The sequence below is a fragment of the Cucurbita pepo genome, chromosome LG09 (assembly GCF_002806865.2).
Source record: "Cucurbita pepo subsp. pepo cultivar mu-cu-16 chromosome LG09, ASM280686v2, whole genome shotgun sequence".
Lineage (NCBI taxonomy): Eukaryota > Viridiplantae > Streptophyta > Magnoliopsida > Cucurbitales > Cucurbitaceae > Cucurbita > Cucurbita pepo.
Window position 1 is genome coordinate 7,679,292 of NC_036646.1, and position 70,248 is coordinate 7,749,539.

Sequence of the window (70,248 nt, forward strand, 5' to 3'; positions counted from 1 at the left end):
GAATATTCATGAACTTTCAAAAGTAATATAAATACCCTTTAACGTTAAGAAAAAATTTAAAAAATTTAATCAAATTTTTATCGTTAGTACTCTTAAAATCGTAGAGAGAGTTGGATGACTAATTTAGAGAATGATCATGGATTCATAATCAAATAATACTCTCTTCATTGGTACGAGACATTTTGGGGAAGCCCAAGATAAAGCCATGACAATATTATACCATTGTGGAGAGTCGTGGTCGTGTCACAGACATGATTAATGTTATTTTTAAAAATATTAATGAAAGTTTTAAACAACCTTTCAAAAACTATTAAAATAAAAATCCAAATAGAAGTAACAAATAAAAGAACTATAAATAAGAGCAGGCACAGCCGACATAGGCAATGGACACATGGAAATCCTGTCTCTCAAAATCTCTGTCTAATCAGCAAAACGAGTAAGGCACGCAAGCAAGCATGCATGAAGGGTCCTTGTCTTTTACACATTATGACATCTTTTACAACAATTTTAAATCTTAACCTAATCGAATCAACCTTAGCTTCATTCGTATAAACAAAAAGACAGACATATTGTGTCGTTTTTTGTACAAGTATTACGTCCAAATATGGATGCATTTCAATTCATTTCGATTTCATTCAATAGCTTGTTATGAACCTCTTATAATATGTCATGTCGTATCAAAATGAATAAGTACACTGTAAAAAAAAAAATGGACCCACTTCCTTAAAATTGCAGAAAGCACATTTGAATTATAGTATAAATCAGCCTCTTGAACCTTGTCTAGTATGGTAATCAAATTTTATTTGAGGGACTCTGTAATAGTCTGGTGTTACCGCTAACAAATATTGTTAACTTTTGGTTACATATGATCATCAGCCTCATGATTTTAAAACGCATCAACTAGGGAGAAGTTTTCACATTCTTATAAAGAATGTTTCGATCCCCTCTCCAATCAATGTGAGATCTCACAATCCACCCATCTTAGTGGTCAGCGTCCTCACTGACATACCACCGCGTGTGTCTGACTTTGATATCACTTGTAACAACCCAAGTCCACCACTAGCAGAAATTGTCCATTTTGGCCCACTACATATATTTGTGAGTCTCACAGATTTAAACACGCCTAGTAGGGAAATGTTTTCACACCCTTATAAGAAGTGTTTTGTTTCCTTCTCCAAATTGACGTTGGATATCACAACATTAGTAGAAAAAAACAAATATATTATTGATAAGTTTGAAAAAGAAAAGAACAAACTAAAAAAAAGATTGATCGATCAAATTAAAAGATTTGAGGGCTTAATTGCAATAATCTACAAATTATAGGGGTAGATCGTAAAATAAAATGGGTTGGTGTGTTATGAGGGAAATTGGGAGCCGACCACTTGTTTGTGTGGTTATAAGAATTGAAAAGTCACAACATCAATCAAATCAAAGTCAAATCGATGGACCATATTGATGTGGATTATTGTTCTTCAGCTACAGCATTCTAATACGAGTGCCTCACTTTTAGATTCCCACCCTTTTCTTTTTTATCGTACGAACAATATCATATTATTGTAGAGCATGTGAAGTTTAATGTAACGTGGGAGTAAAGGATGAGTATACGAATAAACTCAGACCACATCTCAATAAGAATAATCTTGAATGTTTAAGAAAAATTTAAAAGAATTTAAAATTACCACCTATATCAACAAGGATCAATTATAGAAATTTCAAATTAAGTGTGTTTTTCTTAGAGTAATCTACTTTGGGTGACCTTATGAGAGTCTTCTTAAGGAACATATGAGTGAAAACAAAATCCGGTGAAAGAACCTACATGGTTTGTGGAATTATCTTGAATCTTAGAAGTGAAATATAAATAACGTGACCATGTTGTAGGGGTGCAGAGAAATGTTGGGATCATCTGGTGTCGAATCTAAATTTCAAATTCTTATCCAAATTCTAGGACTGTGACATTATATTTAGATAAGACGTTAAATATTTGTGATGAAATTCTATCTTTGATTGTATATGCATAAGGAGAAGAATGATAACACTGATGATCTACGCTTCGTAAAAGTTCGTGTATTCTTCGTACTTGAATGAAATACCGGGTACCTTGGAAAGTGGATGTAGGTCAATTGGTTGAACCACAATATTCGTTGTCTTCCTTCGCATCCCTTTTCGTGTTTTGCTGCAATTTGTTGTCTAGTTTGATCTTTTGTTTTTCATATGGATGTTAACGTTAGGAATCACGACTCTCCACGATAGTATGATTAAGCCTATAGAGCCCTTGAACAAAATACACAATTTGTTCGACATTTGAGTCACTTTTGACTACATCTTCGAGGCTCACGACTTCTTTGTTTGACATTTGAGGATTCTATTGACATGGCTAAGTCAAGAGTACGACTCTAATATTATGTTAGGAAGCTCTCATGGCTTTGCTTTGGGTTTCCCCCTAAGATCTCGTACCAATGGAGATGTATTACTTATAAGCTCATGATCATTCCCTAATTAGATAATGTGGGACTCCCTCCCAATAATCCTCAACAGTTACCACTGCCTTTATGTGAAGGATATGAACAGAAGAAGAAGAATGGAAGCTTAGTTTTTCGATTGAATAAGTCTCTATATGGGCTTAAACAAACACGTAGACGTTGGTACAAACGTTTGGATGATTTTCTAACTCGAATCAACTTCAAAACAATCACTTAAATGTTTTGATGACTTTCCAGCACTTCAAGCTCACAGTAAAAGACTCTCTTTAATGGAGAAAATTTGTAACAGACTAAGCCCACCGCTACTAGTTATTGTCTTATTTGGGCTTTTCCTACTAGAGCTTTCCCTCAAGATTTTAAAATGCTTCTACTAGAAAGAGGTTTCTATACCCTTATAAGGAATGCCTCGTTCCCCTCTCTGACCAAGAAGTCCAGCGTTCTCGCTGGCACACTACCTGGTGTCTGGCTCTGATATTATTTGTAACAGCCCAAAGTCACCGCCAGTAGATATTGTCCTATTTGGGTTTTCCCTTTAAGGTTTTCAAAACTCGTTTATAAGAAGAGGCTTCACACCTTTATAGAGAATGTTTCGTTTTCTTCTCTGACCAATGTGAAATCTCACAAAATTCCTTACTCTATTGCTACAAGCATGGTTTGTACTAGACCCGAACTAGCTCACCGTTCCAGCTTGGTGAGCTGGTATATGGGTAATCCCCGTAGCCACTGGGAAGCCAAAAAGTTTGGTGTTTTGGTACCTAGTTGGTATTCAAAAGAATGAACTTTTTGTTCAAATATCCTAACTCAATAAATTTCGCATGGGTGGGTTACTCTTTGTGTTTATGCAATTATCAAGCACCCGATGTCCCCAACATTCCTTTGGTGATCTAACCTCTCATCCCTTTTTGCGTTTATGTAACGTACTAGATTGGACATCTGACAACCTCGACATTCCTTTACAATCTTTACGACATGACCATGCTACCTCTTAAATTACTTCTAACCATGAAGATCATTACTGCAAATCAACATGAATTATTTTAACATTAAAAAATATAAGGAGGTGTAACACCTATTATTCTACGTAGATTTTAAGATGGATTCTTTGTAACTTGAAATCATCGATATAAACCACTAGCTTGCGTCGCGTTTACCATCTCAGTGCTACAAACTATACATGCGTTTTATTTTTTATCTTTTGTTTTTCGTATTACTGATTTAATTCACATACTCCTTAAGGATAATGATAAACATTAGTATTGAAATTAATCATTTCATATTAGTGGTCCAACGTTCGTTATACGCCCAACATCTTTCTCGATCTCTATGGTTGATGTCACTAATATATACTCAATCAATAGACATTATAAAAATCATATGATAAAAGTTTATTTATTCGAAATGATTGATTATTATAACATTTCATATTAGAGTAGAAGTTTGGCCAAATCCAAATACTGTGATCCAATCAACAATTTTCCAAATTTACGTGACATTCGTCAAAGTTGTGATAAGATATGTCTACAAAAATTAAAATTTTATTCTTTCACAAATTACAATTCTCAATAAGAATCTGATTTCATTTCATTTTGAATCGACTGAACTGGGAATTATTGACAGATCAAAGATCATTCACCAAGAGCCAATTTTGAAAGGGATCTTTCAAGGTGGTGGCAGACCCACAGCAAGAATATTTTTAGCTTACTCACAAACCCACTTCATATGAACTAGTTGATTTTTAACGATAAGATTCTCTCACTCAAAAAGTTGATTTGGTTCATTATACATTTATTATATATGAATGGATCGAAATTGGACTTGACGTAATCAACACAAAATTTTCAAACCCGAAAAAAAAAAAAAAAGGTAGTTTATAATAATTGACATATACTATGTTAGATTAAGCGTTTGTTAGGAATCGTAGATCTCCACAATAGTATGATATTGTCTACTTTGAGCATAGGCTCTCGTGGTTTTGCTTTGTGCTTCCTCAAAAGGCTTCATACCAATGGAGATGGAGATGTATTCATAGCATGGTTTCAAAGTCATGCCCTTAACTTAGCCACGTCGAATAAAAAAGTTGTGAGCTTCGGTGTAGTTAAAAGTGACTCAAGTATCAAAGAAAGGGGTACTTTGTTCAAGGGCTCCACATCAGGAGTCGAGCCTTAATGAAGGGGAGACTATTTGAGAACTCCAAAGACCTCGGGAGTGACTATGAATTTAGGAAATAATTATGGGTTTATAGGTAAGGAATACCTCTACATTCATCCAAGTCATTTTGGAGAAGCTCAAAGCAAAGCTACGAGGGCTATTACTCAAATTGAACGATATCGTACCTATTAAGAGGATATTTTGCGGTGATAATTAGTTAGAATATATCTCAGATATTTAGGGAGTTGTTAGTATAGATTTGATTAACGGTATATTTTATTTATTTATCAGATTTAGTTAGATATATATTTTTTCTATTTTTAGGTATTAGTTGATAGTTTGTATCCTATATAAACGTGGTAAACCTGAATGAAGATCATACTTTTCGATCCCAATTCTATTTCTATTTCTCATTCTTAACATGGTATCAGAGCACCGATCTTGGTGTTCTTAAATATCAAAATTTCCTTTATGGCGGAATCAGCCAAATCCAGCTTCAAAATTTCGGATGTTGATTTAACACATCCGTACTATATTCATCACTCTGATCAGCCAGGATATTCACTTGTTCCAATCAAATTAAATGGAGCAAATTACCAATCCTGGAGTAAATCAGTTATGCATGCTCTTATTGCCAAGAAGAAAATTGGCTTCATTGATGGCACAATTGAGGAACCGTCCCAAGATGCAAATTCAACCGAATTCGAACTCTGGAATCAGTGCAACAGTATGATAATATCTTGGTTAACTCATTCCGTTGAAGCAGATATCGCTAAAGGCATTATTCACGCCAAGACAGCTCATCAAGTGTGGGTTGATCTTCACGATCAATTCTCACAAAAGAATGCTCCAGCAATTTTTCAAATACAAAACTCGATAGCAACGATGTCACAAGGAACCATGGCACTGTCAACATATTTCACCAAGCTCAAAGCACTCTGGGATGAACTGGAAGCGTACCGCACACCATTTACCTGTAATCAACGTCAAATACATATTGATCAACGCGAAGAAGACAAGTTGATGCAATTGCTCATGGGGCTCAATCAGTCTTATAAAACGGTGAGATCTAACATATTGATGATGTCTCCATTACCTAATGTGAGGCAAGCCTATTCATTACTTGTACAAGAAGAGATGCAGCGTCAGGTAACTTCCGAACCTACTGAGAAAATCTCGATTGCATCAGCAGTGCAAAAGAAAACAATATATTCAAAATTCGCCAAGGACAAATTGTGTGAACACTGCAATAAAAGTGGTCATACAATCAATGAGTGTCGAATTCTTAAGTTTCACTGTAACTTTTGTGATAGAAGGGGCCATACAGAAGATCGGTGTCGACAGAAAAATAATTCTGGAAGGACAAGACAAGACAATCAACACAATAACCGTGGATATCGATCATCTGCAAATATGGCCGATGTTTCACAGTTGAATACAGAAGAACAGTCACCTAATTCCATTCCAAATTTTTCTTCTGAGCAATTACGACAGATAGCACAAGCCTTATCTGCAATCAATCATCACCCTTCTGGTAATTCCGACAATCACGTCAATGTTGCAGGTTTGCTTCCCATATCTACATTATCTATTAACTCTGCGAGTTCTAATTCATGGATTCTCGATAGTGGAGCTACGGATCATATAGTATCAAAATCTTCTGTTATGACTGAACCAAAGGCTGCCATCATGTCTACAATAAATTTGCCTAATGGAGAGACAGCACGTGTGTCACATACTGGCAATATTTCCCTTAGCCCTAACCTTCAATTAAACAACGTTTTATGTGTGCCTTCATTCAATTTAAACCTAATGTCGATCAGCAAACTTACCAATAACTTGAAATGTTATGTCACCTTCTATCCTGATTCTTGTGTTATGCAGGACTTGGCTACGGGGAAGATGATTGGCTCGGGTAAACAATTTGGAGGTCTCTATCATATTTCTTCATCTCCAATCAAATCTTCAGCTCATCAAGTATCTCAGTCATCTGATTTGTGGCATTTACGCCTAGGTCATCCTTCCTTTTCTCGTTTTAAATTTCTAGCTGATCAATTGCATCTTAATAATGCGAGTTATTCTCATAATTGTAGTATCTGCCCGTTAGCAAAACAAACTAGGTTGTCTTTCCCAAGAAGTTCAATAACAACCCATTCTGCTTTTGATCTGATACATTGTGATGTTTGGGGACCACATAAAATTCCTACCCATTCTGGTTTGCGTTTTTTTCTCACTATTGTTGATGATTTTACTCGATGTACTTGGGTTTTTTTAATGCAACATAAGTCAGAAGTACATCATTTGTTAATGAACTTTGTTAAATTCGTTCAAACTCAATTTCATACTACTATCAAGATAGTTCGATCAGACAATGGGACTGAGTTCCTATCTTTGCAACCATTCTTTACTTCTTGTGGTATTGAATTTCAGCGCACTTGTGTCTATACTCCACAACAAAATGGAGTCGTAGAACGCAAGCATCGCCATATCCTAAATGTAGCTAGGTCTCTTCTTTTTCAGTCACAGGTTCCACTTAATTTTTGGGGAGAGTGCATTTTAACGGCTGTTTATCTTATAAATAGAACGCCATCACCATTATTATCTAACAAGACACCCTTTGAAGCACTCTACAAACGACCACCTACATTTCATCATCTTAAAGTTTTTGGTTGTAAATGTTATGCAACTATAGTACATCCTAAGCAAAAATTTGAACCTAGGGCAACTCCTTGTGTTTTCGTAGGATATCCTTGTGGTCATAAAGGTTACAAGTTGTATGACATGCAATCTCACAAATTCTTTATCAGCCGTGATGTCAAATTTTGTGAAGATGATTTTCCTTTTTCATCAGCTTCACAAACTTCGACATTAGCTCCTTCGACTCCTGTTGTACCACTTCATGATCCATCCTACTCAAACATCCATCCTCCACCTTCTATTCCTTCACCTCCTACTCCGCCTTCACCTCCTATCCCTTCACCTACTACTCCGTCGTCTCCTCCACCTTCTCCAGATTCGCCCACTAATTCCAATCCTATCCCACCTGATACATCAGCTCCACTTCGACGTTCTACTCGTACTAAACAGCCTCCAGCTTGGCATAAGGATTATGAGATGTCTTCTGGAGCCAATCATTTAACCTCTAGCTCAAGTCCCGGCACTGGCACCAGGTATCCCCTTCATCATTACCTTTCATTCTCTCGTTTTTCTCCTACTCAACGTGCTTTTCTAGCTCTTATTACATCCCAGACAGAACCTAAAACCTATGACGAGGCAGTTGGCGACCCGTTATGGCAGCAGGCTATGAATGATGAAATTGCAGCTTTGGAACGTAATCATACATGGTCTCTCGTTCCTCTACCACTTGGTCATAAAGCTATTGGTTGTCGTTGGGTGTACAAAATTAAATACAACTCTGATGGTTCTGTTGAACGTTATAAAGCTCGACTAGTAGCAAAGGGATACACTCAGGTTGAAGGTATTGATTACACAGAAACATTTTCCCCTACAGCGAAACTTACTACACTTCGTTGCTTACTCACTGTTGCTGCTGCTCGAAAATGGTTCACCCATCAGTTGGATGTTCAAAATGCCTTTCTCCATGGTAATCTAGACGAGGAAGTTTATATGTCTTTACCACCAGGTCTTCGCCGACAGGGGGAGAATACAGTATGTCGGCTCCATAAATCTCTTTATGGATTAAAACAGGCTTCTCGCAATTGGTTCTCCATATTTTCTACAACTATACAAAATGCAGGCTACACTCAGTCCAAAGCAGATTACTCTTTGTTTACTAAGAGTAAAGGTACTTCTTTCACTGCAGTTCTAATCTATGTTGATGATATTCTGTTGACAGGCAATGATCTCGAAGAAATTCAATATCTCAAGACTAGTTTACTCCAGAAATTTCTTATCAAAGATTTAGGAAATTTGAAATATTTTCTAGGCATTGAATTTTCTCGATCTAGAAAAGGAATTTTTATGTCTCAAAGGAAGTATGCTCTAGACATACTTCAAGACACAGGTCTTACAGGAGCACGTCCAGACAAATTTCCTATGGAGCAAAATCTGAAACTTTCTTTAACTGAAGGAGAGAAGTTGAATGATCCAAGTAAATACAGACGGTTGATTGGCAGATTAATATATTTGACCGTCACTAGGCCTGACATAGCTTATTCAGTTCGTATGCTTAGCCAATTTATGCATGAACCAAGAAAACCACATTGGGAGGCAGCTCTTCGAGTTCTGAGGTACATCAAAGGCACTCCTGGTCAAGGACTTCTACTGCCATCTGAAAACAATTTAAGATTACAGGCATATTGCGATTCTGACTGGGGTGGTTGTCGAACTTCCAGACGATCTATTTCTGGGTTCTGCATTTTCCTCGGAAATTCAATTATTTCTTGGAAGTCTAAAAAGCAGACTAATGTGTCCAGATCATCAGCAGAAGCCGAGTATCGAGCTATGGCAAATACTTGTTTAGAGTTAACTTGGTTAAGATACATTCTTCAAGACTTGAATGTTCCACTGTCCGAACCAGCATTATTATATTGTGATAATCAAGCAGCATTACATATAGCAGCCAATCCAGTTTTTCATGAACGTACGAAACACATTGAAATAGATTGTCATATAGTTCGAGAAAAGTTACAAGCTGGAATCATCAAACCGTGTTATGTTTCGACCAAAATGCAATTGGCAGATGTTTTTACTAAAGCTTTGGGAAGACAGCAATTTGACTTTTTGAAGGACAAGTTGGGTGTGATCGACATACACTCTCCAACTTGAGGGGGAGTATTAAGAGGATATTTTGCGGTGATAATTAGTTAGAATATATCTCAGATATTTAGGGAGTTGTTAGTATAGATTTGATTAACGGTATATTTTATTTATTTATCAGATTTAGTTAGATATATATTTTTTCTATTTTTAGGTATTAGTTGATAGTTTGTATCCTATATAAACGTGGTAAACCTGAATGAAGATCATACTTTTCGATCCCAATTCTATTTCTATTTCTCATTCTTAACAGTACCATTGTGGAGAGTCGTGATTTCTAACCGCGTTCAAGGAGGATGGGTGCTTGATTCTTTGTTATGATCATCACCACTGAAACTCCGATGAACCCAACTTTGCTCCGGTAATCCAAACGAGTAAACCCGCGGATCCATAGCCGACTGATGAATCGCTTCCGACGACGGAAAATACCCACCACCCAAATAACAAGAATTCTCGAAAACTCCGACAGTTTCCACCTCCAAAGACGGCGGCGCGTTTTGGGTCTCCTGTGAAGACTGAATGGCGGCGGCGGAAGAAGAAGAAAAAGAGGGCACTGGTTTTTGGCGCTTGGCCTTTCTACAGCCGCCGCCGACGGGGACGTTACGTAGAGTGCCACCTTTAGTCCAGTACCTCCGGCAAGACTTACAAAAGTAACGAGGTTGGGAAAGGCTGTAGTTATTGTAATAACAAAATTTGGTGTTGAGAGACTCACAGCGAGGGCACTTTTCAGTGCTTTGTGGGCGAGCTAGTGTGGGTTTCATTTCTTCGTTTGGTGTTGCAGCTCCTTGCATTATTTTGAGAGCTTCCAGATGATATCTAGCTCTTCATCTTTTGGTGTGTGGGTTTTATTATATTGTAGCTATTGTGTTGCGTAGATTTGAAGGGAAGGTGTTGACTTTGGAAGTTTGGAGTGTGTCACAATCGTAGTCATTCGTATGTCAATCAATTGAAACTCAAATCATTGGTGCCTCAAACGAATCTAGAATCTGATGATCGAGTCGATGCATAAAAAACATTCACACTTTTCACCGGTACAGTCTCTAGATCGACTACAATGAAAGGGTTAGCCGAAAATGGTTATCGGTTTAAGGATTTCATTGGACCCTGAAATGATACGTTGGAAGAATCTTTTAGCTCTTTGGATGTCAATAAGTTGATTTTGAGCAGGTTCGACCAAAAATGCTATGCTTACACAATACTACCCCTCCTTTTGAACCCTAAAAATGAAACGGTAGGTACAGCTAGCCCGTGTTTCGAATTGTTTGTTGACACGGACAATGTTAAGGAAAGCCTCTGAAATTATTCAATATTGGACCTTGGACATCTAATAGTTGTGAATCGAATCTCTTTATAGAGATCTTTTGTTTGTCTCATGGTAGCCTAACGTTGAAGAATTAGCGGATATGTCTTGTCCAAGAAAGAGACCCAAGTCTTAACAGACCCGCTAAATGGTGATTCAACATCGATTCTATATCTTGGAATCAAGCCAATTTTGGAGCAGATCAGAAAATAAGATTGGAAAGAATCCAGGGAACGCATAGAAAAAGTTTTTAAAAAATACTTTGAAGAAAATTCTACGAAAACAAATGTTATATGCTAGTGAGTAATAAAAAGACGGCATCAACTATTTATAGCATATAATTCGAGTAAAAAGATTTGACGACTACTTGTATCTCCCTATAGTACATTACGAAATAAATTGTCTCGGACAAGCTTGAACATCAAAAATGGCAAAATGTTGTATGCTTATAAAATCAACAAGGAAATAAAATAACCATACGACAATAGACATGTAATGAAAATATGAATAAATGGGTTGTCATAGGCATGCGGCTATGAGCAACACGCGTTGGGTAAGCATGATAATAGCAATGTTGCCCACTTCGACTTACTCATAGATAATCTTTGCATTAGGGAGCCATTTCTACCCACAAAGAGCTCTTGAATGTTACATCATGGCTTATCCGCTTGTCATGTTCTTTAGGAGATGATCTCTATTACTTCTTTTTCAAAAGTATTGTTTACCGTGACAGATGTCGTGTCATTTCATCGCGTGACACTCTACCTTGGAATTATAGTGTCATGTGCTTTTCATCGACTTTCATGTTTTACACACGGTCCACACGTGCGAGTATGGACCCACCAGTCGGTTCGCTCACCTCCTAGCCCCTTTTTTTGTCGTTCGAGTATTCTCTAGTAGCTGTTGATGTCGGACACCTGTTTAGGAATAGCAACCGTCGCAGCGTCAGGATAAACATAATGATTGTTTTCCTACCTTACAATTGCAACATTATGATAAACACAATGATCATTTTTCTGTCTGGCTATTGCAGCATTATGATATCCTTAATGATCGTTTTCCTGCCTCGTAACACGCTCCATACCATCGTAAAAAGGGTGTCCCCCAATGCATGAACACAAGGTCCCAACATTTTTCCATTTTTATTATCATTTAATACAACTCCCACAATGATCATTTTTTCGACTCGCCATTGCAGCATTATGATATCCATAATGATCGTTTTCCTGTCTCATAACACGTGTCTGTACCATCTTAAAAATGGGTATCCCCCAATGCATGAACACACAATAATCCATGAGGTCCCAACATTCTTCCATTTTCATTATCATTTAATACAACTCCTAGTACCATCATAAAAAGGGTATCCCCTATGCATGAACACACAATAATCCATGAGATCCCAACATTTTCTCATTTTCATTATCATTTAATACAACTCCCACAATGATCATTTTTTCGACGGGCCGTTGTAGCATTATGATATCCATAATAATCGTTTTTCTGTCTCGTAACACGTGTCTGTACCATCGTAAAAAGGGATATCCCCCAATGCATGAACACACAATAATCCATGAGGTCCCAACATTTTTTTTTTATTTCATTATCATTTAATACAACTCTGCTAGCATTTCGTACATATCATATCGTTTTTCATATTATTTCTCATATCTTCCATGCATACACCGAAGCTTTGTGATACTTAACAAGCCAGAACAGATTTGAACCTGAAGAAAAAATGAGAAATATTGTTAAGAGAACCATTTATAAATCTGCCTTAATGGGCTTGAGATAATTGATGCTAATTAAGAAGAAAATATAGAAAATTCAATGGCCTCCTTTGTGTTTTCCTTTATTGTTTAATTAAAAATAACACAGCTGTGTTTTTCCATCTCAATCAAAAGTAGCAAATTAAAAAGAATTGATATTTATACCCGTGCAACATATATAGATATCCAACCTCAAAACAATCATAGCATTTAATATTTTGTATGAATATTAACTTTAAATTACCTTTCCAAACACGATTAAGAGCTTGTTCTAACACATGTTTTTTTTTACTATATAATAAATCAAAACTCAAATGGGTAAGCATCAACAAAAAGCCTCAAAAAGCCTCGAGTATCTAAAAAAATGAAGCCTCTAACTAGTTTATGTTATATTTTATTATTTGCTTTAGAATCAAGCATTATTATTAACGCATGTTTTGCAGGATCCAAAATAAACGTTATAGGGAGTAAAGGACAAGAACCAGGAGGCAAATGGCAAGTTAGTATTTACAATTATCAAACAAACTCAGTTTTAAATGTTCATTGCAAGTCAAAAAATGACGATTTGGGCGAACACGTTTTGGAGAAGCAAGCCCAATTCAACTGGAGATTCAGAATGAACTTTTGGCGTACGACTTTGTTTTGGTGCAATTTTAATAGTTTGAATGGACATGCTTCATTTGAGGTTTTTTGGCCAGAGAACACGTATTGGCTTTCTCCACGGTGTGACAATAAACACTGCATTTGGGCAGCTTTTGATGATGGATTATATTTGAAAGATATTCGTGTGGAGAAGTTTGAATTGATACACCATTGGGAAAAATGAAATAATCACTCAATTTGCTCCCACAAAACCTTCTCTCTTTTTTTTCTTCTTCTTTCGGTTATGTTTGATTGCTTACACATGTAATAATTCAATAGAGAGTTGTTGGGTTTCTTTATGGACCTAAGATGTCGTACATTTGAAGTCAATAAAAGTGGGAGGAATCTTTTGGGATTTTAGAATTTTTTAATGTTATAATTTGCTTAGGTTTCGTGTTTTTACTTGTAACGACTCATACCCAAGATTTGAAATCTGAATTTGGTACTCAATGGCCCTAGCATTCCCGTGACGATATGGTCAGGTTACTTACTCTTTGCTTCTAATAATGAAAACTATCCGCACAAACCAACATGAGTTTTTCTAACATGTTTTGTCCTCACTCACGTGTTTGCTACAAGAATTCTCAAAAGGTCACCCAACATAAAATTGCTCTAGTTGAATTGAGAGTTGCTATTGTTGAGCTACGAGAAAAGAAAGTGCATCTAGTTGATATGGGTAGTAATTTTCAGTTCTTTTTTAGCTTTTCTTTGTCATCTATACTCTCGATTGCTTTCATTCGAATGATTCATTCATGTACTCTCTTTTATTCAGGTATCACACTACTCAAAACCCTTTCATTATTGAGGAATATTTGTGAGTTTAAACCGGAAAGAGTAACAATTTAGATGAAAAGAAAATATATATGACACCTAGCTCTGGTAATCTGTGGAAAGTGGCGGGGTGCGTCATGGGTGTTGGAACGAAAACTCCTGCGTTCGTCGGAGTTTTCGAATCTCGTTGGAGACCACGAAAGTTTTATGAATTTTTTTCGATTCGTTAAAAGGACCTATCATAACCGTTTATTTTCTTATACCGGCTATCCTAACAACCAATTTAGATGTGTACTTAATTTCACCGTGCACGATCCACACGTATGAGTACGAACCCACCCGTCAGTAATTAAGAAAGGGACAAGTAGGTGAGAATGTTAAAAAGGAAGGCAAAATGTTAGTCTCCAAGATCTCAACATACGGGGTATCCGAGGTGCAGATGTCCTATGTCCATACTTGGTATATGGAGACAAAAACTCCAAAGAAACCTATTAGCAATAGATTTATAACTCAATACAAATTTAACCATTCTATAGCCCCTGAAGGTATGAGCCTTCCTAGAAAAAGGAAAAGAAAAGAGGGGCTAGGATTTTTGAAAGAGGAAGTTGAAATGTGAGATTCAAACTCAAAGTCGGGAATTTAGGACGGTTTTTGGTCGAGAATCCTTCACAAAAGTGGCTCAAAACATGATTCTTCATAGGTTTAGATTTTGAATTACCAAAATCGAGAATCGAGAAAGAACCGAAGGTATGATTTATGAATTTAAGGATAGTGTTTCTGTTTAAATTATAACTTTTAGGTGATTGCTTACTTCTAAAATTTGTTCATACTTGAAGGTCGATTTTGGTTTCAAGTCTGAAAATGATAAGAATCAAGAAACATCCTTACTTTGATTGAGAATATTTTTGTCCACATTCGATGAAATTGCATGTTTGATTTCTTTGCTAGAAGATGTATAAACCTTATTTTTAAGTGTGTTTTCCCCATATTTGCATTATTTATGAATAATGAAGTCCACGACAAATTTAAAATTAACACGAACTTTAGATATTTTTCGTTTGAATAATTCATGACATGCATATAATAATAGGTTTATTTTAAATGAAAAAGTAAGTCCATTACAATTGATGTTGAAGGGGGTTCCAATGGACTATATGGTGGCACCTACTTTGTGGTGTGTGGCTTGAGTCAGCTACTTTGTGTTGGCTATGGAGATGGTGGCAGGGGGTGGTGAGAGCTTGGGACAGCTACTTTTGGGTGGGCATGGTGGTGGTGGCTTGGGCCAACAACTTTGTGGTGGGCATGATGGGGGTGCCTTGGGGCAGCTACTTTGTGTTCGCTATGATGGTGGTGGTGGTGAGGGGTTGGGGCAGCTACTTTGTGGTGGGCATGGTGGGAGTGGCTTGGAGCAGCTACTTTGTGTTGGCTATGGAGGTGGTGGTGGTGGTGAGGGCTCGGGCTCGGGCTCGGGGCAGCTACTTTGTGATGGGCATGGTGATGGTGTCTTGGGGCAGCGCTATGGTGATGGTGGTGGGGGCTTGGGGTGGCTTCGTGGTGGTGATGGTCATGGTGAGTTGGTGTAGTAGCAGGGCTTCTGTGGTCTTCGACAGCTTCAAAGACATTGAAGTTGGATTCGCTTAGTGGAGGGTGGTGGTGGTGATGACGACGATGACGATGATGTGGGCTTGGAGCGGCTGCTTTGTGGTGGCCGTCGTGGTGAGTTGGCGTAGGAGCAAGACTTCCATGAGATTCGGTGGCTTCGAAGACATTGAAACTACAATAGAAAAGAAACACAAGCACACAAACAATTGTCCTAAGAGAAGCCATTTGAATATGATATGAACTTCTAACTTTGAATGAAGTTCTTACTTTGAAATCTCATATATAAAGGTTCAAAGTGAATCTGAAAAACGGTCCAAATGGAGAGTATACTGTATAATTGAGTAAAAATTGAATAGTCTTATTTAGAAGAGGTGTCCCGTCAATTTAATTGGATTTCATCTAAAGTTGGATTCTAAAATAAAGAACCAAACACACCTTCCATATATGAATTCAACAAATTTCTTAATTAGATTTTTATATTTAATTTAAAATATCAATTTAAGAATTTGGGTATAGTTTACGTTCAACAAATTAAAGGAAAAAAATATTTCCGAAGGTGGAAATAGAAAAGGTTACGTGCCATAATCTTTAATGGCTTTATTTTTTATAATAAAATAATAATTTATACACTTAAAAGTTTATAATAAGTTCATTTAAAACAATATTGTAATCAACCATATAACGGAGAATAGATAGTATGAATTTTAATAAAATAAAACAATAGTCCTTGTCCAAGTTAAGGGCTACTAATCCAAATATGAACGTAACTATCCCAATTTCATTTTTATGGCCTTTACAGTGACACCGTCATCGGTATAAAGGTGTCTTACCTTTACCTGAAAAAGAAAGTTGCACGTAGCTTGAATATTTAAAAATACTAACACATGCAATCATGAAGGGGCATATCCTTACTTAAAACATCATGGCTCACGCACGCGCACATGGTGCTCCAGGCAAACTCGTATACGTACCCTCAAACCTAGCCTTTAGTTAGCATACAAGTATATTAGTGGAAAGGTCGTGGACGGAAAGAAGCACACAAAATATCTTGGTGGACATAATATCGTAGTCTATACATTCGTACTAATCATAACGGGAAAGTATCTTGATGCACGTGACACACAAAATACATGAGGTCTCCATAGGTTTATATCACGACATATATGTATGATACGAGTCATACCATTGGTTTTTGTAAACATAACTTTCATGAATAACATGCTAACACATGTGCATGACATAACATCATACTATATTGAGTTCATAACAAGATGCATAATATAGCACAATCGTCTTATAACAAAATACATGTCGAAGAATCACAAAACACGATGTGTGTAGGGTTCCTAGGGCATGCAACGTTCATACTTCAAAAAATTCATCCAAGCAATTTGAAATCTAATTCTATCTATGGAATATTCCTACCATTATAATTTAGAATTCTACTCTCGAGATTGACTCATCTAATTGTATCAAATAATTTAAATTCAGCTTAAAATTATTTACATTGGCTCGAACACCTCCGAAAATGTCAGAAATGGCCCCAAAGAGTCGAAAATGGTAGGAAAGCGTTTGAGTATATTAAACCCAAGCTGGATTATCTTAAAGGCAAGCTTGAGCCGTCAAAAAATATATTTTTCGACCGGATTCGATTTGACTAAGTGAGATAAAACATCTCAATTATTCCGATCAGGCTACCATATTTTATAGTAGAGAAACTCCTTAGTTTTTCGTTCCAACCGACGTGAGACTATTTTTCCTTATGGAGTATACAAGGATCGGGTTGGGTTGGACTGGAGTAATTTTTTGAACCAACCCAAAATTTCAGGTTTGTTGGATTGGTAACCCAACCCAACTCTCTATTCTCGGGTTGATTTAGGGTTATTTAGGGTTTTGGGTAATGGATTCAAAACTTTTGGAGTAAAAGTTGTGAAATTATCACATAAAAGAATTGTCACCTATAAACTTTTAGTTTAAAAGTACCGAAACCTCGGTTGTATGGATATTATCAGCTATACAAATGCAAAAGGTATACAATGAATCAATTTCAACTGCACTACATATAATTAATTATCCACCTTCACAATATATAATCATTCAATAAAACACCTAAAAACACGAGGTTTCAGAGGCAAGTAGTCAAGCTTTACAAACTTGAGCACAAACTTGAACCTTCCTATTACATAAAAACAATAAAAATGTTTAGTTTAAATAAATTAATTATAACAAAAAATAAAAATTACTGCTAAAATATTTTATTTACCTTGAAAGAGACGTATTTTTTCCATCTCTTTGGGATGATCTAACATAACTTCGCCTCATTACGAACACTAGGAATAGAGTCATATATTTTTTTTTTTAAGCACCTCATTCACAATCAAACTATTTATGTGGCCACAATGCCTCATGTGTAATACTTTTGTAACGACCCTAGATTTTTTATAGTCTAAAGTTGCTAATGTATACGTACCGTACTCATTTGTGCGAAAATAATCATTTGAAAACTTCAACATAAAACATAAACTTCATCTTAAAACATTGTCATGGACTTATGAAGGAGCTTACAAAGAGCATGAGGATTCATTATGGATTGCCAAAGAAATTCTAGGTCGATGCTGTAAATACAGCAGTCTACTTGATCAATAGAGGGTCGTCAGTACCCTTAGAGTTCAAGCTGTCATAAGAAGTATGGGCAGAAAAAGAACTCAAGTACTCTCACGGGAACTTTTGGTTGTACTGCGTATGTTCGTGTTTTGATCGTGTTTTGATTTAGAGAAGAGTGACAAGCTTGACGCTGAGCTTGTGAAGTGCTATTTCATAGGCTATGGTTTTGACATGTTCGAGTACAAGTTTTGGGATGACAAGAACCGAAAAGTTCTAAGACACTTTGACGTGAATTTTGATGAAAGGTCCTAGATAAGGACAAAGAGAAGAAATGCTCCAAGACAACGAAGCAAGTGGGAGTTAAGGTTGAGTTGCTGAAAGATTCACCTAGTGATGTTGTAGCAAATACTCAGGAAACTCTTGAAACTGCTGCTGAGAAACCAGAAACCAGCGAAGCGACACTTGAGCAGATGTTGAGAAGATTATCCAGAACTAGCTCTGATCCATTGAAGAAAAAAGAAATGAATCGAATAGAAACTCTCATTGACCTACTTAACTCAATGGTTAGAGTCTGATATACGGCATGACCTTTCATACAGTCNGATTCCACAATCACAGCCTGCCGTCTTGTCTCTAGTCGAAGCTAGCTCTACTAATTATCCTCTGGTTTATCCTAAAGGGGATTAATCAAGTATGCCCGGCTGGAATTGGCACAACGGAGCTAGTCCTCCCATGTAGTTAAGAATTCCCAATCTATGAGCGATAGACCTCGTGGTTTGACCCTAGGACTTGGACCATAGGAAGCCTTCCCTCCCTTGTGGGANGTCTTTCATTTCTTGCCTTTCTCAAGGTAAATAGGTGTTTGATTGAACTCGGTCTGTTTGCTCCGGAACCGATATGACCTAACCTGAACTTTACAGTAAAGAAAAGAGAATTGATATATTCTGAGCTGGTATTGAGAAGATTATCCAGAAGTATCACTAGATATATATTCTTCACTAGATATATATTCTTCCTCACACTATCTCTTGCTAAGAATATGTTGCTAATTAGTGAGGAGGGACCAAACTAACCAAAGCTAATTAGAGAGGAGGAACCAAACTAACCAAAGTCCTTAATGAATCCTATCTTTAAAGGATACAACTAAGTTAGAGCAAGTCAACCTTTTACTCTACCATTAGACGATACAACATTTTATCCTACCATTAGAAGATACAACCAAGTGGGAGCAAGTCAACCGTGTTATCCTACCATTAGAAGATACAACCAAGTGGAAGCAAGTCAACCTTTAACCTGGGAGCAACCTTTAGGTCCCGCGCGGAAAATGGGCAACCTTTAACCTAGTATTTACTACTACTGCTAGTAGTAATCCTATGATGGGAAGTCTTGGGATTTAGTAGTAATCCTATTGGGATTTAGACTTTTAGACTTTCTAAAATGCATTGCTTTGTAACAAGAACAAGCGCGGAAAATGGGATGTTTAGACTTTCGAAATGCATTGCTTTGTGACAATGGCGGGAAAGGAGATGGTATAAATAATAGACTATCAAGAAAAATGGGACAAGAAGCATTACAAGAAGATTTTTTATATCGATACAAAACACACCACATAATCTGTAATACCATTTCACTCGCAGAGAAGAATAATATGTGATACCATTTCACTGTTCAACGAAGAAAGAGGGTGTAAAGAATCCAAAAACCTTATATCTATGTTGATAGATTATATTCGTCGATAAACCGAATCTATATATCCATTAGCTATATACCCATTAGAAATTTCCAAATGTATATACCCAAATGTCGAATAAATTCCTTTGTGTGTTTAAATTCATAGACACTTAAAAGAGGATAAGAAAACAAACTTCCTTCAAATATCTACCTTATTCCACAGTTCCCACACAACACATTGAACATCTTTAGATCAAAAGCCTAAAACAACATGAAATTTCATTGATACAACGAAAAGAAACTCCAACCATTATTTCAATCATCCAACTTTCTCCCACTTTTTCTCCTAACATCCACAACATCTTCATCCATCACCTTCCCCCCTCTCTCTTCTTCCCCCTCATCTTCATCTGACCCTACAACCCTCTCCTTTATCTTCTGCGTTGTATCCTTTGCCGCCTCCCACGCCCCTTCCACCGTTTTCTTCGCCCTCTCCCCAATATTTTGCACCGTCTCCGTCGCCTTCTTCGTCCCCTCCTTCGCCATATCTTCCGTCTTCTCCTTCATTCCCTTCGCACTTTCCTTCGCTCTCTCGCTCGCATCCTCCGCCGTCTCCGCTACCCGGTTCGTCCCTTCCTTAGCCTTCTCCCTCGCATCGTCGGCGTAGTCTTTCACCTTCTCCTTCGCAGCTCGCGCCGTCTCCGCAGCCTTGTTGGTTTCTTCCTTCGCCATGTCTTTCGTCCCCTCGGCGTAGTCTTTCGCCTTCTCCTTCATGTCATAGGCTCCTTCTTTCGCTCTTTCCTTCGCATCTTCGTACGCCAAATCCGGTCTCGGGTCTCGGTTCGCATCCGCGCCATGTCCATTCTATACGACGAACAAAACCCATGAAACAAATCACTAAAATAACAAATTTAAATCATGAAATTGGTGTAAGGAATGATACCCATGGTTGCTTAGAGGCGGAAGTAGTGAAAGAGACCCTTGAAATCTTGGAGGAATATCTGAGAGTTGGAGAAGGAGAGGCATTGGGAAAGGCCTTGCAGAGGTTGAAGATGACATTTTTGGCCAAGGATATGCTTACTGCCATTGTTTCAGTTTCAAACACCGACACCAACAGCCGACACCGACCGGAGTTCTCTCTTTCTCTGAATGTGTTTTTTATTGTGAATCTGAACGTGTTGATTTGAAGGGGTTTGTAAGGTGAAGTTTATAGGAAGAAGTGGCAGAGTTTAGCATGTGACACGTGGGGTTTTTGCCACGTGGTGATGTGTTTGTTTGCCTCGTTGTTCAATTGCCTGCACAGTCAACACGTTAAGATAAGATGAAAATTCATTGCAATTTTTGCACCANTTTTTTTTTTTTTTTTTTTTTTTTTTTTTTTTTTTTTTTTTTTTTTTTTTTTTTTTTTTTTTTTTTTTTTTTTTTTTAATGCTGAATAAAGTAAAATAACTATTATTATTGGCNTATCTGAATGATCGGTCTCAACTCGGGAGGAAGAACAGGTAAAGAGCAAGCTTGTTTTGGTAGTGATAATAGCTTCAAAGGAATGGGTAATACTTGGTTTTGGACTTTGCATCGGTGTTTGACGGAAAAGACCCAAATAAAGTTTACATCTTAACTCAAATTTTTATTTTCGGTCAAAATTTTAGGCTAGTCCGGTTGTAACCTGAAAGACCCAAATAAAGTTTGCATCTCAACCCAACTCATATGTCTATTTTTGAGTTGGATTGAGTCGATCATTAATTTTTTTTATTATTTAAAAATATTCTATTTATCTACAATAACCAGACATTACTAACATCTACTACAAACATAAAACATCCTTAATTTTCCTAACAATCTTAAAAGTAGGACAGGGTTGAATTGTGAACTATATTTTCACACCCGACCAAAAAAGTTTCAACCTGTCAACTAAACAAAATTTCGATTTTCCAAAAAGTACAACATAACCCAAACTAAAAGAAAAAATTCTAAATCAACCCAACCCAATCCCGTTCAAGTTGTTCGAGTTATCAGGTCATATAAACACTCGAGAAAAATCAACTAAATAATTATTTTTAAAAAAAAAATAGGCATAAAGATGAATTCATTAAAATATAAATGTGACAGCCTTAAGAATATTCCCTCTTTGCCTTCAATTACATCGGAAAACGACTTGTAAACCTTGCTATGGTCGTCCCTCATTGGTTGTCCACGGATTTCATTATCAAGAAGTGTATCCACGACTTCTTGTACTAATTTCTCCTGACACATTACTAATTCTACGCCATGGCGTAGATCTACTTGTTGTTAATAGATCAATAAGAGTATTGTTCCGATAAATAACTCTTCTATAGAGTTCATTAATATCCGAGCTCATTAGTTTACCCCCATCTATCTGAATGATCGGTCTCAACTCGGGAGGAAGAACAGGTAAAGAGCAAGCTTGTTTTGGTAGTGATAATAGCTTCAAAGGAATGGGTAATACTTGGTTTTGGACTTTGCATCGGTGTTTGACGGAAAAGACCCAAATAAAGTTTACATCTTAACTCAAATTTTTATTTTCGGTCAAAATTTTAGGCTAGTCCGGTTGTAACCTGAAAGACCCAAATAAAGTTTGCATCTCAACCCAACTCATATGTCTATTTTTGAGTTGGATTGAGTCGATCATTAATTTTTTTTATTATTTAAAAATATTCTATTTATCTACAATAACCAGACATTACTAACATCTACTACAAACATAAAACATCCTTAATTTTCCTAACAATCTTAAAAGTAGGACAGGGTTGAATTGTGAACTATATTTTCACACCCGANTTTTTTTTTTTTTTTTTTTTTTTTTTTTTTTTTTTACATAAAATTTTAGGTTCAATTTAATGAATTTACTCTCAAAATAAAAAAAGAAGTGAAGTATTGTATCTCTTCTTTTGAACTCGAACTCGGTGTCACTGCTTCTCTTCTCTCCCATAAAGGTTCCCTCTTTGCCTTCAATTACATCGGAAAACGACTTGTAAACCTTGCTATGGTCGTCCCTCATTGGTTGTCCACGGATTTCATTATCAAGAAGTGTATCCACGACTTCTTGTACTAATTTCTCCTGACACATTACTAATTCTACGCCATGGCGTAGATCTACTTGTTGTTAATAGATCAATAAGAGTATTGTTCCGATAAATAACTCTTCTATAGAGTTCATTAATATCCGAGCTCATTAGTTTACCCCCATCTATCTGAATGATCGGTCTCAACTCGGGAGGAAGAACAGGTAAAGAGCAAGCTTGTTTTGGTAGTGATAATAGCTTCAAAGGAATGGGTAATACTTGGTTTTGGACTTTGCATCGGTGTTTGACGGAAAAGACCCAAATAAAGTTTACATCTTAACTCAAATTTTTATTTTCGGTCAAAATTTTAGGCTAGTCCGGTTGTAACCTGAAAGACCCAAATAAAGTTTGCATCTCAACCCAACTCATATGTCTATTTTTGAGTTGGATTGAGTCGATCATTAATTTTTTTTATTATTTAAAAATATTCTATTTATCTACAATAACCAGACATTACTAACATCTACTACAAACATAAAACATCCTTAATTTTCCTAACAATCTTAAAAGTAGGACAGGGTTGAATTGTGAACTATATTTTCACACCCGACCAAAAAAGTTTCAACCTGTCAACTAAACAAAATTTCGATTTTCCAAAAAGTACAACATAACCCAAACTAAAAGAAAAAATTCTAAATCAACCCAACCCAATCCCGTTCAAGTTGTTCGAGTTATCAGGTCATATAAACACTCGAGAAAAATCAACTAAATAATTATTTTTAAAAAAAAAATAGGCATAAAGATGAATTCATTAAAATATAAATGTGACAGCCTTAAGAATACATAATACAAAACTTTGAGACAAAACCTGGAAATAACCCATCAACAAAATAATCTCAGATTCCACAAGTTTCAGGAAAGTGGCTCAGCAAGGCTAAGCATCTTCTTATCTGTAAGAAACAAGAATAGCATCCCCAAAGAAATAAGGAATAAACACACCAAAAGAAAAGGCTCTATACGTCTCTGCATATATAAATCAAGTCTTGCTCTCCTAACTTCCACATCAAACACAACAAGCAATGAAGTTCTTTTTACAGTTACCATGCTGTTCATGCTTCTGTTCCATCAAGCAGAAGAAAGGAAAGCACAAGGAGGATGAACCAAAGCATGAATGAAGTTACCATTGCAAGTGTTTCTTCTGAAAATAAGTTCGGGGTTTTCTCCCCTCTTCAAATAATGGAGGATTTATAATACCTATCGATCATGACGACGTACCGTGGTTGCTGTCTTTATCTGTTTGTTTGAGTCTCCTAAGGCATACCCATTTGATGTCTTGGTTTATTGTGTTATAAAGTTCGTAATGATCATTCGTTCTTTTCGCTTTTATCTTGACTCTTCGGGGACATCTGTAGTTCTTCCATTTGATTCTTTACTGAAACCAAGCCAGTCTCGGAAAGAAACCTGTATAGAAATCAAAACTCATTCATAAGCGTCTGAATGATAAAAATATCATGATCCCTAAAGAAACACCACAAGCCAACAATGTTTCATTACATAATTTCAGGTTACAAATGCCAAACCCACCACTCAAAGCCTTCAAAACAACCCACCATTGAGGTCCAAAACTCAATTTAAACTTCTCACAGTTTATGCAAAATGCCAGCTCTTGACTATAATCGTTTATGCCAAATGCCAAACTCAATGCAGACATTGAATCAGCGGGTACAATACCAGCTCTTGACTAAAATAGTATGGTGGTTCAAGAAAGTTGGTGCTCCACACATCTCTTGATTTAATTCTCATTCTATGTGCAACACAGCGTATGCCACAGAACTCACTCCCTCCTCACAGTTCAAATTTGTAACCATTTAATGAGTACGGATATGAACCAAGGCATCAATTATGCAATATAAACTTCAAGAAAGATGTGAAGAAAATATTGTTCAAATTATCTCAAGATGTTGCAATTCATATTAGGTTGAAGAAGAATCAAACTTCATTTATTCTTGGATGGTTACAAATTTTGGGTGGATGATAATCTAGAGTTATGATGTTTGTTTAATGTATTTTAAGACTTTTATTTACTTTAAGGTTACATTTACAGAGTGGATAATTATAGTCATAAAGTAAAAAGGTTAATATCTTAGGGAAGATCGAGGGTTTTCATGTTGAGGCTATATAAAACCATGTATGTTATATTTGTAAAGGAGACTTGAAAAATGCAATAAAAAGAGCGTTTCTGCCTTCCTTCAGTAAATGATTAAGTTTCTCTGTAATTCTATGTAGTTTAGATTGCATGTTTACAATCATTCAAGTTTGACATGATCAATCTTACTTGTGGAGTGATTGGAATCTCAAATAAGTGTTCATGCCTTGAGACATTCGATCAACCAAGTAATTTGAATCTTACTTTTCATTAGAGTGATTCTTTATCATTAGGGATAAATTTTTTTACAATTGTATGTAGTTTAGGTTGCATGTTTAGAATCATTCAAGTTCAATATGATCAATCTTTCTTGTGGAGTAATTTGAATCTCAAACAAGTGTTCTTACCTTGAAATATTTGATCTAACAAGGTAATCTTAATCTTTACCGACTCCTTATCAACTACCCTGAACAATTCCATCTGATTCTTGTTATGTAAGAACTTATTCTTAGTTTGGAAACTACTTTGCTCCCTAATAGTTTTTAGATCTATATATTCCCATAAAATTTCATTAAATCTTAACAATGTTCTTCATATCTGGATCAAATTGTTAGAAATTTACAAAATTAATTGTAACAAAAATGGAAGTAATGGCACTAATAAAATTGAATGTATCGACACTAGATCTTGTAAGAGTAGTTACTTAAATAAAAACAAACCCCACATCCAAATTTATCAGCACGAACAGCACAGTAGAGAGACGTGTCAAAGAAGAACCAGAACGACATGTAAGTAAGAATGAAAAAGTTGAACATACCAGTTAAGAAGCAAGAAAAGGGTCGCAGTTATAACCACTAGGAACGTAACATGAAGAATCAACCAAGAATCACTGGCAGAGAATGCAAGGCTAAGCATCAGGACAAGACACAGCCCCAGCATCAGAAACGCCGACTTGAGCGTAGTCCATGTAGGACCCTGATTTCATAAGGTAAAGAAAACAGGAATTCAATTGGAGAATGGATTTGCAAAGGGGAGGGGAACTGGAAAATAAAAGATGAAATTGAACTAACGTTGACCCCAGGGGCTAAGGCTCCGAGCAAAACTGCTTGGGCTGAAGATACTTCTCCATCGCCTGAATCGTGTCCTGCCATTGCGGAAATATGGAACGGCCAGAACGAGATCAAACTGGCTGCGGCTGCTTTGGAAGATTCATCAGAGGCTGGATTTGTTCTTCGAGGATCGATTTCGAACCCTTCCCTTCTGTGTTAATGGGCTCTGTGGATCGACTTGGTCCGCCTTCCCTCCTAAGAACACAGCATTCTGGCCCATGATTAGGGCACTATCCCTCTAATGGTTTCAAAAATTATAATATTTATTTTAACTTTAATATTTTTTTTTAATTATTTTCGAAGTAAAAATAATTTAAAATATTAAATTATAAATTAACATGCGACCATGAATAACATATTAGAAACCAGACCATCCATAATGATATGATATTGTCTAGTAATCCTTAACAATTCTCCCATTTGATCAAAGTACACGATAGAGCTTCTCCTGATATCTCCTTCTTTGGAGCTCTCGAACAATCTCCCCTTAATTCAGACTCGACTCTTTCTCTGTAGCCTTTGAACAAAGTATACATTTTTTTTTTACACTTGAGTCACCTTGGACTACACCTTCAAGGCTCACAACTTTGACACCTGAGCATTCTATTGACATGACTAAGTTAAGGGCATGACTCTGATACCAGGTTTAAAACTACGGACCCTCCACAATGGTATGATATTGAGTCACCTTGAATTACACCTTCAAGGCTCACAACTTCTTTGTTCGACACCTGAGCATTCTATTGATATGACTAAGTTAAGGGCATGGCTCTGATATTAGGTTAAAACCACGATGCTCCATAATGGTATGATATTGAGTCACCTTGGATTACACCTTCAAGGCTCACAACTTCTTTGTTCGACATCTGAGCATTCTATTGATATGACTAAGTTAAGGGCATGGCTCTGATATTAGGTTAAAAACCACGATACTCCATAATGGTATGATATTGAGTCACCTTGGACTACACCTTCAAGGCTCACAACTTTTTTGTTCGACACCTGAGCATTCTAGTGACATGACTAAGTTAAGGGCATGACTCTGATACCTGGTTAAAAACCACGACCCTCCACAATGGTATGATATTTGTCCACTTTGAGTATAAACTCTCATGATTTTGCGTTTGATTTTCCTAAAAAACTTCATACCAACCGAGATAGTGTTCCTTACTTATAAACTCATGATCGTAACTTAGAATAATGTGACGGTAATTGAGATGCTTACTTAAATAAATTTAAAAAAAAAAAAAAAACAATACTCCACTAGCATGAGTTGCACTCGAGTTCAACTTTAATGAAACTAGATTTCATTGAACGTGACTTAACTTTAGGCCAGTCGTAAATGAAACTCAAGGACACATTATATCACCAAACATGAAGGTCCGCTTTCACACATCTTTAAGAAAAGGAAACGATCTTCTACAATGTCGAGGCGAGACAATTCCTTAATACACGTTTACTTGAGATAATTTTTTCGACTTTCTATACACGTATATACAAACGCAAACGCTTTCATTAGACAGTTTCGAGTTTTCGGTTCGAGTAAACGATGAATATAGACAAAACTACGAAAATCCTCAATTCCCCATATAGGCAGCACTTCTATTAGCAGCATCCTTTTGCAGCTGCCACTCTTTATCTTTTAGATACATCAGAACCGGTGGCTGCTCACTTCTCAAATCAATAACACCGCAGCCATACAGGTTTGGCCTTTCATAACCATGGAAAAACATGTTTTTTTGGTTCTCATTCGTGCTGTAAGCTGCAGGGAAAGCTGCAGGGAAAGCTGCAGGGAAAGCTGGATAACGCAATGGACTCTCCATATTCATTGTTGGATACAAATGTTCATACCTTGAAGTATCATTTCTTTGCAAGTTCATAACGTTTCCAGAAGCATTGTAGGGAGGTGCCCGTACTTGATTCTCCCGATATTGACGAAGCCATTCCGAAGAACTCATTCGATGCGACGACGGATACATATTCGTAAGACCACCAATCATGGGACCATGTTCATATGTAGCTTGAGGGGCAGTCCAATTTGAATAAGCACTTCCTGAAAATGTATCATTTTGGTCAATGTTTCTAGAGATGTTAGCATTGGTAGCATTAGTCCAAACAGCATCATCAGGTAAATAAGGAGCTGAAGGTACTGGGGTGGAATAGGGAGGAGGTGGAAAAAGGTCGGATTTTCCAGATTTCGAGCTCGGAATCGACGCAGAATTCTCAGTATCGTCGAGTTTAAGACTGTTCACGAATGCCAGAGTTAACTCATCAATGGGCTGCAAACCAGGCCCTTTCTCTGTAACAGGGTTAAAAGTAAAACCTTTATTGATCACCCAGGCACTAAGTGAAGGAGGGCCAGTTGATATGGTGCCTTCTGAAACATCATGCTGCTGCTCAAATGGCTTGTTTCTGCTGAGATTATGAAAAGCAAAGGGATCGGTCTGGCCCTGCGTCTGTTGTATAAGTAGTGACGTGGCACGCCTCAAACATTCATCAGAAGATATAGTCTGAGCCTCTGTGCTTTTCGGTGACGCTTCATCGCTCCCTGCAATAGAGATTGGTGCCGAATTGTATCTCGTGAGGGGCTTGAAAAGAATGACTTCTTCATCTTCCAGTTCTTTCTTATCTGGAAGTTCATTTTGTTCTACTTTGTCATGAATGATCCACTCGGGATAATCCTTGGCGATATTCGAAATTTTAGTAGCAGCAACCGTTATGCGATAAGCACGGTGTTCAGCTCCGCATTCGAAGTTGTCGATGTGTTCCCAGTGCGATGAGAAATCCAATGGTTCATGTGCAAAAGCTAAAGGAGTGAAGCCTCTTAGCTCATAATCTTCCCACAGAGGGATAGCAAGAGAACAATGTGCCTCAGCTGTATGAACATTCAGCTTCTGTACAAGCTCAACAAAAGCACCAAAAAAGTATGACATGGAGCTTCTAGTTTTTGCATCAGAACCATATCTTACTACTTCATCAAGAACGCTTGGTAACCATTCCACGAAAACGAGCACTGCAGGTAAAAGAGGGGATGATTCCCATTGGCTCGTCTTCAGCGATCTCTCGACTAGACGTCCCATGACAATAAAGGTAGCAACCAATGCCAAGTGGGTTAGCTCAAGTTGCTGCAGATCATTCAGGTTAGCTTTACTGAGAAGATTCTGTACCATGAAGATGAATATGGAAGCAATTTGGATGGCTCGGAAAGGGCCGGTTCGCACTGAATCCAAAAGTTCGTACGACTCTAATGAAACGTTTAATTCAGAATCATCTAGAGACAAGAGTTCATCCAGCGATCTCATCATAGATGAAAATGTGCTTGTGAATTGCTCCAAACTGTAATGTATTGAAATCCATCAAGAAATGTTAGAACTCAGAAAAAAATGGTGGACATGGAATTGGCAAATCAAAGAAAACGTTAAGTGACTCTTAATTATGATATCCTACATCACTTGGAGAGGATAACGAAACATTCTTTATAAGAGTGTGGAAACCTCTCCCCAACACACGCGTTTTAAAAACCTTGAGGGAAAACCGAAAAGGGAAAGCCTAAATTGGTCAATATTTATTAGCGGCGGGCTTGGGCTGTTACAGTAAGGATCGTACAACAACGCACACACTCGATCTAGATAAACACTATTGGGAATCATGACTCTCCACAATGGTTTGATATCGTCTACTTTGAGCATAAGCTCTCATGGCTTTGCTTTGGGATTCCCAAAAGGCCTCACACCAATGAAGATAGTATTCCTCACTTATAAACCCATGATCTTCCACTAAATTAACCAATGTGGGACTCGCTCCCAATAATCCTCAACAATCCTCCCCTCGAACAAAGTACACTATAAGCCTCTCCTGAGGCTTATGGAGCTCTCGAATAGCCTCCCCTTGATCGAGACTCGACTCCTTTCTCTGGAGCCCTCGAACAAAGTACACCCTTCGTTCGACACTTTAGTCACTTTTTTACAGTAAGAATCGTACAACAACGCACACACTCGATCCAGATGAACACAAAGAACAGGAGAGAGATTTCAGGTATGTACACTAAGTAAGAGAGAATACAGAAANGCTTTACTGAGAAGATTCTGTACCATGAAGATGAATATGGAAGCAATTTGGATGGCTCGGAAAGGGCCGGTTCGCACTGAATCCAAAAGTTCGTACGACTCTAATGAAACGTTTAATTCAGAATCATCTAGAGACAAGAGTTCATCCAGCGATCTCATCATAGATGAAAATGTGCTTGTGAATTGCTCCAAACTGTAATGTATTGAAATCCATCAAGAAATGTTAGAACTCAGAAAAAAATGGTGGACATGGAATTGGCAAATCAAAGAAAACGTTAAGTGACTCTTAATTATGATATCCTACATCACTTGGAGAGGATAACGAAACATTCTTTATAAGAGTGTGGAAACCTCTCCCCAACACACGCGTTTTAAAAACCTTGAGGGAAAACCGAAAAGGGAAAGCCTAAATTGGTCAATATTTATTAGCGGCGGGCTTGGGCTGTTACAGTAAGGATCGTACAACAACGCACACACTCGATCTAGATAAACACTATTGGGAATCATGACTCTCCACAATGGTTTGATATCGTCTACTTTGAGCATAAGCTCTCATGGCTTTGCTTTGGGATTCCCAAAAGGCCTCACACCAATGAAGATAGTATTCCTCACTTATAAACCCATGATCTTCCACTAAATTAACCAATGTGGGACTCGCTCCCAATAATCCTCAACAATCCTCCCCTCGAACAAAGTACACTATAAGCCTCTCCTGAGGCTTATGGAGCTCTCGAATAGCCTCCCCTTGATCGAGACTCGACTCCTTTCTCTGGAGCCCTCGAACAAAGTACACCCTTCGTTCGACACTTTAGTCACTTTTTTACAGTAAGAATCGTACAACAACGCACACACTCGATCCAGATGAACACAAAGAACAGGAGAGAGATTTCAGGTATGTACACTAAGTAAGAGAGAATACAGAAAATGCAGAAAGCACTGTCTAAATATATATATATATATATATATATGATTTCAGTATATATAACTTTACCAGATATAGTCATCTACTATATATCTATACCCAGTCTCACAAGTATCATCGGTCTCAAGTTGACTCTAACAAGCTAAACAACTTTATAAGCAAAGCATTCCTAAATGTTGCACAAAGTCATGTATACATGAATTAGGAGTTTCTTAGACTAAAAACAATATGAATGTATATATATACCGAACGTTGAGCGACTAAAATACCTCGAATTTATGAAAAAGAAAGCCAATGTTCTGATGAGCAGAGAAAACAAGTCGGTCTCTAGAGACTTGCGATCATCTTTGGTTTGTGATTTGATTTCTAAACAGCACTTCTCGGACGGTCTCAAGAAATCGAACTCGGCGTCCCTAGATAGGGAAGGCATAAGAGATGACCTATTCTGTAAGGTCACATAGTTAAAATGTGGTAAAAACAACCAGAAAAGGTGTAGAGGGTAAGATAGAAACTAAATGAGTCTTACTCTTTCAAATAGTAACAAAAGGTTGTCCCAAGCATCTGGAAAAGGCTCTTTGACTGCAGAACTTCTCACACAGTGGTACATGGCGAGAAACTGATCATTAACATACGTTGCCAATACAGCCAACTGGAAAGAAACTATGAACAGTTTGAGTAAAACATACTATACTATCTCATATCATGATTGGAAAAAAGAGTTCATAAGATGATTCTGTAACAGCCCAAGCTCACTGTTAGTAGATATTGTCCGCTTTGGCGCGTTATGTATCGTCGTCAGCCTCACGGTTCTAAAATGCGTCTACTAGGAAAAGGTTTCCACACCCTTATAAGGAATGTTTTGTTCCCCTCTCCAACTGATGTGGGATCTCACAATCCACCCCCTTGGGGGCCTAACGTCTTTGCTGACACACCGCCCGATGTTTCGCTCTGATACCATTTGTAACAACCTAAGCCCACCACTAGTAGATATTGTTCATTTTGGCTCGTTATGCATCGTCGTCAACCTCACAGTTTTAAAACATGTCTACTAGGGAAAGGTTTTCACACCCGTATAAGGAATGCGAAAGGTTCACACCCTTATAAGGAATGCTTCGTTCCCCTCTCCAACCGACGTGGAATCTCCCCCTTGGGGCCTAACGTCTTCGTTGGCACACCGCCCGGTGTCTGGCTCTGATACCATTTGTAACAGCCTAAGCCCACCGCTAGTAGATATTGTTCGTTTTGGCTCATTATGCACGTCGTTAGCCCCACAGTTTTAAAACATGTCTACTAGGGAAAGGTTTCCACACCTTTATAAGGAATGCTTCGTTCCCCTCTCCAACCAACGTGGAATCTCACAATCCACCCCCCTTGAGGATCCAGCATCCTCGCTGGCACACCATCCAGTATCTGGCTCTGATACCATTTGTAACAGCCCAAGCCCACCACTAGTAGTTATTATCCGTTTTGGCCCGTTACTATCATCATCAGCCTCACAGGTTTAAAACGCGTCTACTAGGGAAAGGTTTCCACACCTTATAAGGAATGCTTTGTTCCCCTCTCCAACCGATGTGGGATCTCACAATCCACCCCCCTTGGGGACCTAGCGTCCTCTCTGGCACACCACACGGTGTCTGGCTCTAAAACCATTTGTAACAGCCTAAACCCACCGCTAGTAGATATTGTCAACTTCGGCCCGTTACGTATCGCCATCAGCCTCACGGTTTTAAAACACATCTACTAGGGAAAGGTTTCCACACCCCTTATAAGGAATGCTTCATTCTCCTCTCCAACCAATGTGGGATCCACAATCCACCCCTGTATATCACCGTCAGCCTCACAGTTTTAAAACATATCTACTAGTGAAAGGTTTCCACACCCTTATAAGGAATGCTTCAATCCCTTCTCCAACTTATATGGGATCACATAGATTTCCTTTTTGCAGTAATAAAAAAGGTCACCTGATTATGGGGGTTTCCACTATCAGGCCAAACCATTGTTGCTTCTAAGTAATGAGTAGCAGCAGCTAACCACTTATGGGAATGGACATCTGGTTTTTCATGTTGTTCCATGTACCTAGAAAGATCCCCAAGGCAAACTAAGAGACGGTGACATAAGAATTGACATGTCTTCTTTCTCTTTGGATCAATGCCTTTAGAGACACCAAAAGCCTTATATAACAAGCCTTCTTTTTGAACACCATTATACTCCCTGATTTTCAATATCAGTTTCTGATAGAACTTTGTTGCTTCCATGAGAAACAACCTAAATTCTGCAATATGATTGCTACTACTTCGCTGTGCATCATTAGAATGTTGTCCTGTCCCCAACTTTGGGCTCTCTACATTTGCAGAGCTTCTCTTTATCCGCTTCCGAAACTCGTCGATTAGCTTGTAATGAAGCTTCCATAGAGAATATTCAACATCTTGAAGCTCTAATTGTTCATGTTCATTAAGGAAAATTCTCTCGTAAATTGAACAAACTTTGTAGTATAGATCTTTGACATCTGAATGTAATATCCCTTTGGAAAGGATTGATGCTGTTAACTGCTTTTCCAAGCTCACAACCTGCAATGACTCACATCATGAAGCAACCATAACAACATGAAATGTAATGCAACAAATTACCTCATTAAGCAAGCTCTCCTTTTTGCTTTGATTTGCAGAGGTAGCCATGGTTAAAATTGAGCAGCTGATTTCAAGGTACACTACCTTTGGAACATCAAGTGTATTATATTCTCATGTAAGTTAACCTGTGAGAAGTGAAACAATGAGAGGAAAGAAAGGAAGGAAAAAGATATCTAACCACCCAAGCCCACTACTAGCATATATAACTGCTTTAGCCCATTATGTATCGTCATCAACCTCACGATTTTAAAACACGTCTGCTAGGGAGAGGTTTCTACACCCTTATAAGGAACGCTTCGTTCCCCTCTCCAACCGATGTGGGATCTCACAATCCACCCCTTTGGGGGCCTAACATCCTCACTGGCACACCACCTAATGTCTAGCTTTGATACCATTTGTAACAGCCCAAGCCCATGGCTAACAGATATTATTCGTTTTGGCCCATTATGTATCGTCGTCGGCCTCACGACTTTAAAACGCGTCTACTAGCCCTTATAAAGAATGTTTCGTTCCCCTCTCCAAGCGATGTGGGATCTCATAATCCACCCCTCTTGGGGACTAGTGTCCTTGCTAACACACCGCCTTGTGTCTGGCTCTGATATCATTTGTAACAACCCAAGCTCACCGCTAGCAGATATTGTACACTTTAGCCCATTACGTATCACTGTCAGCCTCATGATTTTAAAACATGTCTGCTAGGGAGAAGTTTCTACACTCTTATAAAAATGCTTCATTCCCCTCTCCAACGAACGTGGGATCTCACAATCCACCCATTTGAGGGCCCAACGTCCTCATTGACACACCACCCAATTTCTAGCTCTAATACCATTTCTAACAACTCAAGCCCACTGCAAGCAAATATCGTCCGTTTTAGCCCGTTATGCATCGCTAACGGTTTTAAAACGCGTCTACTAGGGAGAGGTTTCCACACCCTCATAAGGAATGCTTCATTCCCCTCTCCAACCAACGTGGGATCTCACATATACAAAGACATCATATCAAGCAAGGGTGAAGCCAAAAACAAAGGAAGGTCAACACTACACTCATTACAAAAATTTCTAGCTCCACTCCTAGTTTCAATTACTTCAAACCATACTTGAAGTAGTGGAAGAAGCATTCTGATGCGCAGCAACATTCAAACAATCCTCTCATTTTCATTTAGTTTGTGAGCAAGTAAGATCTCAAAGAACAATTCGTGAACATAATGAAGAAACATCCCAAAATTCAACCGAAAACAAAGAACTAAACTCCAACTACAGAACCCTACACATAAAAAATCCATTCCCAGAAGCCAAAATTGAAGTCCAGATGAAAATCAACACCCTATGACTACTGGGTGTGGTTCGTTTCAAGGGTATTCCCAAAAACTCACAGGAATTCTGTAGAAGAAGAAGAACACTGAATCAAACACCAGAAACAGATTTTACGAAACCCCACATGAAGTAAAGTAAAGAACAGCCGTCCCAAGAAGATCACAAAGCAAAAGGGCAAAAAAACAAAGTAAAAAAAATGGATAGTAGCAATAAACAAACCTCGTAGAAATTAGGCAAAAATCGATCATCGCCATTAAAGAATCAGAGCAAACATATTTGAAGCAGAGGAGGCCAAAACAGATTCTCCAGCCAAAAGCGCACACTTGGAGGGTACACAGAGACGAGAATCGAAAGCTATGTAAGAAGACCACGACACCTCTACGCAGTAAAAAAAAAACAGATAGAGCAAAAGGGTGTCGATAAAAAAAAGAAAAAGATCAAAACTTACATAAAATAAAAAAAAGGCCAAGACCAGTCGAGCTAATTTAAGAAATGATCATTCATAAATAGGGAAGCAAAGTCACGAGAATATATGCTTAAAGTAGATAATATATAGTATAATTGTGTTAAGCCATGGTTCCTAAACGAAAATCTAAATTTATGAAAATGTAATTATTATAAGCAATTTTATATACCAAGTGGGATTATTTTTTTAATTGTTCATAGAAAAATTCCAAAAGAAAACTAAAAAAATGAAGAATAAGTAGTAGCCATGTTGATTGACTAGTTACACAAGATTACTTGTATTCCAAGCTAACCCTTCTCGGCTTTCATAATACATAGATTAAAATAAATAAAGGTGGACGTTTTAGAATTTTAACTCTGTTAGCGTAATTGAGTGAATAAGACATTAATTATTATTAATTATTTAATTTTTTATAATAATTTTGAATTTATGTTCGAAATTTTCATATGGTTATTTAAATGCTAAATAATTTGTTTAAGGATAATAAAGTAATTATTTGTTAATTTAAATATTTTTTTTATAAAGTTTTAACATTTATTAAAAAAAAAAGGAAAATAAAAACGCCGCATGGATGGTATTTGGTAAGGTGGTTACGGGTACAATGATCATTGGGCTGCAATTGTCTACGGAGTGATAAAGAGTGTTCATGGTGAGCTCTACATCCACAGCCGTTGAATTTCATGATGACACTTTGTAAAGGTTACTAACCGTTGATTAGAAATGGGGCCCAGAAGATGGAAGGTTGAAGAATCTGAACCCTAGAAAGGTGCAGATTTTCAACCCTAATTTCTTCTGGTCTATGGATAGTCTAAATCTGATTACCGTCACGAGGGCCCACTTATCATCGATGTTGAAAAGATGAGAAACACTCAACAACGACGCTGTAATGCATTAAGGTTTACACGAGTTGGGTTAGAGAAATATTTTGGATCAATCTAAAATTTAGGGTTAGTTGGATTAGTGACCCGAACAATTTGATTATAGTTCACGATCTAACCTCATCCAACCCTCAACTTTAGGATTGAATTGTCGGCTTGTTTTTTTAATTATTTAAAAAAAATCAAATATCAAACATTTACAAGTCAGAACGCATCACTGTATCAGTTACAATCGTCAAAATTTCGAGTTAATTCAGTTGGTCAAGTTGACTCAATAGTTGAATTATTATAGCATTTTCTCTCGGGGGCCCAATTATCTTACAAATGTAGATGAGGATCAGGCCATGCGTTTGGCGTCTCTCATATCGACCACTAGAGATGTCCACGAGTGGGACAGGAACTATGACGACTTCTCCATTCAATTTAATTGGACAAGAACTAGGTCACAACAAAATTCTTTACTCGGAGTTATTCTATTGTGTTAATACAAATTCATCATGTGAAGATAGAAAGATTCGAATCTCTAACCTCTTGATTATAGGTATGTCTAAGCCAGTTAAACTGTATCAAAAAGTGCACAAGATATTTGAATTACGTATCTGCTCGTTAGATTACGTATAGAGACTGATAGTCATAATGAGCATAGATTAGTGATAATTGACATATACTCTCGTTCTTTTTCATACCGAACGTTTAAATTTTCATACCAGTTAATGTGATAGCAATTCAAAAGTCAATGAGGTGTCACTGTTGCTATCATACAAGACTCCGATTACATTTTTGAATGATGCCACATGTCCGAAAATGACTACTTACATTATTGACCATTCAAAGTAAGCAATAAATTTAAACAAAGACATAGACCAAGGTTTTATATTTATTAGACAAACTCCTTTGAAAAATCAATCCAATTAGTAGGAAAATGATATATGTCGCTGTAAACATTACGATGAAAAGATTGAATGCAAAGATCGAATGAAAAATATCTCTACATATGAATCAGACCAATCCAATCCATAAAATATCTCTACATGTATATTTTAAAATTAAAAATAAATTCGAGTCGCTCCGTTAAACCTAATTTAGTTTCAAAAGAATTCGTGAACCAATCCAATTCAATCCATAAAATTTTCATTTACGTGAATTCAATTCAACCAAAATAAGTCATAATTCAACCCAAACCGTACGAACTGAATTGAGACGATCAGATTTTTTGAATCATCGAGCATCCGTTGCTTTCATTTATATGATAAAAAGTCCATAAAATGGGAATAAAGATCAAAGAATAAACAAAAACAGGGGGAGAGAGAGAGAGAGAATATATGATGGGGTTGAAGGGTAGAAACCATAAAAAGGAAACCGCTAGTAAATATTGTCCACTTTTGTCCCGTTACATATCACTGTTAGTCTCACGGTTTTAAAATGTGTCTACTATGGAGAAGGTCTAGCCCTACTCCAACTAGTGTCTCGCACGGCTAGTGACTGGCTCTGATACCATTTCGTAACAGCTCAAGCACACCACTAGCAGATATTGTCCGCTTCGCCTCGTTATGCATCGCTGTCACAATGGAGAGGGTTTAGCCCTACTTCGACTAGTGTCTCGCACCATCCGGTAACTAGCTCTGATAATATTTGTAATCGCTCAAGGTTACCGCTAGCAGATATTGTCCACTTTGGCCCGTTACGTATCATTGTTAGCCTCACAATTTTAAAACACGTCTATTATGGAGAGGGTCTAGCCCTACTCCGACCAGTGCTTCACACCATCCAGTGACTAGCTCTGATACCATTTGTAACAGCTCAAGCCCACCACTAGTAGATATTGTCTGTTTTGTCTCGTTACGCATCGCTATCACGATGGAGAGGGTTTAGCCCTCCGACTAGTGTCTCGCACCATCCGGTAACTAGCTTCGATACATTTGTAACCGCTCAAGGTCACTGTTAGCAAATATTGTTAATTTTGGCTCGTTACGTATCATTGTCAGCCTCACAATTTTAAAACACGTCTATTATGGAGAGGGTCTAGCCCTACTCTGACCAGTGCCTCGCACCATCCAGTGACTAGCTCTGAAACCATTTGTAACAGCTCAAGCCCACCACTAGCAGATATTGTCCGATTTGGCCCATTACGTATCGTTGTCAACCTCATGGTTTTAAGACACATCTAGCCCTACTCCGACCAGTGCCTCGCACCATCAAGTGACTAGCTTTGAAACCATTTGTAACAGCTCAAGCCCACCACTAGCAGATATTGTCCAATTTAGCCCATTACGTATCCTTGTCAACCTCATGGTTTTAAGACGCATCTAGCCCTACTCCAACCAATGTCTCGCATCATTTAGTGACCGACTTTGATACCATTTGTAACAGCTCAAGCCCACTACTAGCAGATATTGTCCGCTTTTGGCCCGTTACGCATCTCTGTCAACTTCACGGTTGTAAGATGCGTTTTAAAACTATAAGAGAAAACCCGAAAGAAAAAACCTAAAAAAGACAATATCTACTAAAGGTAAACTTACACTAATAATCAACTTTAGCGCGTTTGAAGAAAGATTCAAGATTGCAATTAATGACACCCCACCATGGGAGTGTCGAAAAGTCTACAAAAGCAAAGCAGACCAACAAGAAACACCACTACTACTACTAAACATATAAAAACAACGAGTCAAAGAAACAAACAAACCAACAGCACTGACAAAGACACCCATGTTTTCTGCCTTACCTCTCTCTCCCTCCTTCCTTCCTTCCTTCACTTTCCCGTGTCCCCATTTACTTTGAGAGGACTGTTCAGAGTCAAGCCAAGTAGGCCAGCGTAAGTGTTAAGACTCCAGAAAAGATATTAAAAGCACCACTACCTTTCCCCATGATCGCTTCACTTTAGCACACCCACAAGGCCCTTCGCCTTCAAGGGCCCCAACCAAGTCTACCCATTTAATGATCCACCGGACCCAAGTTCAAATTCAAAGCTATGCATCTAAGTCCAATGTCCCCATTTGACTACCTTATCTGACAGGGAAACTCCTCATTTATAAACAGTTGTAATGACCTGTTCTTGAGAGTAACTTATCAGACTTGGGTTGACCCATGGGGATGGGTTCCTCAACAACACTATGATGATAAGATTTGTATTGCCCAACTAATAAACTCCACCGGATTCAAATAGGGTCACGGTTAGGAATCACGAACCTGTTGAGGATGGCTAGGAGGGAGTCCCACAATGGTATGATATTGTCCACTTTGAGCATAGCTCTCGTAGCTTTGCTTTTGATTACCCCAAAAGACCTTGTACCAATGGAGATGTATCCCTTACTTATAAACCCATGATCATCTCCTTAATTAGCCGACGTGGGACTCTCTCCCGACATTCGAGGGTGAATTTTCTATCCTATCATGTCAAATGATCATGGGTTTATAAGTAAAGAATACCATCTCTATTTGTACGAGATCTTTTGAGGTAACCAAAAGCAAAGCCACGAGAGTTCATACTCAAAGTGGACAATATCATACTATTGTGGAGGGTCAATAGTATGACATTGTCCACTTTGAGCCGAGCTCTCGTGGCTTTGCTTTTGGTTACCCAAAAGGCCTTGTACCAATAGAGATGTATTCCTACTTATAAACCCATGATCATCTCCTTAATTAGCCGACGTGGGACTCTCTCCCGACATTCGAGGGTGAATTTTCTATCCTATCATGTCAAATGATCACAAGTTACTTCAGGCTTTGAAAGGAGGGGAAAGGAAAAGGGAAAGAGGAAGAAAGAAAGAAAGCTAGAAACGACAAAAGCTTACAAGATACAACACAAAAGGTAACAAAATGTCAAGATTCCACACGCACAAGACCTTCCTTTTTCTTTATTCACCTCTACTAACACTAATTGCCTTAAAAATGACCCAAAACCGAATTAGTCTTCGCATTTATGTTACATTTATTGAGTGGTGAGTGTTGACTACAAGATGAGCTGAGCAGTAATAATGATAGACAGATCAAATTTACGAACAAAGATTTATCAGGATTTGCACTAAATCAAGATCCCTCCTATTATAGAAACTGAAAATTGTATGTAAACTGTAATGGGTTTGAAGAAAAATCCATAGAACAATCATTAATCTTCAGCTCTTGGAACAAACAAGGGAGAAAATGAGGCTAGTTCTTATTCTTTTTTCATGAGAAGAACAGATTCAGAACACCAAATTTTACAATTGAAGCAGTAATCATCTATCATTCTCGGGAAATACATCATTACAAACATTATCACTCAGCAGCAACATATAAAATNAAAAAAAAAAAAAAAAAAAAAAAAAAAAAAAAAAAAAAAAAAAAAAAAAAAAAAAAAAAGAAGAGGAATTCAAGAAGTGGAAGAAGAACCTGGAACTCTAGGCGATGTCAATGGGAACAGAGGCAACAGCCGAGGCTCAGATTCTCGAGGTGTAGTGGTCGGTGATGGATGTAAGTAAAACCCCTTTTCTTTAATCGCTTTATCTTCCGCCTCAGCTTCCGATTTCGCATTCGCCAACCCAGATCGATCAAACGGGTCAGGAATAAGCGGCGTGACCGGACTAAGAGCAAGCGCCGGAAAATCCAAAATGCTAGGAGAAAGAATCTCAGGGTTTCTCGGAGAAAACCCAGAATTACAACTCGAACCAAACCCCGGAATCAACGGGTTAATTTTAAGTTTATTCAAGGAGTTTCTCCGCTCATAGAGCTTAAACCCAGATTGCTGCCTTTTGGGCAACGATTTAATAGGCGGAATGTGCGTTTTCGACACAGAATCAGCGTTGGAACCACCAGAAACCGGCTTAGCAGAAGCTTGCTTAGCAGTTTGAGGAGATCCGGTGAGCATTTGAACTACTTGTTTGAAAGAGGAGGAATCGGCTTGGACGAAGGTAGTGGGATATGGGTTTACAGATTCGGATCGAGTGATGGGTTTTGGAGGCGGCGGAGAAGGGTTTTGTTGGTGAATTGAAGAGGTTTCCATTGATGGGGTTGTGATCAGTGGAGAGGTTACAGAGATGGGAAGAGAGAGAGATAACAGGGGAAGGTGTTGAGAATCAGAGGCGTGGGGTTGAGGGAGGGTTGGATTGATTTTGTTGGTCATTTGTCATTTTTTGTTTTACTGTACAGTTTGAAAATTTTTGAAGATTCATCATCAACATCGCACCTGCCAAACACGCTCCCTTCCCTAATTAACCAACCATTAAGCAAAGCATACACTTTTTTTTTCTTTCCCCTTAAATCTCTCAATGTTTAGAACAATATCCTTTAGAAACTTTAAAAAAAAATAGTAATAATATACGTGCATCTTAAAAATATTTATGAACTTGTTTCGTTCATATATTGATAGTAAAAACTTTTTTGAACATGTTTTTTTACAAAAATCGAGGGGTTAATGCTATATTTAAAATATTATGAATATTTTTTAAACATAATACTAGATGAAAATTACACGTCTGCTAGTTTAAGAAATGATCAGTGGTTTATAATCAAATAATACTATCTCCTCCATTGGTATGGGGTTTCTGGGGAAGCTCAAAGCAAAGCCACGAGAGCTTATGCTCAAAGTGGACAATATCATACCATTGTGGAGATTTGTGATTCCTAACATGGTATTAGAGTCATGCCCTCTAAGCTCAGCCATGCCAATAGAATCCTTGTGAGCTTGGCAACATAGTAAAAAATAACTAAGACTCCAAAAGCTCCAGGAATCTTGTTACCATTTATTGGTTTAGTGTCGACTATTGATTGATAAAGTTAGCTTGAATCTATCAATTTAGGACAAATAAATGGTTACATTTCTAAGTGTAGGTATCGGGAACATAACTCTCAAATTCATTTTTCTTACCTTCGACCTTCTTTAAGTTGAGCGGTTGAATGATTTTTTGTAGTTGGTACCTTAAATTTTCAAACACTTCAATAATATATTAATTTTGACTTAGTTCTGAATAAAAATTATTAGTATTTTGTTTAAAATATATATATAAATAAATAAAAGTTCAAAAACAATTATTAGGATCAATATAGGAACGAAAATTGTCTATTTACATCTCATAAATCGTTTTTAAAAATTTAATTTTTTTTCTAAAAGTTCAGAGGATTAATATTAATTTTGAAAGTAAATAATATTTTTAAAATGTGATATTAACCGTTTCATCTATATATACAAAACGTAGCAATATTAACTTTAAAAAATAAATAAATTATTAATGAAAATTTTAAAACTATTTTTCAACCATTTTTCAAAATAATTTATTTATATTTTTTTTAGTTTTATTATTAGGTAAAATTTAAGAGTATTTTTATTAATTTATTTTAAATAAAATAAATAAAAAGCAAAAGGCCGCATGTGAAGAACACTCGCGTGAGATGAGAGTGGGAATGGTATCCGGTATTCAATTGGCTGGGTATCATCAGAAAGACAGCTATGCAGAGTTTTCCCGACTTTGACTTCTCTCCAGTCTCGTGGCAGATTCCGTAATATCACCAACTCCAAAGGTCATTTATTAATACCCCTTAATTATCTCCAAAATTACCATTAATTTTAACAAAATAAAATAAAATAAAATAAATAAAGGTATATTTGAGTATTTTTTACCCAAAGTTATGGCCGACAATAAGAAGTAAAAAAAGCTGATACCATCACGCCCGAGTTATTTTAATATGTTTTGTTATTATTTTTGTTAATAGAAGTGAAGGCTATTCGTACACATTAGCACGAGTCATTTTAGCATGTTTTATCTTCTATGACATGTTTTCTAGAAAATCAGTTACTTTTCTTAAACGACTTATAAAGATATAGGCTATACCCACATACCAACATGTATTGTACTTACTCTCGGGATTTTCAAGAAACTATATGCTTTTCGTAAATTACGTATAAAAGTGAAAATTGTCCTCACAAGTGTCTTTTTTTAGTACGTTCTGTCCTTACCTATATGTTTTCTATAAAAATTATGAATTTACCAAATACAAGATTACTCTAAGCCAAACACACTTAACTTTAGAGTTCGTATAGTCAGAGCCCGAAATACAAATGATAACAAAATGGAGAAGGACCACTGTTGTAAGAATGTGACATGTGTAGAGGATTATTATTTTGAGTGCCCGGATTTCAGTCCACCGTCTCACACCCCTCTAAATATCCTTCCACAAAAGTTTTAATATAAATATTTTTAATATTAAAAAATATTCTTATTACGTAAGACATAAACTTTGTGTTAAAACATTATCATGGACTTACGTATTTGAAAACATCTTTAAAATGACACAACGAAAATATTAAATGAAGTAAATAAACATTTAAATTAAATACATCGTATTCTAATTTAAGTCTAAGAAAATAAATGTAATTACCCTATACATGCGTCATGATCTCGAAGTACGATGCTGTCGTCAGCCGTACAAGAGTGAGGCCTATCATAGCAATCTATTTTTCTACCGCTATTCTAAGTGAGTAATTAGACGTGTACTTAATTTCTCTACCTACGGTCTACACGTGCGAGTATGGACCCATCCATCCGACTCATTCCCTTGGCTCATCGTCCACATTCAGCCTTTCACCCAATGTCCAAGTCAAACAAAAAGGCCCATCCTTGAGCATCAAAGTGCAGCCCAAGAAGAAAGCTTCTCTAGTTAACCCAACCACGACCAAGTGATACAAGCTCATCAGTGGCCCACAAAAGCACACTGACCCCGACATAAATAATTGCAACCAAATTAATACCATTCGATAAAAGAAAATAAAGATCTAAAATACCAACGAAATAAAATGTGATCATATAATAAATTCAATAATATTTCATAAACAAAAATATAATATAAAGTTAAATATAATTTTTAAAGGCTCAAATTTTGATAGTGGAACGGAAATTCAAAGGAGTCGTTCCAGATGGAAAATGAAAAATATAATTATTATCTCTGATCCCTTTTAGATAGGAGTTTAACGAGTTAAATAGATATCTCTGGATCCGCTAATTTAATTTTTTAAAATTGAATTTGGTTAAATAAATAGTAGTATTAATTCAATAATGACGTAATATATATATAAAAAAAAAAACCAAGTTGGGTCCCACTTGTTGGCAGCGTTGATTGAGTAGGCGAGATGGTAGGGGCCGACCCCACCAATCACCAACGTGCCACGCTGGATTTGATATTTTATAATTCCCTCTGATTATGACACGTGGACTTTCTCCTTCACTTTTGCTAGCCCTTGGGCCCCACTCCCATTTTGCCGCGCCGCACTGGGACCCACCTCCCAATATAGCTCCCCTTTCTGATAAAATCGTAGGCTCCACGGGATGACCGGAGAACCAACCTCCTCTCGTCTGCGTGCGTCCCACACTTCCTTCTTTTTCTCTATATTTCTTCGTTTCTTTCCCATTTCAAATTGTAATATCTGTAATCCACAAGCGGAGAGGGAAACGAAACAAACGATTCTGAAATCACCGATTTCCCGGCGATTCTGTACTGTTTTTGATTCAAATATGGCTCCAATGCTGCTCGGAGGATCCATCCTTTTGCTCATCTCCTGGTCAGCTTCTATTGATTCTTCTTGTTTCTGTGAATCAACGATTAATGTGATACTAGGTTTATCTGTAGTATGAATGCGATTGAGCGGCGACTTTTATTTTATTTTATTTTATTTTGTTACGTTTCTTTGTTTGTTTATTGAAATTCTGCTGTTGGATTTTGTAGACGAAGGAGACTAAGAACGTTTGACTTTTTGGTGGTAAAAGTTTAGGGTTTAGAAGAACAGGTCAAATTTGTTGATTTTTAGATAAGGAGGAGGGTTAGAGGGGGGAAAACTGCGATTTGGGAGCTCCTAGATTTGGACTTTCTCTTGGTGTTTGATGGGATATATTGGGTTTCAAGGGATTTTGGTACTGATGGATATGAGATTATTGGTTGAAACGATCTTGTTCTTGATTGATCTTCATGGCTTTGATTAGCCATTTCAATGTCCTGCTGCTAAAAACACGAAGAAATTCTGTTTCTGTGGATGTTTTGCTTTCTATTTTCTTAATTATTCATGGGATTTATTGAATTCGGGTTCTGGAGAGCTGTATGATTCGAACTAGTTTGTTTCTAAACTTCCCTTTTGATCAATTCAAGCCTTCTTCTCAGCTGGAGAAGAAGAACAAGAAGAAGAACAGCAAATAGTTTCTTAAGTTTTCAGTGTTTGAGAAACCATGGAGGAAGATCCTAATTCTTGGTTAAGAAGAACCAAATTTTCCCACACAATTTGCTACCGTTTAGAGTCCTTACGATTGCCTTCCTTTCCTATCACATCTCCTTCTCGTCCTAAATCTACCCTTAACAAGCAGAGGTCTCTATCTCCACCTTCACAAACTACACTCTTAAGCACATTTAAGGATGCACGTAATGATTCGAAGCGATTTTCAACTCCGCAACCTTGTAGACGAGAGCCGAGAGAAGAGAAGGGTAAAAGTGTATTCAATAAAGAAGCTAAGGTGCATAATTCCTCAGAGGAAGAGAAGTTAAGAAGCCCTGTAAGGCATCTTGCATCATTTAAAGGCAATGAGAGATCCACGTTCATGAAGGAGGGTTCTTGGACCAAATTGTTTGAACACAAAAGAGGGAAGGTCACTGCTGTTGATGCTGTTGATGAATTCTCTGTTGACTTGTCTAAGTTGTATTTTGGATTTAAATTTGCTTATGGAGCTCATAGTTGCCTTTACCACGGACTTTACTTCGACAAAGTTGTTGCTATTAAGGTCATCAATCTACCAAAACACGACGAAAATGGCGATCTTGCAGGTCGCATAACGAAGCAGTTTGGTCGGGAAGTAATTCTTTTATCTCGTCTTCATCATCCCAATGTTATTAAGGTAAACTACTTGCTACTGGTTCATGACAAGTTCATCTGAATTATAGTTCTTAGGCTGTCTTTAACGTTCGATATGAGTTCCCGAGTTCCTGGTTTCTGGTCGCAAAGGAAAGAATCTGTATAATCAGTTATGGATTGAAAGTATTGTATTCACATTGTTTTGCAGTTGGTAGCAGCTTGCAGAAAGCCTGGTTATTGGATCATAACAGAGTATCTATCTCAAGGTTCGTTAAGGGCATATCTACACAAACTTGAAAACAAATCTCTACCACTTCAAAAACTGATTGCCATTGCATTGGACATTGCTCGTGGAATGGAATACATTCATTCGCAACGCATCATTCATCGAGATCTCAAACCCGAAAATGTTCTTATTGATCAAGACTTTTGTCTTAAGATTGCTGATTTCGGCATTGCTTGTGAGGAAGCACATTGTGATACACTGGCCGACGATCTCGGAACTTACCGTTGGATGGCTCCCGAGATGATCAAACGTAAACATTACGGACGGAAGGTCGATCTCTACAGCTTTGGACTTATCCTGTGGGAATTGGTGGCAGGAAGAATCCCATATGAGAATATGACTCCAATCCAAGCAGCTTATGCAGTTGTTAACAAGGTAATAGTTGTTTTGTACCATCTTGTTTCTTCACAACTGAAACACTGTTCTTGTTGTTTGTTTCAGAATATCCGACCAGTCGTCCCGAGCGAGTGTCCTCCGGTGATGCGGGGATTGATCGAGCAATGTTTGTCGGTGCAACCAGCGAACCGGCCGGAGTTTTGGGAGGTGGTGAAAGTGCTAGAGCAAGTTGAGAGTTCAGTTGGGGGAGATGGGACATTGATGAATGTAGAGCAGAAGCCAAGTTGGGAAGTTCACAAGAAAGGTTTAAAGCATTGGATACAAAAGCTTGGTACTCATCATTCCCACACTTCTCTATCCTCCAAATCTAAATTCATATGATTCTTTCTCTGCCTTTTTTCCCTTTTAGGTTCAATGTAAGATTAAAAGAGAACTTTTGCAGATTTTTTGGTTCTTCATTTGTTCTTGTTTCTAGCATTCTCGTGACTGAATTGAAGACTATCAAAGGCTTGAATGCTTGGAATTCTGTCCTTATCTGTTAATCCATTTGATTTTGATATGGCCATTATTAGTTCGGCTTCACCTATGACATGTTGTCAACAAAGCTAAATTTTAATTTTGTGTTTGAAAAGATTGAAAAAAAAGTCATGTTCCAAACTGGTTAGGGACTTTAGTCATTCCAGATGGGTTCTAAGTGTTCGAGTTTTAGCACTAATGGACCAAAACCGAGGTACGTTGGTCAAATTATCCATGAGACTTGTAATTTACAAATTTGTTTCGTTTGAACATAAAATATTTGATAATTAAGTTTATTGTTTGAAAGGAAGTATTCATCGGAAGAAGTAAAAACCAAGGTATTTAGTCGTGAATTATGGTTTGACATATATATCATATTTTGATACTTTATTATAGACAAAATTTTGTAGGGTTACACTCTATTACATGCAAAATTTTGTATGGTTGATGATATTTAGCCTCTCGGTACGGTTTACAGGCAAAATTTTGTATGGTTGATGATATTTAGCCTCTCAGTACGGCTTGTATGATTAGAGATAAATTTACGGTTTACAGGCAAAATTTTGTATGATTACGGATATTTAGCCTTTTATTACGGTTTACCGTAGGAATCAGCTCTTGATTTTGTAAATGATTATAAGCAAAGAACTTTCACCAACATTTATGTGTGATGGTTGTATCAATAACAAATATTTGCCGGTAGTTTTTTAAATGATTATAAACAAACAACTTTCACCAGGGATGGTTTTAGCAAATATTTGACTTTTGTTTTAGCAAATATTTGACTTTTGTTTTTTAAAGGATAAGTATCTCCACATCGAGAAACTGACATTCAACATTTACTTTTTGATCGTCTCGAAATAATAAGCGATCAACATACTATGGTATTTTGTGGTCTCATTTTCTTTGTCACTCAATCCTAAGTTTGGAGACTTCATTGTTGCTCCATCTCTAAGTTGGGAGTTTCATCGTGGCCCATTTCCTAGAGGTCTTGTTGTTTCTCTATCTTCATCGTCCCGAGGCTTTGTCATCGCTCAATCTCCAATTTAGGAGGCTCCATTGTCGGTCTACAACTCGTTGTTGGGGTGAAATTCTCTGTTTATAATCATAAAATAAATTACAAGAATATGAAAAGAACAATAAATGATAAATTGATACAAATATTTGTCTAAATTAAAAGGGCAAATATAATAGCTATGGTAAGCTTTAATGAAAGTAAAATATCTAGAGATTTGCATATAATAAAATATCAAATATGATATATATGATAAATTATAATTGATGACTAAGTATCCGTCCTTTGTTCACTCCCTTAAAAAGTCAAGATGTCGCACACCTCATGTTCATGGTGTCACTTATTTGCCTTAAATTCATGCTGTTCTCCTAATATGGTATTAGAGTAAGGTTGGTGTAAATTGTTTAATCTCTTGAAATTCTTAGTATGCTATGTGGGAAGAGGATCATCATCAAAACTACACACATTTCGTCAAATGGGTGCTTTTGAAGAGACGTAGGAAGAAGCACCACAAAGTTCGAATTGTCAGAGGAGAAAGAAATTATAGCATTGAAGCAAAATCAAATATGGGAACTAGAGTTATAAGGCTTAATTGGTTAGTCATCTCTTGCAAGCGGGCATACAAATAAAGCGTCGCCCTGATGGATCAATGAAGAAATACAAGGCTTGATCGGTTAGTTGCTCGAGGATTCACCTGAATGAATCAATCAAGAGATACAAAACTTGATGGTTGCTCGAGGGTTTTCTCAACAATATAGTATGACTATGATAAAACCCTTAGTCCAGTGGCGAAAATCACTACCATACCGGTCCCACTAGTGCTTGCGGCAAGTAAAAATTAGAAATTATGGCAGATAAATATGAAGAATGCTTTCTTGCCCGAAGAGTTGGACTAGAAATTTACAATTGGTATCACAAGTCGGTACAACTAATCTACAGTTTTCCTAGTAGAAAATTAAATATTTCATGCTAGAACAAAACATGTGGGGGTGTACTACCATTTTATTAGAGAGAAAATCCCGAAGGTGGCAAACTTGTTTACAAAAGAGCTGAATACTAGTAAATACGAGGGCTTTTGCTGTCAGCTCAATGTGGTACGACAAATGAGAACTAGTGCTGAGGGAGAGTGTTAAAATATCATCCCTAATCCAATAGGGTCAAACCTAATAACGGTACGAATCTATTGTCTATATATTTTAGGAATAAAGATATATATATATATATATATATATATATATATATATATATATATATGTTTTAGAAATAAATAGTCTAGCCTTACTATAAATACGCCTCCACCCTATTAATTTTTCGAGCCTAAGCAATCTCAAACAAATAGTAGTATAGTACCCTTTATAGACTCTTTTGTAATCTTCTCTTGATTGGTCTTAATAAAAGCTCGAGTATTTCCCACAAAATAGTTGTGTTCAGACCTTTTAACTTATCAATGTCAATAGAATTTTCAAATGTCGAACAAAAAAATTGCGAGTCTCAAATGTGTAATTAAAGTGACCCAAATATCAAACAAAATGTGTAATTAAAGTGACCCAAATATCAAACAAAAGGTGTACTTTGTTGGAGGGCTCTAGAGAAGGAGTCTAGTCTCAATTAAGGGGAGACTGTTCGAGGGCTTCAGAGAAGGAGAGGCTCTATGATTTACTTCGTTCGAACAAAGAATTACTGAGAATTATTGGAAAGTGTAACCCCAAATTGGCTGATAAAAGAAAGATCATAGGTTTATAAGCAAGAAACATGATCTCTATTGATACGATGCCACTTGAAAAAATCAAAAACAAAACTAAGAGAGCTTATACTCAAAGTGAATAATATGATTCCATTGTGGAGGTCCGTTATTTAACTAAATAGAGTGCCTTCAACTCGCACCTACCTCGTACCATGTGCTTCAACTCGCACCAACCCCATCGTATTAAACAAAGCTTTAGCGTCTCGCACCTACCACATCCCATGTGAAGTGGACTTAACAAAGCTTCATCGTCTAGGATACTCATTCCAAGTGTTATAATAGCTTTTATATATGCAAACACTAACACGAATTCCAATAATTAAATTATGATGCATTTAAAATAAGATATTGCCCGTTTTATCTCGTTATGTATCGTTATCAGCCTCACGATTTTAGAACGCGTATGCTAGGGAGAGGTTTCCACATTATTCTCCTTTCCAACCAATGTGGGGCCTAGTGTACTGATTAACACACTGCTCTGTGTCTAGTTCTGATACCATTGGTAACAGGCCAAGCTCACCGCTAGCAACTATTGTCCGCTTTAGCCTGTTACGTATCGCGGTCAACCTTAAGGTTTTAAAACGTGTATGTTAGGGAGAGATTTTCACACCCTTATAAAGAACGCTTTTTTCTTCTTCCCACCCTACGTGAGATCTCACCTTTATAATCATGGTTTTTCCATCATATTTTTTTTTTTAGACATTTCTAATTCATGGTTTCTCGTATAACATATGCATAATTATATTCATGGTATCTCGTATAACATATATATGTATAATATGGTGTTTTCTATAAGATATACATAATTATATTATTAGCAAATAATTTTAGTCAACATAGTAAGTGTTATTCATGCATCAAACAATTCATCCAACCTAATTCTTCCGCAGTCTAATATATGAGAATGGATCTTAAAACTCATTTGTAAAACTACACCCACCAAATTATCCTAAAATCAACTTAAATATGGACCCAAAAAGCCAAAAAATTNAAAAAAAAAAAAAAAAAAAAAAAAAAAAAAAAAAAAAAAAAAAAAAAAAAAAAAAAAAAAAAAACGTTTAGAGTTGTCGAGCTGCATACAAGTTGCATGGTGAGGATGAGTTACATGTGAATCGACTTTTCATTATTATAAAAATGACTAAAATACCCTTATACTTTATTTTTCAGATGTCTCCCATCTTTCCACACCTTTACTTGCAACCACTCGTTCCCATCTTCCATGAGTTCATCAGACGATATCAAAATAAATTTGAACTTATTAATCTATAAAGTTTAATAAGCGTCTTTTATAATAATTTGACATTATTTGAAGAATTTCGAAGATAGAGCAAAACGATAAAAACTTGTATATAAAATAAGAGATTAGTATACTTTTAAAAATAACTTTGATGAGTTTGTCCATCGTTAACGTATCGATATTTTCTCAACATAATCGTGAGACAAGAATATCATCAACATAGGCCATTTGGGATCATGATCCTATGAGCCCACAACCAACATAGGCCATTTGGGATTACACTTACAACTAAACTACTAACTTTGGTGGCACCAACAAAGCCCTCATTTGAACAAGGATAAGGATAAGGATGAGGATGTCCCTAATTGATATTCACTTTAAACTATACTTCCATAATTTCCTCCTCATGTTTGTGCTCGAATCTCGATTTGTTCTGTATCTATGCACGTGCCTAAATTTACGTTAAAAACGTGCGCAAAATAATATATCATATTTGATGATCTTTTTTTTCCTTTTAAATATTACATGTCAAGGTTTCATTACTCCTATTCTTCCCCATATTTTCTTTGCATATATCAAAAGAGAAAAAGCCATAACTTTTCGAAGATTTTCAAGCTCCCAACGATGGCGAACAATTCCATCCATAGTCCATCTTCGTTGAAATCCGACCTAAAACTGATAGAGAAGAATAGAGGAGAGGAAATGAAAGCCCTTTACTCGAGGCTCCATTCTCTTGTCCCAAACCAAAGCCTAAGGATTTTTTTTTTCTTATACTCTATTTTTATCGTTTGTTGAAATAACTCCAAAAAAATTTCGAGTTGGGTGCAGGAAGGTGAAACGATGTTGTCGGATCAGATAGGAAACGCCACGAATTACATAAAACAACTCAAAGAGAACGTGGAGAAATTGAAAGAGAAGAAAGAGAAGCTATTGGGATTGGGAGAAGAAAGTACAATGGTGCAAGTTGAAGCTCATCAAGTGGGTTCTTCGTTGGAGTTTCTTTTGACTACTAGATCTGATTATCACTTGATTTTAAGACAAGGTGGTGGCTTACGAAATACAAATGTGCTCGTTCCTTGGAAAACTCCTATGGGATGAGTGACCTATTCGCTTCCCCCATTTAACACAGCTGCCTCATCTGCAACAACGCCATCCCCCATAAGGATTTGTATTATGACTCCTCGCTTCTTTGACTTGCAACCATTGATACTATTCTTCTAATGTGAATGGTTATTTGGAAGATACTCAACCTGGTTTGTCTTATAATTTACTGTTGTCCATTTCAAAAACCCAAGTCCTTGGCAAATAAGATTGGTTCTTGTTTCACTATAGGTAAAACTCCCTCATTGATGTAACACACACGACACTCTTGCACTTGGGGGAGTTTTGGCTTCAATGCTCAACATTATCTAATCTTGACAACACAACTACCGTGTCGAAACTGACACTCTTGACACACTTGTGTTGTCTTCATTCAACCCTTTTCCTGACATTCTTGTTCCACTAGACACATAAAATGTGGCTTACTATCACGATTGTACATTTTAACCGTGCAATGTTTTGTTCTTGACACTCTCATGACAAGTCTTAAGGAGAACTTAAGCCCCATATATATATTTTGCCTAATTTTGTAGCTTTGTCCGACCTTAGGTGAGATTTGCATAATCTAGATTCAACACCTGATGACTCTGACCTTTTCCTTTATCCTCTGTGACATGGTCATGCTACTTAATCCTCGCTTAGTGAAAACTATCCTCACAAACATCAGAAGTCCTTTCAGCATAATTTTTCCTCACTCACATGCATAGTAAAAAAATCGGAGAATTAATTGGTATTGGTACCGTGCACAAACCCTAAACCCTAATATAAAACATCATAATAAATTAAAAAATATTTTAGAAGAAAAAAATATACTTCAACCTAACATTTAAAAATTCTACTTTTAATACTATAATATCATCTTCAACATTTAAAAAACAACACTTATTTATTTATTTACTAAATAAATAAATATAAATATATATATAAAAACTAAGAAACAAAACTAACTTCTTATTATTATTACATATACATATATTTATATTTATATATAAAAGTGAAGCATGACGAGCTCAAAACGAGGCAGAGGTCGAAGACCGAATCTCCATCCCGATCCTCATTTAGCTAACAAAGAAAAGTCTCTCTCCACCCCTTTTTCATTTGTAGCTTAAACTAAAATTTTCAGTTACATTTAAAATGGATTCTTTCCAAGCCTCAACCTCACCAGATATGTCTACCTTATAAGAAAATTATTATTATTATGATTAGTTAAAACAAATAGAGTGTCTTCAACTTGCACCTACCCCATACCATGCGAAGTGGGTTGAACAAAGCCTCGACAAACACACTCACGTCTAGAATATCCCACCACTATGAACTTCTTGCATTTGATAGCAAACTCATAGAGTTCTACCAGTGTCATAGTGTAGAGCCGTTCTTTGTCTCTACAGGACCCTCAAACAGCTTCCTCTTAATCGAGGCTTGACTCCTTCTTTAGAGTCTTCGAACAAAGTATACCATTTGTTCGACACTTTAGTCACTTTTGACTACACTTTCGAAACTCACAATTCTTTGTTTGACATTTGAGAATTCTATTGACATGACTAAGTTTAGGGCATGACTCTGACACTATGTTAGTAAGCCAGATACTGAGCCGTGTGTCAGCGAGGAAGCTGGCTCCCATGAGATCCTACATCGATTGGAGAGGGGAATGAAACATTGCTTATAAGGGAGTTGAAAACTCTCCCTAATAGATGTGTATTAAAACCGTAAAACTGACATTTTTACGTAACGAGTCAAAGCAGACAATATCTACTAGTGTTAAACCTTTATTATTATTAGATAATAGTTTCATAGGTACGTGGTCTTTTTACGAGGTTTCACTCTCTTCCACCCAATAATTGTATTTGGTTTGATATTTATATGCTTCTCTCTCCCTTGCCCCATATCACGTGGAGTGGATACCCCTCCACTTTAAACTTCTTGTACATGCTCACTGACTTCTATAGGTTTCTGAGTGTCGTGTCGTACTGTGGTGTAGAGCCCTTATCGTCTTTACTTCTTCCATGGCAGCAACCACTCCCATTGTCGGTGTCAGCACCCTAGGGTTTAGTTGGCATATGAATTCAAATTGATAGCTTAATAATTGTTCATCGGTTAAAATCCACGTCTTAGTGCATTAATTGTTGATTAATTGTTTATCAATTTTCACCACCAACGTGGTCGAGTGTAACAATCAAAATCCGTTTTGGTCCGTTAAGTATCGTAGTCAGTCTCATGGTTTTACAATACGTCTGTCAAGGAGATGTTTCGTTCCCCTCTTCAACCGATATGAGATCTCACAATCCACCCCTTGAGTGCTCAACGTCCTCACTGGCACATAACCTAGTATCGGACTCTGATACAATTTGTAACATCTCAACCCCACTGCTAACAAATATTGTCTGTTTTGGCCCGTTAAGTATCATCGTCAGCCTCATGGTTTTACAATGGGTCTGCTAGAGAGAGGTTTCCACACCGTTTATAAGAAATATTTCATTTCCCTCTCCAAAAATATGAGATCTCACAATCCACCCTCTCGAGGGTCCAGTGTCCTCACTAGCACATAGCCCAATGTCTGACCTGATACCATTTGTAACATCTCTACCCCACCGCTAAGAAATATTGTCTGTTTTGGCTCATTATATATCGCTGTCAGCCTCACGGTTTACAATACATCTATTAGGGAGAAGTTTTTGCACCGTTATAAAGAATGTTTTGTTCCCTCTTCAGAGATGAGATTTCACTTTTTCGTGTTGAAAGTTGTGGTTGTGATGACAACAACAAAGCCACATTTTGAGGATGGACAAAGATGTTCTTCATTGATACTCACTTTTCCCTACACTTGCATAATTTCCTTATCATGTTTGTGCTAGAATCTCTATACTTTTTGTTGGTTTGTTTGTGAACCTATGTGCCTCAAGTTAAAACACGTGTGGAAAATAATTCATATGATTTAACCATTTTTTTCTTTTTAAATATTAATATTTTCTTTTATGTGTTGATTTTCATTAAGCTAACGAAGACATAAAACCATAAGTTTTTAAGGTTTTCAAGTTTCCAACAATGGCAGACAACTTCATCTATTGTCCATCATCGACAAGAACCGACGAAAAGATCATAGAGAGGAATAGAAGAGAAGAGATGAAGGCCCTTTTATCCGAGCTTCATTCTCTCGTCCCCAACCAAAGCTCAACGGTTTCTTTTCATTTTTTTTTTCTTACTCTCTATATCTTTATAGTGTTTGAATGATGAGAAAATTTGTTTAAATAACTTCGAGAAAATTTTGAGTTGTTTGTAGGAAGGTGAAATGACACTGTCGGATCAACTAGAAAACGCTACAAATTACATAAAACAATTGAAGGAGAACGTAGAGAAATTGAAAGAGAAGCGAGAGAAACTAATGGGATTGGGAGAAAAAAGTACCATCACTAGTGAAAATAAAGCAAGATTAATTTTGCAAGTTGAAGCTCATCGAGTGGGTTCTTCGTTGGAAATTCTTTTGACTACTGGGTCTGTTTATCATTTGGTTTTAAGACAAATCATTCAACTCCTTCAAGAAAATGGAACTGAGATTGTCGATATCAACCAATCAACAGTCGCAGATCGAGCTTTTCACAAGATAATAGCTCAGGTAAGTTAATAAATCAAATTTATGTGATTAATTACATGAATAATTAATTAGAAAAATTAACTATAAGAAGTAAAAAATTGATAATATTTGTGACTGATGGGACGACCTCAGAAGGCGCTGAAGGTGAAAGGATTTGTGAGACAGTGAAGAAGTTTGTCTCACAGTACAAAGATGATCAATACACTGTTTAATGTTTTGTCTAAAACAATGATTGTCTAATACACTGTTTAATGTTTTGTTTAACATTAACTAAATTTTCTTTTGACTATTCTTAAAAGTTTTATAGCCACAATTTTATTTTATGTTTTTCGATTAAATATCGAGATCGAGATTTAACTCGACCTCAATATAATGATTTTTTTTATATGCCACCGATGTGAATGTAAAGATACGATGGAGGAGAAAAGTTATGTGAAGTTTTAGTCATCCTTTTCGAGCTTGTCTTCGAAACTCGTGTTGCCTCACTCCCTCCATCTTGTTTATGTCTCAGTTTGACATTAATGCACACTCTTCTTGGTGTGTTGGATGAGACATCATCCTCTTCGGTAACATCATGACACTTATCTATCTCAGCCCTCACCTAGTCAGATGGGCACCACTTGAGGGACACCACCTTGTCTGTCGACATGTGGGGTCACAATCTACTGTCTTCTTAGTGAGGTTGTAACACCACGTTCGGAGCGAATTCTCACAAAGTTCTTACCTCACAAATTAGACGTCGTTGATTTGTGTAGCTAATAGATCTTATAATGTATATTATTATTATGGCTAGAGAGTGCAAAGCTTTGGGAAAAGCGCATACGTCTAGGATTCCCCACCACTTTTAACATGCATTTGGTAGCTGATTCCTAGAGTTAAATCAGTGTCATGATGTGATGTAAAGCCCTTGTCTTTGTTGGTTTGGTCAAGAATCTGAAAAGGTTGGGTTAAAAACACTTTTCATATCCAATTTAATAGTGCGTTTGCACATTATTCTCACAAAATTGAGTGATGTTCAATCAATTTACAAAAAAAAAAAACTAATTTGAAATAAGTAAATTTTTAGTGAAATATTTGATATCGAGTATAGAAAAGGGTTTTAAGGTGTTTAAACTTTGAATCCTCCCATACTTTCATCATTTAAAAAATGACCAAAATTTTCTTTCATCATTTCCTTTCTCCCTACCTTCACTTTTGCAGCCAGCCGACCACAATTATTGTACTATCGATAAGAACATTCTGATACGTTAATGATACGTCATAGGTGAAGAATGAAATGATTTATGAAAGTTTATGTGACAGGGTGTAATAGGTGAAGAATGAATGAGATTGTACTGATTGTATGTTCACGTGAATGAATAGAGTTATTCGAAATGAAAGACGTCTTAAGTGTTGGATGAAAGGGAAAGTTGAACCCATGTTTCATAGGACCTTTCGACATTATAGATCAGATTGGATTGGTGGCATTCAAATTAATCCTATCACTGTCCCTCTTTGTGGTTCATACCGTATTCCACGTATGTGTGCTTCAGAAATACTTGGATGACCTAACTCACATCATAGATTATGAGTCCTTACAGATAGACGATGACCTAAGTTACGAGACAAGACCACTAAGTATTTTACCCAAGGAAATGAAGGTCTTCTGTACTAGGAAAATACTATTTACAGAACCATGAAGTTGAAGAAACTATGTGAGAACAGAAGGAAGGGATGAGCGAGAAATATCCTGAGTAATTCCAAGATTAAGACACTTTCAAGAACGAAAGTTCCTTTTAGACGTGTAAGATATAACAACTGAAAATTAGAAGAAAAAAAAAAAAAAGGAAAGTGAAAGTTGTCCCACATCGGTTATGTTGAGAAAGTGAGGAGTTAAACTCTACTGTAAAAGGGAGGTCCCTTAGTTCCATTCATCTCACTTGAACGGTTCGAAACCAATCAGAGAACACACTTTCTGCTGGCTCCAGGCCGACATTTCAGCTGATTCGCCTTGGATCTGATATACGTGGACTCTCTTCTACTAGTTTCAACTTTTAGAAGTGTCTAATCACTACCTTTTAGTTAGTTTAAATTTTCGAAATGAAATTTAAATTATTTGATGTAAAATTAGGTTTAAACTCAAAAATTAGGTTTAGTTGATTTAAATGATTAGTAGTAAATTTAAATTATTTTATGAAAAATTTAGTGAGTGAATTCTCACATTAGAATGTAAAATTAAATTTGAGTGAGAACGGTTAAGTTACCATCAAAAGGATCGTAGTAGCTTTGGCCTAGGGCAACCAAGTAAGTGACTCAACTGTTGGTTAGTTGGAAAAATTGCTTTATGTATGATGACACGTGACCAGTGGCTATGCACGTGTCATATGTGTGATATGTGCTTTTATATGATATATCAAGACATACCAAATAACATTGTAATATAAATGAAACGTCAAATTATGTTACGATGAATTATCTTATATTATGAGATGTCATGGTATACTATGATATGAATACGGTCATGACACGTTATGGCATGCTATGATATGTATTGAAATGAGGAATTTTACCATGCAGAACCCCTAAAACTATGATTTGAAAGTTATGTTATGAACGAAATGATTTATGAAAGCATATTACCGAGTGAAATATGTGAGAAATGAATGGGGTTGTCAAGCATGACTTATTTACCATGGAAAATATGGAAACCTCATGCATTATTGTCACGTTCGTCGGGATATTTCCCTCTTATGATGAGTACAAACTCATACCCTGTGAGATTGAAATGATCTTCATGGTTAGCATGGTGTACAACGATCACTGTACCTCCAAGTCTTCGGTTACAGCCTAGAGGAGCTAGCCCGACCAACAGGCTCAGGGGGTGTGCGAGTCTCACCTGGTGGGCCTATACTCGCACGTGTGGACCGTGTGTGGAGAAGAATATGATTTTAAATGATAGGTTTCATTCATATTGCATGTGTTTGCATTTACTAACGTCAATAGTGGGGTCACTTACTGATTATTTCTTAAAATACTTCAGCCTTGTTATATTCTTATAGTGCTGGTAAAGGCAAAACACCCTCTGTACGGTTGACGGCGGTGTCGCGTTAAAGTCCATGAAACCTGCGATAGATTAGTTGCATTTTCTTTTGTAGATCTTAGGTTAGTCTAGGGTATCATTTTTAATATTTTCTTCGGTGTTATTTTATCTTACATCAAATACTTTTCAATGTTTTATGCAAATGTATAAGAACATGACCTGGAAAGGTCATGCAAGTTGAGTATCAAGACTAATCCCCAAAGTTGTGGTTGTGGTGGCACCAACAAAGCCACATTTTGAATATGGACAAGGATGTTCTTAATTGATACTCACTTTTCCCTGCACTTCCATATGTTCCTTATCATGTTTGTGCTAGATTCTCAACACTTTTTTGTTGGTTTGTGAACCTATGTGCCTCAAATTAAAAAACGTGTCGAAAATAATTTATATGATTTAACCATTTTTTTCTTTTAAATATTACATTGTTTTCTTTTATATCTCTATTTTCATTATACTAGCTATTCTTTGAAAAAACCAGAACTTATTAAGGTTCTCAAGTTCCCAACCATGGCGGACAACTTCATCCATTATTCAACATCGACCAAAACGGATAGAAAGATCATAGAGATGAAGACCCTTTTCTCCACACTCCATTCTCTTGTCCCCAACCAAAGCTCAGCGGTTTCGTTTTTTTTTTTTTTTTTTCTACTCTCTATATTTTTATCTTGTTTAGATGATGAAGTTTGTTTAAATAACTCCGAGAAAATTTTGATTTTCTTGTAGGAAGGTGAAATGACACTGCCGGTTCAGTTAGAAAACGCTACAAATTACATAAAACAGTTGAAGGAGAACGTGGAGAAATTGAAAGAGAAGAGAGAGAAGTTAATGGGATCACGAGAAGGTGAAATTAAAGCAAGATTATTGGTGCAAGTTGAAGCTCATCAAGTGGGTTCTTCGTTGGAGTTTCTCTTGACTACTGGATCTGATTATCACTTGGTTTTAAGTCAAATCCTTCAGCTGCTTCAAGAAAACGGAACTCAGATCGTCCATATCAATCACTCAACGATCATAGATCGAGTTTTTCACAAGATAGTAGCTCAGGTAAGATAATACATCTGATTTGACTGATTAATTACATGAATCAATATATAATCTAATGAGTAAAGTAAGTTGATAATATTTGTGACAATTGAAAACTAGATGGTGGGAGAAGGGATGAGCTCCGAAGGTGTTGATGGAGAAAGGATCTGTGAGACTGTGAAAAAGTTTGTTTCACAGTACAAAAATGGCAAATAGACCGTTTAATGTTTGTCTAAAATATTGATTGATCTTGAAGATTTTCGATGTCAGCCTCTTTTAGTTTTCTCTATTCAATAAATTAGCTCTTTATTTTGATTTAATCAAGAATTATCATTTAATTTAGGTTGAAGGAGGGCAGGTATAAATGCAAATCTATAATCTTTAAACGATGAACTTTCCTCACTAGTTTGAGTTTTGTTTAAAATAAAATATGAACTTTCCTCATTATTCGCATTAGATGTTCATTATTTATGTTTCTTAAATAACGAGTTCGTATTCAACGAGCTTTAACATCTTCAGAGTCCTAATCGGTTTTTGAGACTATGGCTCGAGGCCCTAATTGGCCCTTTACGAGCTTGTCGTCGAAACTCATGTCGCCTCATTGCCTCTAATCTTGTTTATGTCTCAGTTTGACATTAACGCACACTCTTCTTGGTGTGTTGGATGATACATCATCCTATTCGATTGCATCATTACACTTGTCTGTCTTAACTCTCACCTAGTTGGATGGACGCCACTTGAAGGTCGTCACCTTATCTGTCGATATGTGGGGGTCACAACCTACAGGCTGAAACTCACACTTGTCTCGTGCCATGTGCACTCGATTGAACAAAGCTTTGGCAAAAACACATCGTCTAGGATACCCATCACTTTTTACTTGCATTTGGTAGCTTATTCCTAGAGTTCAATCGTGTCAATACGTTATTTAAAGCCCTTGTCTTTATAGGTTTGGTCAAGAATCTTAAAAGGTTGGGTTAAAAACACTTTTGATATTACTTAATAGTGCGTTTGCACATTATTCTCATGGAGTGATGCTCAATCAATTTTTTAAAAAAATTAATTTGAAATAAGTAATTTTTTAGTGAAATATTTGATATCGAATATTAAAAAAGGCTTACTAGTTTTAACTTTGAATCCTACCATACTTTCATCGTTATAAAAATTGATCGAATATCTTAAGCCAAGAACACTTGTTAGAGATTCAAATCACTCCACAAAGCAAAATTGATCATGTCGAGCTTGAATGATTCTACATGCAACCTAAACTATATACAATTGCAAAGAAATTTAGTCATTGGCGAAAGGAAAGCACAAATACTCTTTTTACAACATTTTTCAAGTCGTCTGATAAAGGTAACATACAGGGTGTTATATAGCCACAAAATGAAAACTCTTAACCTTTTAACTATATTTTATAGCCATAGTTAGCCACCATGTAAATAGGCCTTAATACATTAAAGAAACACCAACTAAATTACTCTAAATTATGATTCACCCAAAACTTATAACAATTAATCTTCATTCTTGTTCAACGTGGCATGAACTAAAATATATTTTGATAATTTCAACAACATTTTTTTTCACATCTTCATTGAAGTACATTGTATGATAGATATCTATCATCCCTTCTCAAAGTTTAAGAATAAAATGTTGTTGACCTATCGTGAGAAAATTTAACTGTCGTGACTTGATTTCATGACTTTTGCAGTTGACGCCGTCATCCATATATGAGACTTCTAACTTTGTTTTAAAAAATGCTAAACATGGCTCGAGTATTTTTAATAGTCATCTTTTATAATAATTTCACATTACTAAAAGAATTTTGAATGTATAGTCCACTACTCGTGTTAATTTTTTCTCGATCGATTATATCGATAGTTAATCATTTTTCATTAAACTTTTATGAATGAAGAGAGAATAGTTCTTATCCCAAAAGTTGTGGTTGTGGTGGCACCAACAAAGCCCTATTTTGAATATGGACAATGATGATAATTGATATTCACTTTTCCTACTCTTCCATGTTTTCGTTGTCATGTTTGTGCTAGATTCTCGATATTTTTTTTGGTTTGTGAACCTGTGCCCCTCAAGTTAAAAAACATGTGGAAAATAATTATTAATTATTTTTTTTCTTTTAAAGATTACAATGTTTTTTTTAGGGTTTTGAAAGATTTCAACCATGGCCGAGGACAAGTTCATCCATTGTTCATCATCGGCAAAAACGGACCGAAAGATCATAGAGAGGAATAGAAGAGAAGAGATGAAGGCCCTTTTCTCCGATCTCCATTCTCTTGTCTCCAACCAAAGCTCAACGGTTTCATTTTTTTTCTTACTCTCTGTATTTTTATCATGTTTAGATGATAAGAAAATTTGTTTAAATAACTCCGAAATTTTTTTGAGTTGCTTGTAGGAAGGTGATACGACACTACCTGATCAGTTAGAAAACGCCACAAATTACATAAATCAATTGAAGGAGAACGTGGAGAAATTGAAAGTGAAGAGAGAGAAACTAATGGGATTGGGAGAAAAAAACATAACCAGAGGTGAAATTGAAGCAAGGTGCAAGTTGATGCTCATCATGTGGGTTCTTTGTTGGAGTTTCTTTTGACTACTCGGTTTGATTATCATTTGGTTTTAAGACAAATCCTCCAACTGCTTCAAGAAAATGGAATTCAAATCGTCCATATCAATCAGTCAACAGTTACCGATCGGGTCTTTCACAAGATAATAGCTAAAGTAAGATAATAAATCTAATTATTTACATAAATCAATTGTACTGAGTAAGAAAATTGAAAATATTTATGACGATTGAAAACTAGATGGTGGGAGAAGGAATGACCTTTGAAGGCGCCGAAGGTGAAAGGATTTGCAAGATAGTGAAGAAATTTGTTTCCCAATACAAAGATGGCCAATGCATGGATTAATGTTTTGTTCATCCCGAAGATTTGTGATGTTTATCTCATTTGGTTGAATGCTTCAGAATTTGAAATTCAAAACTTTTTTAGTTTGCAATGTAATGCTTTATGTTTTAACTTCGGGTTTTCTCTATATCATAGAGGATCTGTTATAGATTCAGATTATGTCTCAGCGCCCTACTCTTCTCTCTTCAAGCTTGTTTTCGATAGTTGTGTTGCCTCGTTCCCCTCCAACCTTACTCGTGTCTCAACTTAGCTTTAATGCATACTCTTCCCAGTGAGTTAGATGATACATCGTCCTCCTTGTTTGTATCACGATATCTGTCTGTGTCTGTTCTCACGTGGCTGGAAAGGTGCCACTTAAAGGTTGCCACCTTTTCTGTCGACATGTGAGAGTCACAATCTACTCTTTTCTTAATGAGATCGTGACACCACGCTTGAATCAAATTCTCACGAGGCTCTAACCTCATAAATTAAATAGACTTGTCACTCATAGATTTTATAATGTATATTGCTATTATGGCTAACAAGTAGAGTGCAGCGGAAAGGACAAAGCTTTGGCAAAAACGCATACGTCTAGGATACCCCCACCACTTTTAACTTGCATTTGGTAGCTGATTCCTAGAGATAAATCTGTGATTGTGATGTAAAGCTCATGTCTTTATAGGTTTGGTCAAGAATCAAAGAGTTGGGTTAAAAGCACTTTTCATATCCAATTTAATAGTGCATTTGCACATTATTCTCATAAAATTGGAGTTATGGTCAATCAAATTTTTAAAAAAATTAATTTAAATAAGTAATTTTCTGGTGAAATATTTGATATGGAGTATTAGAAAAGGGTTTTAAGGTGTTTTAACTTTGAATCCTCCCCTACTCTTTAGGATTAGAGGTCTAGAATCACTAATATATGCATGACATGTTGAGTACTTTAAGAAATATTCAATAAATGATTTACTATTGGGGCGAGGGAATGCAAACACATGCAATCATGAATAGAGACCAATCATTTAAAACGATAATCTCTTAGGTGGCCTCGAGTTCGGACAACTTAAACGTGTAATACTTCTCTACACATGACCTATAGGTGTGAACGAGGGCCCACCAGGCAGGCTCGCACACCCCTTGGGTCTACATGGTTGGGCTAGTTAGATGAAGTCGGACGTCCTGAGGTACAACGACCGTCATGTATTATGTCAAGCATGATAGTCGTCATCATTATCATAGTATATGCGTCCGTACTCATCATAAAAGGGAAAATATCTTGATATAAACGAACATACAATATACATGAGGTCCCTAGGTAACATGCATGCATAAGATTTCATGCATTCATCATTCATAACATTACTTAGGAGATGTGCATCAAAAAACTCTTCATTGTCATACCTGTCGTAGCATGTTATATCATGGTGTTTAACTCAAAACCCTTTTTGATTCTTTAAGATTATAAAAATGAGCAAAATACTCTCACACCGTCCTCAAATGTCTCTAATCTTTCCTTCTCTTCTACACCTTTACTTCCCCATGGCCGCAACCGCTCACCATCACCACACTACTAGTATTAACACTTGTGAGTCAGCTGACGACTATATTTTTAAATTTAGTCGTAAATTTTTTTATGCTGGAAACCCAATGGGCTCACTCAGTTGATCCCACAATTGTAGCATCTATCATGGTGAAGGGTATGACTAGTAATTAGAGATTTTAGTTACGTCGATTTAGGTCAATTAAGTAAGTGGCTCTACTGTTGGCTTAGTTGGATGAATTGTATTATGTATGATGACGCATGCATCGTGACCTTTGCACTTGTGATAATTATGCTTGTTATGCTATGCCATGTTGTATCCTACTATGTCAAGTTATAACATGTTATGCCATATGATGAGTTATGTCGTGTTTATAAGTTATGTTATAGTGTGATTATGCAATGTTGTAATAATATGTTATGATGTTGATAATTTCTTATCTACAAATCTTTATAGACTATGCCATGTAAGCAATGCTACGAAAGTCTTGCAGAAAATTAGGTTGTAAATGAAATGGAGGATGACTTGCATTATAAATTTATACCATGATTTTAAGTTATGGGGACATGATTCATTTGTGTGTTCTATGTATCGGGATAGTTCTCCGTTATGATTAATACGGATGCGTACCTTACGACATTTATGTTTGTCATGATGTTGTGCGGGCTCTTTCCCTCCGTAGTGTCTAGTTGCCGTTAGCAAGTGCTAGCTCGATGAGTCTGGCCTAGGGGGTACACGAGTCCGCCTAGTGGGCTCATGTGCACATGCATGTGTGGGGCGTGTGTAAAGAAGTACTATACATCCAACTTTTTCCGGACTAAAAAGCAACCTAAGGTCATGCTATGTTTTTAATATGATAGGTCCCACCATATGGAATGTATTTGCATTTCCAGACCCCATGGTGAGATTATTTACTAAGTATTTCTTAAAGAAATACACTCAAGTCACAGCTACTCTTATTTTTCAAGTAAAGGTAGGAGGAGTTGTACTCTCTTGTGTAATGACTATGAGGTATTGCTCATAACAGTGGAACCCCAGGTAACTGAAAGACGGGATGAATTGCAAAGGTTAAGCTGTAGCGATAAAAGGCCATTTTTTTTTCTTTTTCTTTTTGCACCAATTACTAATACAATTTGAGGAGGGTTAGGTATTTTATAGAACTTAATATGTTAGATTTTAATTATGAGATATGTCAAGTTATAGATTATCGTGTCATGCCATTGAAAATTGTGCTATATTATGAAAGTGTAGATGCATTCATAAGGGTATTGGTTTTTTTTCCTTGTTTTATTTAAATTTCACGTTAATTATTTTCTGCAATATTGCTTTGATGATTTTATTATAAATATATAAGTCTAAAACAACGTTTTAAAATATGGTTTTTTAAAGATGGTTTAAGAAAAAAATAAGATCATTGTCGTCAAGGACCACTCAAATGGGTCCTTAGACGACACCTCTTGTCTCTTCAGTTGTCCATCTATTTCTTGCTCTCTCACTCTCTCTCGTTTATGTGCTTCTCGGACTTTCCTTCACTCATGTCTCTCTTGTTTTCTTTATTATATTTTATTCAATTTTCGATTTAGAATCAAAATAATAATAATTTCTATCACGTGACATTCATAGATAGATTTAGATGTTGAAATCGTGAGGAGCATGGATTGGAACCATGTTGATACTTAGAGACCACAACCCGAACATGGTGATACTATTCATTTCAATATGGTTCATGCACGGATGGATCTTATAAATGGCATTGACAATTATGGCAACATGCCATTATTGGTCGTAGGAACAAACAGAATGGCTACAATTAGCCCCTGTCCCATACCATGTGGAGTTGATTCCCATCTAGGATACCCCATCAATGTTTAACTTCTTGGATATGATAGCTGGCTCTTTAAGTTCTATCAGCGTCGTACTATGGCGTGGAGTCCTTTTCGTCTTTACAAGTTGGGTTAAAAGACTTTTCAGATACAATTGGTTTGCACATTATTTTTATTTGTAGTTTGTGGAAAATTGCTTTTTATAAAAAAAATATGCGTTTGAGAAATAAGTAGGCTCGAACTTGAAATCTCTCTAAAATTTTTACGATTATCAAAATGATCAAAATATTCTCACGCTACCCTTCCCAAAATGATCAAAATTGCTTTTCATTTGGTTGGTCATAGTGATTTCAATACAAATTTGAACTTAGTAGTTTTAATAGTCGTTTATTAGCTATCCATATGAAACTTGAACTTATGAACTTGCACTTATGAACTTGAACTTAGGCGAGTTCAAATTTGTATTTACCCGTCATTGACCAGCCATATGAAGCTATAGTCGTTTATTAGCTATTAGTTCCTTAAGTAAATTCAGAACATATGAAAATGAGAGTAAAACATATGTATCCAAAAACTAGAAAATAAAATAGACAACACAGTAAAACAATGTCGTGATCTAACTTAAAGGCAACAATAAAATGCAACTATCCTAACACAAGTTTCATGGTTTTCAACGCAACATCTCTGTCATCCGTATAGGGGTGCCTGAAATGAAAAAATAGCACAAGACTTGAGTTTCTAAGGAATACTCATTAAGTGACCTCACTATTGGAGTCGAGAATGCAATCACAGGCAACATAAGGGACCTATCACTATTGGGCTAGCACTGTTTGATGGATTATTGGCGGGCACCCAGAGAATAGTGACCGTCGTAGCATCATGGTAAATATGATGATCATTTTAGTCTCATAGTGTACGCGTCTGTACTCATAATAATGGGGAAGTATCCTAATGCCCGTGAGCATACAATTATGCATGAGGTCCCTGTACTTCCCATCATGGCATAATAAATAATGCAAGACAACCTTCATTCTTTCAACACATTAAGCTTGGTAATTATGCGTCCATAATTCTTCTACATTATTTCATACATAATATAGCTTCCAAGCCTTGACATAGGGAGATTGTGCATAATAGATTTCCTTATTTCAAAACATATCATAGCATGTCATGGCCTAACATAACATATCATGATTCGCCATGGCATGTCATAGCATATCATGACCTAACATATCATAGCACATCATGACATCTCATAACAAACATAATTTATCGTAACATAGCATGACATTTAGTTTATACCATAATATTGTTTGGCATATCACGTAGCGTAACATAACATAACATCACAAATCAGAGCATATCACACATATGACACGTGTTCAGCTACTACAACTCATTGATAGTAGTTTAATGTTGCTCTCTAAAATTTAATTATATCTAAGAAGTCCCTCTAAAATAATTTAAACTTGAGTCCAAATAATTTCAACTAGCTAAAAGATATTCATACTAACCATCTAGTAGGAAAGGGTCCGAGCGTATCAGACTCAAGTCGGATCAATCGAAATGCAAGCCTAATGTAACAACCCAAGCCCAAATCCACCTCCTTCGGGGCTCAGCCTCCTCACTAGCACATCCCGGTGTCTGGCTCTGATACCATTTGTAATGGCTCAGTCCACCGCTAGCAAATATTGTCATCTTTGGGTTTTCCCTTTCGGGCTTCCCTCAAGGCTTTAAAACTTGTCTGCTAGGGGAAAGGTTTCCACACCCTTATAAAGGGTGTTTCGTTCTCTTCCCCAACCAATATGAGATTGTGGATTGTGAGATCTCACACCTGGAACTGTCAAAAAAATGTATTTTTCAATTGGCTTTGAACCGATCAAGTAAAATAAAAGAAAGCAATTATTGTAACTTATAAAATCAAGAGACCACTATTTTATAACATAACTTAGTCCAATGCCCAATTTTTTCAATACAATCTTCACTTTCTATACTTCCTTTGGGTTATTACAATAACCCACGTTGCCAATTATGGAAACATGCAATTATTGGTCGTAGGGACAAATAGAGTGCAACCTGTCCCATAGCATGTGAAGTTAGACAAAGCTTTGTCGTCTAGGAAAACCCACCACTTTTAACATATGTGGTACCTGAATCCTAGAGTTACATCAGCCTCGGCCTCCTACTATTGTGTAGAGCACTTCTCGTCTTTACAGGTTGAATTAAAAAAACTTTTCAAATCTCTCTATAAGTTTTTTGAAAAACGCTTAAATGGATAGGAAATTCAAACGACTCTAAATCTAGTTAGATAACATATATTGTATATAACTCGAGGCATTAGACAAGTAGTCTAATGAGTTTCGTTCAAGCACTTGACACTTACTTTCATTGTAGTAATGTTGTATATTAGGTTGATAATACGATAGTGAGGAATTAGAGTCTAAATATGTGATATCCCACATCGATTGGAGAGGAGAACGAAACACCCTTTATAAGGGTGTAGAAACATTCCCCTAGCAAACGCGTTTTAAAGACTCGAGGGAAAGCTCAAAAGGGAAAGCCCAAAGAGGACAATATTTGCTAACGGTGGGCTTAGGCTGTTACAAAATAGATCAAACCTATTACATTAAAGAGGCACGCAATACTACTAGAGATGTACAAGTGGCCGGGAATGAAATGAAACGTATTGAAGCTGGGAATGAAATATAAAAAAGCTTTCTTCATCTTTGGAGATATATGAAACTTAGAAATGAAGCTTAAAAAAGTTTCTCTTTAGAGTAGGACGGGAACGAGAATATAATCTCTATCCCCGACCTCATTTATCTAATGGGGAGAAATATCTCCCCACTCACTCCCTAGTGGAGAGAATCTCCGCCCTAGTGGGGAAAAATATCTCTCCACTCCCTCCCTCATTCCCCGTTTAAACGGAGAATCTCCGCCCCATTCAAAGCTGTTCCTCACGGCACCCTTCCTTCGTACGTTAAATAAACAACTCTAAATACTACCTTTACCGAGTTTGTCACTAATTCGATCTACACACTAACTTAAGATTAGAATGTGTCAAAAACAAAATGACAATAGAGAATTTTTATGAAATTTACCTCAAGTTTTGACTAGATTCTCTCATAAAATGCTACAATTTTAATTTTTATTTAAATTAATTAAAATGTTCTTAAATTTTGTATTTTCTCCTTAAACATTCCCTTAAAATTTTCAAAATTTTGGATAATATCTTTAAACTTTAAAAAAAAATTCAAAAATATTCTTATCATGGCTGGTAAACCGTTAGTATTTTGTTTAAAAAATGTATTTAAATTTTTAAGGATGTTTCAAAAATACGTTCGAATTTTTAAAAGTTTCATCTTTTTTCAAAATTTCAAAAATAACGGCTAGAACTATGTTTAAAAAATAGCATTAATTCCTTTAACTAAATAAAAGAAGAAGTTTAAAAAAAAAATTTACCGACAACATATGAACGAAAACCATCTACCCACACCTCATAAAATTTTTAACATTACTTTTAAACGTTTAAGAATATTTTTTAGACAACGTACAAAATTTAAAAGTACTAAAAATTTCGGGTTCGTGTTAAACGACAGGAACATTTATTCAAACTTGAGGGGTGATTTGATTTGATGTGGTTAGAAAGTTACCCAAAGTTGTGGTTGTGGTAGCACCAACAAACCCTCATTTGCTTTTATCTTCCCCTTTGTGTTCTTTACGTCACTTTTACAATTATTTAATATATAGATATCTATAAATCTTCCATATTTGTGTTCCAATGCTTCTGCTTCAGCCTCCATTTCTTTTGGTTCCAAAATAATAATATATATGTGATTTCACCATTTTTTTTTTTATTTTTTTTTTATTTTTGAAGGTTTTCGAGCTCCCAACGATGGCGAACAACTTCATCCATTGTCCATCATCGGCAAAGATCGACCGAAA

The 70,248-nt window shown here is 36.6% G+C and overlaps 10 protein-coding genes and 1 pseudogene across 13 annotated transcripts in view; 6 read left to right on the forward strand and 5 right to left on the reverse strand.

Annotated features, from left to right (window-relative positions):
• Positions 1–5,305: 5,305 nt before the first annotated feature.
• On the forward strand, positions 5,306–6,553 carry LOC111801595. Its single transcript, XM_023685626.1, has 2 exons — positions 5,306–6,192; positions 6,513–6,553. Exons 1-2 carry the CDS (start codon positions 5,358–5,360, stop codon positions 6,545–6,547), a joined length of 870 nt encoding a protein of 289 aa, XP_023541394.1. The 5' UTR covers positions 5,306–5,357; the 3' UTR covers positions 6,548–6,553.
• A 3,141-nt stretch (positions 6,554–9,694) lies between these two features.
• LOC111802136 (dof zinc finger protein DOF2.1-like) lies at positions 9,695–10,198 on the reverse strand. Its single transcript, XM_023686403.1, has one exon. It carries the CDS (start codon positions 10,196–10,198, stop codon positions 9,695–9,697), a length of 504 nt encoding a protein of 167 aa, XP_023542171.1.
• Positions 10,199–19,943: 9,745 nt separating this feature from the next.
• Positions 19,944–20,962, reverse strand: LOC111802432 (late embryogenesis abundant protein, group 3). Its single transcript, XM_023686785.1, has 2 exons — positions 20,710–20,962; positions 19,944–20,630 (listed from the first exon to the last, which is right to left on the reverse strand). Exons 1-2 carry the CDS (start codon positions 20,851–20,853, stop codon positions 20,082–20,084), a joined length of 693 nt encoding a protein of 230 aa, XP_023542553.1. The 5' UTR covers positions 20,854–20,962; the 3' UTR covers positions 19,944–20,081.
• Positions 20,963–23,580: 2,618 nt separating this feature from the next.
• LOC111802603 lies at positions 23,581–26,217 on the reverse strand. Its single transcript, XM_023687038.1, has 3 exons — positions 26,006–26,217; positions 25,753–25,910; positions 23,581–24,250 (listed from the first exon to the last, which is right to left on the reverse strand). Exons 1-3 carry the CDS (start codon positions 26,084–26,086, stop codon positions 24,154–24,156), a joined length of 336 nt encoding a protein of 111 aa, XP_023542806.1. The 5' UTR covers positions 26,087–26,217; the 3' UTR covers positions 23,581–24,153.
• Positions 26,218–27,407: 1,190 nt separating this feature from the next.
• Positions 27,408–35,366, reverse strand: LOC111802443 (protein SMG7L). The gene is made up of 6 exons (XM_023686810.1): positions 35,193–35,366; positions 33,661–33,785; positions 32,995–33,600; positions 31,560–31,682; positions 31,303–31,478; positions 27,408–29,380 (listed from the first exon to the last, which is right to left on the reverse strand). Exons 2-6 carry the CDS (start codon positions 33,706–33,708, stop codon positions 27,622–27,624), a joined length of 2,712 nt encoding a protein of 903 aa, XP_023542578.1. The 5' UTR covers positions 33,709–33,785; positions 35,193–35,366; the 3' UTR covers positions 27,408–27,621.
• A 3,210-nt stretch (positions 35,367–38,576) lies between these two features.
• On the reverse strand, positions 38,577–41,421 carry LOC111802564 (VQ motif-containing protein 4-like). 3 transcript variants are annotated; one of them, XM_023686975.1, is made up of 2 exons: positions 40,686–41,421; positions 38,577–38,745 (listed from the first exon to the last, which is right to left on the reverse strand). In XM_023686975.1, exons 1-2 carry the CDS (start codon positions 41,413–41,415, stop codon positions 38,729–38,731), a joined length of 747 nt encoding a protein of 248 aa, XP_023542743.1. In that variant the 5' UTR covers positions 41,416–41,421; the 3' UTR covers positions 38,577–38,728. The 3 variants fall into 3 exon arrangements, with proteins under 3 accessions (XP_023542743.1, XP_023542745.1, XP_023542744.1); XM_023686977.1 differs by lacking the exon at positions 38,577–38,745 and adding an exon at positions 39,683–39,702; XM_023686976.1 differs by lacking the exon at positions 38,577–38,745 and adding an exon at positions 39,925–40,005.
• A 3,201-nt stretch (positions 41,422–44,622) lies between these two features.
• Positions 44,623–47,327, forward strand: LOC111802495 (serine/threonine-protein kinase HT1-like). 2 transcript variants are annotated; one of them, XM_023686888.1, is made up of 4 exons: positions 44,623–44,844; positions 45,009–46,162; positions 46,328–46,780; positions 46,847–47,327. In XM_023686888.1, exons 2-4 carry the CDS (start codon positions 45,503–45,505, stop codon positions 47,120–47,122), a joined length of 1,389 nt encoding a protein of 462 aa, XP_023542656.1. In that variant the 5' UTR covers positions 44,623–44,844; positions 45,009–45,502; the 3' UTR covers positions 47,123–47,327. The 2 variants fall into 2 exon arrangements, with proteins under 2 accessions (XP_023542656.1, XP_023542655.1); XM_023686887.1 differs by having other exon boundaries at positions 46,328–47,327.
• Positions 47,328–55,396: 8,069 nt separating this feature from the next.
• Positions 55,397–56,155, forward strand: LOC111802137 (transcription factor bHLH167-like). Its single transcript, XM_023686404.1, has 3 exons — positions 55,397–55,528; positions 55,632–55,968; positions 56,076–56,155. Exons 1-3 carry the CDS (start codon positions 55,397–55,399, stop codon positions 56,153–56,155), a joined length of 549 nt encoding a protein of 182 aa, XP_023542172.1.
• A 3,304-nt stretch (positions 56,156–59,459) lies between these two features.
• On the forward strand, positions 59,460–60,442 carry LOC111802592 (transcription factor bHLH167-like). Its single transcript, XM_023687018.1, has 3 exons — positions 59,460–59,643; positions 59,746–60,063; positions 60,163–60,442. Exons 1-3 carry the CDS (start codon positions 59,530–59,532, stop codon positions 60,256–60,258), a joined length of 528 nt encoding a protein of 175 aa, XP_023542786.1. The 5' UTR covers positions 59,460–59,529; the 3' UTR covers positions 60,259–60,442.
• A 1,776-nt stretch (positions 60,443–62,218) lies between these two features.
• LOC111802138 lies at positions 62,219–62,963 on the forward strand (annotated as a pseudogene).
• Positions 62,964–70,108: 7,145 nt separating this feature from the next.
• The window catches only part of LOC111802586, a 1,062-nt gene continuing 922 nt past the window's right edge, over positions 70,109–70,248 (forward strand). Inside the window, exon 1 of the mRNA XM_023687009.1 lies at positions 70,109–70,248. This exon is cut by the window's right edge and continues 82 nt beyond it. Within this exon, the coding sequence (XP_023542777.1) occupies positions 70,199–70,248 (50 nt within the window). The 5' untranslated portion in view covers positions 70,109–70,198.

Bases quoted from the DNA above. Each gene is read 5' to 3' on its own strand.
- LOC111802603 (XM_023687038.1), bottom strand. From the start codon at position 26,086: ATGGCAGGACACGATTCAGGCGATGGAGAAGTATCTTCAGCCCAAGCA. The intron at 25,911-26,005 runs GTTAGTTCAATT...TTATGAAATCAG, and splicing joins CCTTAGCCCCTGGGGTCAAC to GGTCCTACATGGACTACGCT. The intron at 24,251-25,752 runs GTATGTTCAACT...ATTTCTATACAG, and splicing joins CTTTTCTTGCTTCTTAACTG to GTTTCTTTCCGAGACTGGCT.
- LOC111802592 (XM_023687018.1), top strand. From the start codon at position 59,530: ATGGCGGACAACTTCATCCATTATTCAACATCGACCAAAACGGATAGA. The intron at 59,644-59,745 runs GTTTCGTTTTTT...ATTTTCTTGTAG, and splicing joins TCCCCAACCAAAGCTCAGCG to GAAGGTGAAATGACACTGCC. The intron at 60,064-60,162 runs GTAAGATAATAC...ATTGAAAACTAG, and splicing joins TTCACAAGATAGTAGCTCAG to ATGGTGGGAGAAGGGATGAG.
- LOC111802443 (XM_023686810.1), bottom strand. From the start codon at position 33,708: ATGGCTACCTCTGCAAATCAAAGCAAAAAGGAGAGCTTGCTTAATGAG. The intron at 33,601-33,660 runs GTAATTTGTTGC...GAGTCATTGCAG, and splicing joins AGGAGAGCTTGCTTAATGAG to GTTGTGAGCTTGGAAAAGCA. The intron at 31,479-31,559 runs GTAAGACTCATT...GTGACCTTACAG, and splicing joins TTTTGTTACTATTTGAAAGA to AATAGGTCATCTCTTATGCC.
- LOC111802564 (XM_023686975.1), bottom strand. From the start codon at position 41,415: ATGACCAACAAAATCAATCCAACCCTCCCTCAACCCCACGCCTCTGAT.
- LOC111802432 (XM_023686785.1), bottom strand. From the start codon at position 20,853: ATGGCAGTAAGCATATCCTTGGCCAAAAATGTCATCTTCAACCTCTGC. The intron at 20,631-20,709 runs GTATCATTCCTT...TTCGTCGTATAG, and splicing joins CCGCCTCTAAGCAACCATGG to AATGGACATGGCGCGGATGC.
- LOC111802137 (XM_023686404.1), top strand. From the start codon at position 55,397: ATGGCAGACAACTTCATCTATTGTCCATCATCGACAAGAACCGACGAA. The intron at 55,529-55,631 runs GTTTCTTTTCAT...AGTTGTTTGTAG, and splicing joins TCCCCAACCAAAGCTCAACG to GAAGGTGAAATGACACTGTC. The intron at 55,969-56,075 runs GTTAATAAATCA...GGACGACCTCAG, and splicing joins CAAGATAATAGCTCAGGTAA to AAGGCGCTGAAGGTGAAAGG.
- LOC111802136 (XM_023686403.1), bottom strand. From the start codon at position 10,198: ATGCAAGGAGCTGCAACACCAAACGAAGAAATGAAACCCACACTAGCT.
- LOC111801595 (XM_023685626.1), top strand. From the start codon at position 5,358: ATGATAATATCTTGGTTAACTCATTCCGTTGAAGCAGATATCGCTAAA. The intron at 6,193-6,512 runs GTTTGCTTCCCA...TGTGTTATGCAG, and splicing joins CAATCACGTCAATGTTGCAG to GACTTGGCTACGGGGAAGAT.
- LOC111802495 (XM_023686887.1), top strand. From the start codon at position 45,503: ATGGAGGAAGATCCTAATTCTTGGTTAAGAAGAACCAAATTTTCCCAC. The intron at 46,163-46,327 runs GTAAACTACTTG...ATTGTTTTGCAG, and splicing joins ATCATCCCAATGTTATTAAG to TTGGTAGCAGCTTGCAGAAA.